The 52,965-nt window shown below is 54.9% G+C and overlaps 2 protein-coding genes across 4 annotated transcripts in view; both read left to right on the top strand.

Moving 5' to 3' along the window:
* Positions 1–9,557, top strand: part of SHKBP1 (SH3KBP1 binding protein 1) — an 11,813-nt gene extending 2,256 nt beyond the window's left edge. The window contains exons 7-18 of one of the 2 annotated variants that reach the window (XM_037047444.1): positions 812–973; positions 1,055–1,145; positions 1,235–1,425; positions 1,955–2,070; positions 2,767–2,854; positions 2,956–3,072; positions 5,371–5,541; positions 6,808–6,963; positions 7,300–7,396; positions 8,435–8,613; positions 8,902–9,013; positions 9,136–9,557. In XM_037047444.1, coding sequence (XP_036903339.1) covers positions 812–973; positions 1,055–1,145; positions 1,235–1,425; positions 1,955–2,070; positions 2,767–2,854; positions 2,956–3,072; positions 5,371–5,541; positions 6,808–6,963; positions 7,300–7,396; positions 8,435–8,613; positions 8,902–9,013; positions 9,136–9,373 — 1,718 coding nt within the window. In that variant the 3' untranslated portion in view covers positions 9,374–9,557. Of the gene's footprint in view, positions 1–811; positions 974–1,054; positions 1,146–1,234; positions 1,426–1,954; positions 2,071–2,766; positions 2,855–2,955; positions 3,073–5,370; positions 5,542–6,807; positions 6,964–7,299; positions 7,397–8,434; positions 8,614–8,898; positions 9,014–9,135 lie in introns of both variants that reach the window. The other variant, XM_037047443.1, reaches the window with a different exon arrangement.
* Positions 9,558–18,279: 8,722 nt separating this feature from the next.
* On the top strand, positions 18,280–41,278 carry LTBP4 (latent transforming growth factor beta binding protein 4). 2 transcript variants are annotated; one of them, XM_037047442.1, is made up of 31 exons: positions 18,280–18,565; positions 21,898–22,089; positions 22,261–22,508; positions 22,581–22,683; positions 23,070–23,144; positions 23,236–23,358; positions 23,854–24,018; positions 24,701–24,850; positions 24,961–25,001; positions 25,038–25,104; positions 25,694–25,825; positions 25,910–26,035; positions 26,770–26,895; positions 27,407–27,649; positions 28,099–28,224; positions 28,312–28,431; positions 29,261–29,389; positions 29,572–29,697; positions 30,050–30,172; positions 30,360–30,491; positions 32,277–32,408; positions 32,488–32,613; positions 33,704–33,850; positions 35,432–35,698; positions 35,861–35,932; positions 36,174–36,302; positions 36,484–36,630; positions 37,610–37,762; positions 38,672–39,040; positions 39,400–39,552; positions 40,843–41,278. In XM_037047442.1, the coding sequence occupies exons 1-31, from the start codon at positions 18,316–18,318 to the stop codon at positions 40,995–40,997; spliced, it is 4,647 nt and encodes a 1,548-aa protein (XP_036903337.1). In that variant the 5' UTR covers positions 18,280–18,315; the 3' UTR covers positions 40,998–41,278. The 2 variants fall into 2 exon arrangements, with proteins under 2 accessions (XP_036903337.1, XP_036903336.1); XM_037047441.1 differs by having other exon boundaries at positions 24,961–25,104.
* Positions 41,279–52,965: the final 11,687 nt, after the last annotated feature.

Here is a 52,965-nt window from a genome sequence, read left to right as displayed (position 1 = left end):
GCCGCAGACCCCCCCCCCGCACTGGGGACCTGGCCTGCAACCCAGGCATGTGCCCTGATTGGGAATCAAACCGGCGACCCTTTGGTTCACAAGCCCACACTCAATCCACTGAGCTACACCAGCCAGGGCTATGCTATTGTTTTCTTAACTTAGCTCTGCCTTGTTTTTTTAAAAATCATTTTAGATAGAAGCTTAATATCACTCCCTTTCTACCATAAATATGTAAACACAAGAATAAGACCCAAGCATAACAGTGTTATTAAACTCTGGCTAGATGCTTTTTTTCTGCCAAGGGGACAGACTTCCATTTTTTAAAAGGAAAAATTAGCAAATATTGAAAAGATAGTCAATATTATGGCTCTCTAAACTGATTCTTTCTTTGTGATAGACCAAAAGGAACTGAAAAGGGAGTAACATGCTGTGTGATTCGGTTTTACTTAGTGCAGTGTCCCCACACCACCTAAATTCTTTTCATCAAAAGACTATCTCCCTGGCTGGTGTGGCTCAGTGGATTGAGTGCCAGCCTACGGACCAGAGGGTTGCTGGTTCAATTCCAAGTCAGGGCACATGCCTGGGTTGCAGGTCAGGTCCTTAGTGGGGGGCGCATGAGAGGCAACCACACGTTGATGTTTCTCTCCCTTTCTCCCTCCCTTCCCCTGTCTAAAAGTAAATAAATAAAATCTAAAAAAAAAAAAAAAGACTGTGTTCCACACATGGGGAAATCAATATCTGGCTATTTTAAGGGCTTGCTCTGTGGCCACTATTACAATTACTGCAGTTATTGTCACTCTGCCCCTTCTCTGTGCCATAGTGTTCCCAATGAAGCGGCGGAACCGGCACAGCCTGGTGGGACCCCAGCAGACAGGGGGACGCCCAGCACCTGTTCGAAGGAGCAACACCATGCCCCCCAACCTGGGCAATGCAGGGCTTCTGGGCCGCATGCTGGATGAGAAGACCCCTCCCTCCGTGTCAGGTGTGCGTCTGTCTCCTCGGAGGCTGGGACAGCCAGTGGGATCCCTGTGCCCCTGTGCTGATCTTTGCTCTCCCCTCTAAGGGCTACCGGAGGAACCAGGGATGGTGCGCCTCGTCTGTGGACACCACAACTGGATCGCTGTGGCCTATACCCAGTTTCTTGTCTGTTACAGGTGCTTGGGAAGGGTGGTGGCAGGAGGCTTTGAGCCCTGTTGATGGGGAGGGCTTGGGGTGAGGGTTGTTATGTCCCCCAATCCTCCAGGCTGAAGGAAGCCTCTGGCTGGCAGTTGGTGTTTTCCAGTCCCCGCCTGGACTGGCCCATTGAGCGACTGGCACTCACAGCCCGGGTGCTCGGTGGGGCTTTGGGTGAACATGACAAGATGGTGGCCGCGGCCACAGGCAGCGAGATCCTGCTGTGGGCTGTGCAGGCGGAAGGCGGTGGCTCTGAGATAGGTATGGCGCCAGGCTTTCCCGGAAGCCTCTGTCCTGTACAACCCTGTTCCAGTCTGTGGTCTGTTAGAATTTTCTACCCCATTAGCACTGTGTGGCCTTTTAAAATAACCCTGCTGTATACTTCTCCAACCAGTAAGAGCTCTTTGCGTTATTAGGATGTTCCAACACTTTAGAATTCTGGACCCTGTTAGAATTCCTTGGCCTGGTAGAAAAATCCACCCACATACAATTCTGTCAGAGTTCACTGCCCTGTTAGATTTCTTTGCTTTGTTGGAATTCTTCATGCCAGTGGAATGCCAAGCCTATTAGACTCTGTGTTCTCCTTAAAAATCTCTGACTCGTTAACTAATCTGTTCCCTCGCAAATCTCGATTCTCGGGAGGACTCCTGTAATTCCTAATGGAATCCTCTGTCCTGTGAGGGTTCCATGGCCAACTGACCCCTCTGGGCCTCGGAACTCTTCCTGCCATTCTTCTTTCTCCCCCACGAAGCCCTTTTCTCTCTCTCCTGGCTGACTGCTCCCTCAACAGGAGTCTTCCACCTGGGGGTGCCCGTGGAGGCCTTATTCTTCGTCGGGAACCAGCTTATCGCTACGAGCCACACCGGGCGCATCGGCGTGTGGAATGCCGTCACCAAGCACTGGCAGGTCAGAGTCTGGCTCTCTGTTCCCCGGTGTGCAGCCTGCACACACCTCTCGAGTGGGGTTTCTTTCTGCCCCGCCCCACCCGGACAGAGCCGGCAAGCCCAGCCGTGGGCCAGAGCCTGGGCGTGTGTGTTAAAGGCCTAAGGAGCCTCAGGGAGGCCTTCCTGGAGGAAGGACTGCCAAGCTTATAAGAAAGATGGGTGGGTTTGGAAAGGAGAGAGGATTTTCTAGGCACCGGCTGGGGGAGATGGTGTAGGAGACAGAAACCCAGAGAGACACGTGCAAACATCTGTCATTCCTTCTGCATCTACCCCTAGCCGTGTCCAAAATGTAGAGAAAGCACATCTGCTAAAGGAGGGAGGAGGAGACAGAGGGGAGAGACAGAAAAGTGGAAAGAGGTGACAGAGAGGAACCAGGACTGAATGCCTGTGGGAGATGAAGGGACCCAAAGAATGGACGGCGCTGCATGGAGAGGTGTCAGAGACGCAGCATCCGGGAGAGGCCCAGAGGTAGAGGCAGCGACCAAGAGATGTTTAGAGATAGAAACAGATCAAGACAGGCCGGCGCAGGCAAGGCTGGGGAGAAGTGGACCTAGAAACTCCGGGTGGGCTCTTGCGGGGCTGGCAAGGGCCTGTGTGTGGGGAGCTGCAGAGGCAAAGGCAGGGAGGGACTCCCGACCACAGTCTGCCCTCCCCCCAGGTCCAGGAAGTGCAGCCCATCACCAGCTACGATGCAGCAGGCTCCTTCCTCCTCCTGGGCTGCAACAATGGCTCCATCTACTATGTGGGTGAGCAGCACCTGCCTGAGCACCTCCCCTGGAAAGTGCGAAAGGAGGGGAAAGGCTGGGCTCCTTGAACAAACCTGCTGTGTGCTCTGTGCCCACCACAGATGTGCAGAAGTTTCCTCTGCGCATGAAGGACAATGATCTCCTTGTCAGCGAGCTCTACCGGGACCCTGCAGAAGACGGGGTCACAGCCCTCAGCGTCTACCTCACCCCCAAGACCAGTAAGCTATGACCTGGCTCCCCACCACCATCGTGGCCAGCCCCAGCCCATAGCTGCCTTCTCACTGCCTGTGTAGTGTGACCCAGTGAGATTTAATGGAAGAGGGGACAGATTTACCTTTCACTTAGTCATTCAGCAAATACTCACCAAGCACCGCTTGTATATAAGCACTGTTCCAGACACTGGACAGCGGCCAGCCTCCCCACCAAGGGCAAAGTTGACCACTAGCCGTTCATCTGTGGATTCCTTTCCCATCTCTGCAACTGGGGTGTGATGCTTGTGAGCCCCTAAGACAAAGAGGAGGCGTATTTTACGGTGGACCAAGCTGAGTTTTATCACTTGGGACAGTTTTTTTTTTGTTTCGTTTCCTTGACCTCAAATAGAAAAAACTTGATTTTTATTTGCTTCTGTTGAGATCTCATTTACATACCGTAAAATTCACCATTTTAAAGTGTGCAATTTGTTGGTTTCATTTTTTTTTTTTTTAATTTTCTTTTACCTTTGTGGCTCACACACCCTCAGCCAGGGACCTGGCCCGCAACCCAGATGTGTGCCCCGCCGGGAGTTGAACCGGTGACCTTTTGGTTCACAGGCTGATGGTCAGTCCACTGAGTCACACCAGCCAGGGCTCTTGGTGATTGTTAGTAGATTCACAGCGTTGTGTAGCCGTCACTACTATCTAATTCCAGAATATGGTTTTTTGTCACCCTGAAAAGAACCCCTGAACTTGTTAGCAACATACCCCATTCCTGCCTCCTGACAGCCCCTGGAAAGCTAATCTACTTTTTGTCTCTATGGGGTTACCTCTTCTGAACATTTCATGCCAAGGGAATCATATAATATGTGGCTTTTGGGTCTGCCTTTTTTCACTTAGCATAATGGTTAATTTTTTAAGATTTTATTTATTTATCTTTAGAGGGGAAGGGAAGGAGAGAGGGAGAGAAATATCAAGGTATGGTTGCCTCTTGTGCATCCCCTGCCGGTTACCGGGAACTGGCCTGCAACCCAGGCATGTGCCCTGACTGGGAATCGAACCGCTATCGCGTGGTTCGCAAGCCCGCGCTCAGTCCACTGAGCTACACCAGCCAGGGCCAATTATTTTATTTTATTGTTTATGATTAGTGCTTCCTGGATCCTATGATATCTTTGCCTACCTCCAGGTTGTGAAGATCTCCCCCTGTCTTTTCTTCTAGAAGCTTTGTAGTCTTAGCATTTGCATGTAGGCCTCTGTTTCACTTCAAATTAGCTGGTATATATGGTGGGAGGCAAGGATTATGGTACATTTTTTTTCTAGCAGGAATAAATTAATATTACACCTAAGTTCACAGCATGTCGTCATGTAAGGCCCCTTTCTTTTTTTTAAATTTACATGTAGTTGGTATATAATACATTAGTTGTATTAGTTTCAGGTGTAAAATATAGTGATTCAACTCTTTTATACCCTACCATGTGATCACCCCACAATTCTGTCAACGTGCAAACTATCACGGTATTATTGACTCTATTATTCCCTTATTATTCACCCATCCCCCACCTATAAGGCCCCTTCCTTATTTCATTTATTTATCCCTGTCCTCCCCACCCTATGCTACTATTCAGTCATGACTAATGTTTATGTTTTCATGTGTGTGTCCCCTCACCTGGGCGTCACGGAGAGGCTGGAATTTGTACGACAGCACCACGTGTCTGCCTCAGTTGGGCCTCTTGTTTTGTCCGCCTTGCCCTGGGTCTGATGTCCGTCCATGTGGTGATGCTTAACTCAGTCTGCTGCTTTCCACTGCACAAAATATTACATGCACATTTTCCCTACCCCCAGTTAAACTTTTAGATGGTTCATGGAGCTGGTGGTACTTGCAAAGTAACCCTTCCCTTCTGGGGAGCTGGCCACAGCAGGGAGTCCCTCAGACGCACTGGGTTGCACGTCCTCGTCTTGCTGTCTGTTCATATATGTCTTTATTTTTTTTCTTTCTCTCTCATTCCCACTCTGTTGGTGTGTCTCTCTCTGTCAAGAGCCCTCCCCGTGACTTGTTTGCCCAGCTCCTCGTCTCCCCATTTCTGTGGTCCCTCTCTCTCTTCCCTCTCATGTCAGGTCTGCCGCTTCATCTTAACATCTGTCTCTGGTTCCCTCTCTCTGACCTGTCACTCTGTGTCCCTGTTCCTCCATCTCCACACCTCCTCACCCGCCCGTTTTCATCCTTCCCTCTCTCCTTGCTTCCCGACTCTCTGTTCTTTATCTGTCTGTCTTGTCTCTGCCTTGGTTTTTGTCTCACTGCGGCCCTGTCCCTCTCTTTGTCACCAGGCGACAGTGGGAACTGGATTGAGATTGCCTACGGCACCAGCTCAGGGGGGGTGCGGGTCATTGTGCAGCACCCCGAGACGGTGGGCTCGGGGCCGCAGCTCTTCCAGACCTTCACTGTGCACCGCAGCCCTGTCACCAAGATCATGTTGTCGGAGAAGCATCTCATCTCAGGTGGGCCTGCCGGGCTGCCCTGTGCCCTCTCCCTGCGGGCGGGGTGGCTGATGGGAGCATGAAGCCAGGCAGACATGAGTTTCCACTGGGGAGGAACGTTGTGCAGGGAGAGACCTACAGGGGAGAGAAGTTAGACCTGCGACGGTGATCGCAGAAGTAAGAGGACACTATAAAGGGGACAAGTTTGAGGGAGTAAATAATTGATCAACAAATGTCTTTTGAACACCTACTGTGTGCCAGGCACACACAGTGATGAATGAGACAGGCCGAGTGTCTACCCTGGTGGAGCAGATGTTCCTGTGGGGACGACAGACAAATTAATAAAAAGTATAAATTAAGCCCTGGCTGGTGTAGCTCAGTGGATTGAGCACGGGCTGTGAACCAAAGGGTCATCAGTTCAATTCCCAGTCAGGGCACATGCCTGGGTTGTGGACCAGGTTCCCAGTGGGGACCACAGGAGAGGCAACCACACATTGATGTTTCTCTCTCTCTTTTTCCCTCCCTTCCTCTCTCTCTAAAATGAATATATAAAGCCTTAAAAAGGATTTTAAAAAAGTATAAATTGATATCAGGCAGTAATGAGGGCCATGGAGAAAAGCAGAGCTGTGTGAGGAGCTAGAGATTGCCAAGGTCACGGGATAGTGTGTGGTCCTGGGAAGGCCATTCTGAGGAAGGACCTTTAAGCAGAAATGAGGAAATGAGCAGCGCAGATCAGTGGAGACAAGCATTACAGGCAGAGGGAACAGGCATGGCAGAGGATACGCGGTGGGAGGATGTTTGATGTGTCTGAGGAAAAGCAGGGACCCTCTGTGCGCAGAGTGGAGTGGGCAAGGGAGAGGGTGGATCGATGGGGGCGGGTCTTCTCTGTGAGCCACAGAGAAGACTGTGTCCTTGGCCCGACCGACATGGTGCCGCAGGAGGGGTCTGGGGCAGGAGGGCTGTGACCTGATGCAGGTGTGCATAGTCTCCCTCTGGCTGCATGTGGGACGGGCGATGGGGACGGGCAGGAGCAGGGAGCAGAGGGAGGAGGCGGCTGCCATGGTCCAGGCGGGAGACGAGGTGAACAGGAGCAGCGGGAGGCAGCCGACAGGGTGAGGTGAGATCTGAGTGGTTTTGGAGGCAGAGCCAATAGGAATTTTGACCATTTGGACTTCGGGGAAAGAACTCAGAGGGATCTGAGTCCTCACACCTCTGAAGGTTGGTCCTCCTGGGCTGGGGAAGGTGGGCAGCAGCAGCCCTCCTGACCTGTTGCCCTCTGCCCCTCAGTCTGTGCTGACAACAACCATGTGCGGACGTGGTCTGTGACTCGCTTCCGTGGCATGATTTCCACGCAGCCGGGTTCCACCCCACTCGCTTCCTTCAAGATCCTGGCTCTGGAGTCGGCCGACGGGCATGGCGGCTGCAGTGCTGGCAATGATATTGGTGCTTCCTAGCCCCTGGCTGCCTACCCCACAGACCGACCCCCTTTGGCCTCCATTGACCCCCTGTCTGATCCCCTTTGACCTTTCTTTACTCCCATCTCCTCCTGTTTAGTTCTGTTGCCCCCACTGATTCCTGCTAACTGCCCCCTGACCTGGGACCACCCCCATCCCTGATGGACCTGAACCCTGTTGACCGTTGCTAACCCTCAGCCCTCTCTGACCCCACCCAACTTCAGCAATTTAGGGCTGGGGTCCTAGTCCTGGGATGGGGCGGAGCCTCAGGGTCTGGAGGTCCCAGGCACTCAGCAGGCCTGACCCTTGTGCCTCCCCGGCCCAGGTCCCTATGGCGAGCGGGATGACCAGCAAGTGTTCATTCAGAAGGTGGTGCCAAGTGCCAGCCAGCTCTTTGTGCGTCTTTCATCCACTGGCCAGCGGTGAGGACCATTCATCAGACGGGGAGGGTGGTCAGAGGAGAAGGCAAGAGGCCGGCTGGGTGATGGAGGCCAGAAGGAGGCCTCAGCCAAGTGGCATGAAAGAAGCGGGGGCTGGTGGGGAGCAGAGGCCTGGTCCGGGTTGGGGGGCTGGAGGCAGCAGAGGTGTGACACACTGGTGGGAGAGACGTTGGGGAAGGTGGCACCTGTGGCGGAGCTTAGAGACTGCCCCGTGTAGTCAGGCAAGGAGCCCCGGTTGGTTTGGGGCAGGTGGCCAGGAAGCTTTAGAAGGGCATTGGCTCTAGACTGGGGAGGAGGCCAGAGATGGTTTTCTTAAAGAGGCGATGGAGCTGAGGCCTTGAGGATAAATAGAAGTAAGTGTGCCAGGCTGAAGGAACAGCGTATGCAGAGGCTAGGAATGGCTAAGTAGGGTAGCCAGTGAGGTGCCCATGGCCTCTGGGGCCAGAGCACAGAACTGGAGGTGAGCAGTGGGACTGCCAAGGGGCAGGGCCTTGGTGATCGCATGGAGGGGCTGAGACTGTCCTGCAATCCTGGCTCCATGGCTGCTATGACGGACAGACTGGCATTTGGACAGGAGGCCAGGGAGGGGGCTGGGCAGGTGCTTGGCGGAGAGGGCAGGCTTGACCAGGGCAACGTGTTGGGCTGGGCGGAGGGGCCGTTGAAGACATGCAGGAGCCTGATACATGAGGGACGGATACGATGAGTTGAGGGATGCACCTAGGGTGACGCTCAGGCCTTCCCTGGGGTGGGAATGGGGGAAGCAGCAGATTTGGGGGAGAGTCCTGAGGCCCACATGGGACACATGGCAAGTGTGAAGGCAAGGGACATCCAAGGAGCTGCTGGCCCCCCAGGGCCAGAACCCAAGAAAGTAGATTGGAGAAGGATGGAGAAGCCTGAGGGTGGAGAAGCAGGAATGGAAGCCACATTGGTGGGGCCTGTGGCCTAGGACGGGTGTAAGGATGAGAAGAGGGAGCAGGCCAGGCCCTGGGGTGGCCAGGGTGACCCCTCCCTCCCTCGCAGGGTATGTTCCGTGCGCTCCGTGGACGGCTCGCCCACCACCGCCTTCACGGTGCTCGAGTGCGAGGGATCCCGGCGGCTTGGCTCGCGGCCCCGGTGCTACCTGCTCACTGGCCAGGCCAACGGCAGCCTGGCCATGTGGGACCTGACCACCGCCATGGATGGCCTTGGGCAGGCCCCTGGTACTCCCCACCCCACCTCAGTCCCACCCCAAGCCTCACAGACTCACCCTGAACCCCTCTCCACATCCTCCTTCATCATGAGCTCCTTCCTCAAGCCCTTGCCCTCTGACCCCTTCCTCTGCCCTCCAACCCCTCCTTGCCCTTACTTTTTAACTCCTCTCCGTTTCTGACCCCTGTCCCTTGACCTCTGCATCTTTCCTCCTGACCTCAACCCTTGCACTTCACCTTTTCCCTTGCCCTGCAAGCCTTGTCCCGTTCCCTGACCCCTGATTCCTTGCCCCCTAGCAGGCGGCCTGACAGAGGAAGAGCTGATGGAACAGCTGGAGCAGTGTGACCTGGCCCCACTGGCGACCTCGAGGGGCTCTCTCCCTAGCCCCTCCCCCCGCACTTCTCTCACCAGGTAGGCATGGCTCCACTCCCCCTTCTGTGCCATGGGGGGAAGGACAGAACACGGTGCCCTTGGTAGGGGTGAGTGGCCTAGTTGCCTCATAATGGCCTGCACTGCTCTCATCACCCCCGCAGTCTCCACTCAGCCTCCAGCAACACCTCCCTGTCTGGCCGCCGCGGGAGCCCCAGCCCCAGCCCCACCCAGGCTGAGGCCCGGCGTCGTGGGGCAGGCAGCTTCGTGGAGCGCTGCCAGGAACTGGTGCGCAGTGGGCCAGAGCTTCGACGGCCACCAACACCAGCGCCCCGGCCCTCCACGGGTCTTGGGGCTCCCCTTGCACCCCCCAAGATGAAGCTCAATGAAACTTCCTTCTGAATGCAGCTGCCATGGTGCCTTTGGATACCCAGGTCCTGGGGACTCTGGTTCCTCCTTGCTTCCTGTCAGAGCCCTGGGTTCAGGGCCAGGGCCTCCTAGGAGTGGTCACTGTTACTAGATCCCCCTACCCCTTTTCTGGAGCCAAAGTCACCCCTCGCCTAATAAAGTTCTCACTGCCAACATCTTCCTTACATTCTTAGAGGATTTGGGGACCCCCCCCCCCGCAGGGAAAGGCTGAGAGCAAGAGAAATGTGGGGCCCGTCTCTGGCTGTAGACTCAGAGACATCTCTCTCTCCTGGTTTAAGCAAAAAAAGGAAATGTATAGGCTTACATTCAGGTTCAGGCATGGCTGGATCCAGGGATTCTCAGTTAGGTTTTCCCTCTCTGTGCCAAAATAACTCTGGGTAGCTCCTTAGCAACTGTATTCTCTCTAGCAGCCACAGAAATCATGAGACTGAACTGGCTTGAATTGAGTCAGATGACCATCCCCGAACCAATCCTTAGGGCCAGGTGAGCTCACCTCCACGTTGACGGTGGAGGGGGATTTCTTGAAAAGTGAATCAGGGCTTTGTTACCCCAGGTGGGGATGCATGGCTGTAAGTCAGCATAAACACAGACGTTGTCTGTTGCCACATCCTTAACATCTGTGCTCCAAACCTCAGCATTCCCAACACCTTGCCCACGTCCCTGGCTGCCCAGTCCTTCACCTCTGCTGCCCACACCGGAGAGGGTATGTGAGGCACATAAGTTCAGTTCACCGCAGCCTGACATCCTTGAGATCTTCCCTCAAATCATATCCGTTCCTATGGAAACTCCTCAGGGAAATTTTCAGCATCTTTTCCTTGGACCAATGAAAGGGAGGGAAAGTGGGCCAATAAAGGATTTTAGGACATGCTAATTGTGGACTTCCCAGAGTTTCTGGAATGCAAGAACTTCTGTAAGTAACACGTTGGAGATGGGTCTAGAATGTCAGAGAATCTAGAACACAAAGATATTCTAGAGTTCTAGTGTATGGACAATGTTAGGGTTCTCCTCTACATTGTCTCCCCTACATTTCAGAGCATCCAGGCTGTGGAAGTGTCTTGACAAAAAGGACCTGGAAAGTCAATAATTCTAGAATGGGAATGTTCTAGAAGGCCTATGAATCTACACCAGTAGGAGTATTTTTCATGCCAGGGATTATGGAATGCCTGAGAGTTAGAAAAGAATATGGATTACTAGAAAATCTAGGGCGATTCTGGAATGTCAACTTTAGATCCCTGGAGGGTTTGTTTGCATTCCAAGAGATCCACAATGGCAGGGGGCTCTAGATTGTCAGAGAATCCAGAACGTGAATGGGAGGCCTAAAAGGTAAGTGATTCCAAAATATGAGTGTTCTGGAGTGTGCTGCTCAGACTCTAGAAATGTTTTTTTAAATCCTTGCCCAAAGATGTTTATTGACTTGAGAGGAAAAAAAAAATGTCACTCTGAGAAACATTGATCGCTTGCCTCCTGCGTGTGCCTGATGGTGGAGGGCGGGGACGATGGAGCCCCCTGCCCTTTGGTGCGTGGGATGGTACTCCAACCAACCAAGCCACCTGGCCAGGGTTAGAAATGCTTTTATCTGCCAGAGCACTCAGAACACGGGGATGTTTGAATGTTAGGAAGTCTAGGACATAGGAGGCTGTTGGGATGTCAGGGACTCTAGGAAATGAGGATGTTTGATAATACTTGCAGGCCTGGAATACTGAGAGGTTTTTTCCATGCCAGGGAGTACAGAACATATGTGTTTGTGATTCTAGAGCCAGGGAGGAAATGTCAGTAAATCTAGAACACTAAAGAGATTTTTGTTAGTTGCTTTGTCCATTAATACAAGGGATAAAATGGTGTTTGTGAGTGCATACTGGGAGGAAGCTTCCAGAATCCCAGGACTCCAGAACTCTGGGGTTTCTGAAGGGTTGAGAGCAGATTGGGATCCAAGGGGTGACATAGAAATGACTCTGGAGGAGCATTTGAGGTCTTGCTTCGCTGCATATGTCATCAGTTTGGCTCAAATAAACTATAAATACATAAATAAGTAAGAAAGACAGTGTGAATGGAACTGGAGAGCATTATGCTAAGTGAAATAAGCCAGGTGGTTCAAATACCATATGAACTCACCTATAAGCGGAACCTAACCAGCAAAACAAGCAAGCAAGCAAAATATAACCAGAGACATGAAAAAAGCAATCTGACAGTAACCAAAGGGGAGGTGGGAGAGGATAATGGGGGGAAGGGTTTTCAGGAACAATGATAAAGGACCCATGAACAAAACCAAGGCGGGTGGAAGCAGGGGAGGGAGGTGGGGATGGTGGGGGGACAACTGTAATTGAACAACAATAAAATAATTAAAAATAAGTAAGTAAGTAAATAAATAATAAAATTTAAAAGCGACCCTGGGAGCCCTAGGAGATAGCAGCACTGATTGGGATTGAGAACTGGGGAGTCTAAATGCTGTAGGGGGTGGAGGGGGGATGGGAATCTGACGCCATCCCCGGAAGCTGCAGTGGTGAGCCAGTGACTGTTGCCTAGCAACGAGCATTGACGATGCCCTGGATCCTAGACAGAAGGGAGAAATTTCGGCAGCGCCCCAGCAAATGCTCCAGCCACAGGGTAGGATGCGGGGGCGGGGGGGGGGGCGCAACAGGGGGCATGGATATGCTGTTCTGCAGGGCTAGTAGCGGGGATCGTGGGGGGCTTCACAAAGACAGGGACACAGAGCACATTCAGTGGACAGAACCAGGCACTCCATCGTCACGCTGGGACAGCCCACGAATGCCCCTGAATGGGGCCTGAGTGCTGTTGTTACTGCTTCAAAGGGCTATGTCCCTGAATGGTGCCAGAGTTCTAAGCGTCAGTGTCGGATGGAGGTGTGGATTGCTTGTAGGTAGCAGTGATGGTGTGAGTGTGGCTATGTGAGTTAGCCCGGGGGCCTCGCTGTACCAGGGAGGGTGAGGGGTCCCTCATGCTTCCAGTATACCTTTCATTGGAAGAAGTAGGGGGTAAAAACAAAGCTGGATCTGTTGCTGTGTTAGTGTGGGGTCAACCCTCTGGTCCAGGTGGGTGGCTAAGTACTCTATGTGGGTGGACCCTCGGGGAGAGACTTACACTACAAAACTGAAAACCTTAAGAATTAAACTGCAGTGAGATGGGGCCTGGAAGCCCTGGAGGCGGGGCAAATGTAAAAGGGGTGGGACTCGGGATGATACGTGTGGTAACACTTCCCAATTATCTGTGGGAAGGAGTGTGGCCTGAAACTCGGGTCAACTAAGGGGCAGGCCTAAAGCCTTGAGGTCATGCCTTGGGGAGAAGAGAGAAGAGGGGTGAGGGGTTGTAATTCTGAGGAAAGAAGGTGGGGCTTAAGCCTTGAATCTGGAATGAAGGGAGGGGACTGGTTTTGATACCCTCTGAAGCCCTGAGCAGGGCTTGGAGCCTGGAACCCCTTAAAGTGGCTACAAGGGGGGCCTAAGGTCCTCTGTGGCTTGAGGCTCCTAAAGGTAAAGGGAGGGGACTGGAATTCCCTCGGGAGAATCTGCAATTCTGGGAATTGGTTGCGGGGGGGGTGCTCTTGGGAGTCTTTGAAATTCTGGCAGGGAAAGGGGTTTGGGACCCTCTAGGAGTGGCCGGTGGAGAAGGGTTCCAGGAGGAGAGCAGAGTCAGGAGCTCCGGGGGTTGAATCTCTGGGTCCGAGACCGCAGCCTTCCGAAGAACCACGCTACTGCGTGTTGAGCAGGGAACCTTGCAGCACAGGACCTGTAGAAGGGGTGAGAGTTTTGAGAAGGTCCAGAATGCGTCTGAGACCTTCAGAGGGGTGGAACTGGGGCCCAGTGCAGGATGCTCCGTTCCCAGAATCCTGAGTGTCTCGCGTGAAAAGTGGACACCCGTGGGGACTTCCAGCATCTACACAAATCATGGAGCAAATTTTGAACGAATTCTCTCACAACTGCGAGCTGAGGGATGAGGCCAGAGAATGGAAGTCTATTTTAGGGGACACTGCCTACGTATGCCTCTCAGTAGTGGGAGGGGTCACAGCACCTCCACACTTGAGCCTCTCCTTCACCAGAGGGTTCACTGAGTCAGTAAGCGACTCCCGATTCTCCCCCACCGCTGGAGAAATCCGGGCAGGCCCCAGAGACCCCCGCCCAACACCTGTCCCTCTAGCCCCGCCCCTTCCGCCTTTCGATTGGCTGCTCCGGCAGCGCCCCGGCGGTACCATGCAACGATTGGCGGGAAGTTAGCTGCCGGCGACTGGGACAGTGGAGAAAATGAGTCTGCCTCGGGCGGGGTGGTGGGGCTGGGCGGCGCCGAGCTGGACCTGCTGGACAGACGGCCTGCCTGGAGCCGGACTCCACGCGGGACACGATGCGGCAGCCTGGCCCCAGCGTCCGCCGCCCCCTCCCGCTGGTGCTGCTGCTGCCCTTCGTCGCAGCCGCCGCCTCCGCCGCCATCCCCAGTCCCAGCCCCAGCCCCAGCCTGGCCGTCGAGGCTGCGGTGATCCCGGGCAGCCCGTCCGGGTAAGCCCCGCTGCAGCCCCCTCTTCCTTGTGCCCCCTCTATCCGAAAAGAGTGGTGGTCCGGGAGGCCAAAGATTTTCCAGTCCTGGGTGAATCAAACCCACCGCTTCGGGGTTGGGATGAAAGAGCGAGAGCCCGTGGACTTATTAGGGCTCTCTATTATGGAGGGGTTAGAATCCGGGAAGAACTGAGATGTGGACTGGAGAGATTCCCTTCTGGTGTGTGTGGTAGAGATAGTTGTGGCTCCGGGAAATCCTAGGGTCGTCCCCCCCCCCGCCCCCCTTAGAAGGGTCGCAGTTTATATGGGGGCGGGGCTTTGAGTTCTCCTAGGATGACAGATGGGTGGGGCCCTCGAACTGGGATCGGGTTCCCCAAGTTTTTCGGGGTGCTTAAAGAGGAAGAGTATGGGAGGTTGTGAAGAGATTTTATGCGGGAGTTAGGATGCGCTGGTTTTCTGGGGTTTGGGTGCCACCCGGATTAATTAAAAGGACACTTGGATTTTCCTAATGAGGAAGACGTGGACTTTTGGGTTGATGGCGGGAGGGCTTTCAGGGAATTTTGCCGGCGGGGGGTGTTCCTCAGGTTTCATGAGGGTTGGAGATGCTCTAGTGTCCTAGAATTGGAAGACTTCAGGTTTGAATGAAGTAGTAGTGACTTCGCGGCAAGAGACCCAGAATTTCCTATAGATTTGGAGCTTGTAGCCACCCTGCCTGTCTACGGTGACGAGATCGAAAGAAGCAGTCTGCCCAGCACCCCCACCCCCAGCCCTGCAGCCCAAATGCTCCGTTACAAAGGCCCCGGGCTTTTGCTCCCGCCTCAGTCTCTGCGAATGCGTTTAGTAACCCGAGCCGCGTGGGGGGCGGGGCCGGGAAGGGGTTAACCCGGACAAAAGGAGGGAGGGATGAAGGCAAGAGCAAGGGTCCTGGAGGTTCCCACCTGGCAGTCTCCTTCTTCACTGGACCCCAACCATTTGGAAAGAGTCCACGCGCCCTAAGTCCCTTTCGGAGCATCCTCTCACTGCCCTTCTCTCGGAGCCTGCGAGCGCTCCCTGGTCTCTCGTCCCCCTTAGCCTGAAGATAATGGATTTGTCTAGGGGGGCCCCCCCATGGTTGCGAGGCACTCGCGACTGAGCTGAGGGCTTTGCTACCCAGAGTCTGAGACCCAAGAACGACAGAGGGGAAACCTGGGCCCAGAGACCAGGAGATCCTGACTCCAGGATACACGAGATTTCAAGGGCAGGAATGGGCTAAAACTCAGGCCTCGGGATTTCCAGTTGCTGGGTTGTGGCTCTTTCTGTATCCCCCTCCACCTCAGCATGCTGCAGGACCCACAGCCGAAGAAGGATCTGCCTTCCCAGCCGCAGAGGCCTGTGGAAGTGGCGCCACCTGCCGGCCACGTATGGGATGACGGCTGAGTCCATCCTGCACAGGGATGTGCCGGGAGGGCAGGGTTCTAGATTCCCAGACAGTCTGGAATGGGATACGCTCTCAGAAATCCTCTTTGAGTCTTTTTTAAAAACTAGTTTTTTAAAATTATTTTAAAATAGATTTAAGAAATAATATTTGACCTCCAAACACTTCATAAAACAAATAAAAACAAGGTTGTGACCTCCATCCCTGGAGAGTCTGTGCCAATTTGCCTCTCATTGTACAGAGAAACCGAGCATGGAGCACAGTGTCTCAATTGGCCACACACCTATTGCCAGCACCCTCTAGCCTTAGCTTGGCTTTCCGCCCCTACCCCACTGCTCTCCTTTGGGGAGTTCTAGAACCCTAGGGACCTGAGTGGCTTCACCTTTCTGTTGATAGTGTTGCTGCTTGCCGCTGCTGCCCAGCCCGACCCCCCAGGAGGAGTCGCTGCTTCAAAGGTGGGTTATCCTAGGTTGGGAATAGGTAGGGGTGAAACAGTAGAAGCAGAGGGGCTGGGCTCCCTTCCCCATCCCTCACCCCAGCTGGAGATCTGGATAGACTTGATAGAAAGAGGGACTCAGTCACCTCCTTCTCCACTTAGTCCCTGGCTGTCTCTGAAGCCTCCTGCAGGGTTCAGAGCTGCCTACCTGAAAAGTGCGCAGTCTCTCAGCGGTGCCTGACACCAGTGCCCCCTGCGCCTCGGAGCCCCAGCCCCAGCCCCAGCCCCAGCGTGAGGAAGAGACAGGTGTCCCTTAACTGGCAGCCACTAACGTGAGTGTGCGGTCCTTCCCCTACCAAATGTTCTGGAGCTCCCAGCTCCTCCACCATTTCTGGCACAGCTCCCACTTTGCTCTCTGGGTCTCCTCCTCTCACTTGTTCCATCTCTCTCTCTCTCTCTCTCTCTCTCTCTCTGACTCTCTGACTCTGACTGTCAACTTCTATCTTCTGTTTCTCCTTTTCCTACCTATCACAGTCTCTAAGCCTTTCAGTCTCTATCTCTCTGTCTCCATGTCCCTCTCTCCGTATTTGTCCTGTCTGTCTCTGTCGTTCTCTGTTTCTCTTATTGTTACCTGCCTCTTTTCTTCCGTATTTCTCCTCTTTCTCCCTTCCACATCTGTGTTTCCCACCGTCTTTGTCTCTGTTTCTCGCAGTCTCTGGAGAACGCTCAAGGCCTGGTTCCTGCAGTCGGGTGGGAGGGGCAGGGGGGTGGGCAGAACCACTACTGGAAGATCTCCTGGCTGGGAGGCCCCTTCCAGCTGGGGGGTGGGCGTCAGCCTCACCGCGGTCACAGCTCCTTCTCTGCCCCCTCCCAACCAGGCTGCAGGAGGCCAGAGCTCTGCTGAGGCGACTGCGGCCCCGTGGGCCGGGGGGCCGGGCCCTGCTGGGAAGGAGGCCCCCGCAGCGCGCCCCTGCCGGCCAGACCCAGGGTAAGAACATCCGCCTTTCCCCTGCTGCCGGGGGCGGGGGGTTCCGGGCTAGATAAAGCCGTCTGGTTCCCACGGTCCAGCCGCTGCCTAGCCGCCCCCCATTGTAGCTCAGCACCCTACCCCAGGACTACAGCCCCCTCTAGGGACCCCGTCGTCCGGTCTCGAGAGGTGAGCCCGGGACAGAACCAGACACTGGCCAGAGGGGCTGACCGGTGGGGGTGGGGCCGGGAAGCCAGGCGTCCGGGCTGCCCTTGGCCAAAGAGCGGGGCACTGTCCCGGCAGAGAGTGCAGCCCAACCAGCCCAGACAACAAAAGCGATTGTGCGGATTGGCGCCTGCAGGGTCACTGAACGCCCAAAATTGCCGGGCGGCCAGAGGCCAAAGCCCCCCCCCCTCGCCTCGCCCCGTTTCCCTCGCCCTCCTCTTGCTCCAGCGCTCACCCCTGGGCTAGCACATCCCCTAGTTTTAACCACCCTCAGAAATCCCCCTCCTGCTGTGGCCTTCAGCCCAGATGTGTCCCCTCCTCCCTAAAGTCTTCCAGATGTGGGCCTCTGGCCATGTGTAAGGACCCCCACCCACAGCCTCAGTCCACCCTTTCCCCACATCCATTCTGACTTCTTCTACCAGGTGCGGGGTGGGGCGGGGGGGGGTCTGACCAGATGTGAGTGTATCCTCAAATGACCCCCCACAAGCGCTCTGCCCACCATCCAGACCCCCAGTTCCTCTTTGTGTCCAGGTGCACTGACCCTTCTCTCCCCGAGATGTGCCACCTGGCTGCCCAGATGTGCCATGACAGCACCTTCTCCGTATAAAGTCCCTCTCTCTGTGCCTAGGGCAGAGAATCAGCCCTTAGCCGCCACCCCAAATGCGGCCCCCACTTCGCCTTCCTCTTTATGGATTCAGCCCTGACTGGGGAGAAATGGGCCCGCCCCCACCTGTTCCCTTCNCCATTCTGACTTCTTCTACCAGGTGCGGGGTGGGGCGGGNGTGCGGGGTGGCGGGGGGGGGGGTCTGACCAGATGTGAGTGTATCCTCAAATGACCCCCCACCAGCGCTCTGCCCACCATCCAGACCCCCAGTTCCTCTTTGTGTCCAGGTGCACTGACCCTTCTCTCCCCGAGATGTGCCACCTGGCTGCCCAGATGTGCCATGACAGCACCTTCTCCGTATAAAGTCCCTCTCTCTGTGCCTAGGGCAGAGAATCAGCCCTTAGCCGCCACCCCAAATGCGGCCCCCACTTCGCCTTCCTCTTTATGGATTCAGCCCTGACTGGGGAGAAATGGGCCCGCCCCCACCTGTTCCCTTCCTCGCCGCTCCCCTGCGGGCCCCATTCACTTGTTGGTGCGAGGGGGAGACAGAGGGGGCGCCCCCCTCCCCCTGCGAGTCTAGCGCCCAGCCTGCGCGCCTCTGGCTGTGCGCCCAGCCCCACGCGCCCCCGCGCGGCCGCCGGGGAGGGAGTGGTGGGGAGGGGGGGCCTGAGCGGGGGCGCGGCCGTCCTCCCCCGCGGGCGGGCGGGCGCGGCCGGGCCCCTCGGGCGGGCCCGGGCGGCGGCGCGGCGGAGCGCGGCGCTGCAGCCATGGCGGGCGGCGCGCGGCTGCTCTGGGTGTCGCTATTGGTGCTGCTAGAGCTGCTCCGGCCGCAGCCCGGACACAGCCAGCTGCGAGAGCGCCTCCGCGTGCGCTTTACCCCAGCGGTGTGCAGCCTGCGCTGCGTCCATGGGCCCACCGGCCCTCGCTGTACCCCGATCTGCGCGCCCCGCAACACCACCAGCGTGGACAGCGGCGCGCCCGGCGGGGCGGCCCCGGGGGGACCCGGCTTCCGCGCCTGTGAGTGCGGGGTGGTGGTCCCGAGGGAGGAAGGAGAAACCCGCGGGGATGGGGGAGACAGTCCCCCTGGGAGAGGGAGCCCAGATTCCCTGTGCAGGGGGATCCCTGATTACTTAAGGAAGGGAGCTTCAAATTCCTGATTTGGGGTTGGGTCCGTAGGGTCCTGATTTTTCAAGCAATGGGGCTTCTCGGGGACCTGTGGGGTCCCACGTGAGGGGCCTGAGGCCGACTTCCCAGCCTTTGAGTCAGAGTTAGGGATGCCAGAATTGAGGGCCCTGAGAGCTGTGGTAAAGGGGGCCTGAGTTCTGAGACCGTAATGGGTCCCTGAAGACCTAGGGAGAGTTTCGGGGCCCTGGGTGGGGGGCGCCGTTTCTGCATCTGTGGGTCAGAGGGATTAGGAAAGTCCAGGGAGGGGGCGCCTGCGTGGAGGGAGATTGGGATGAAGAAAGTGACCAGAGAGCTGAGAGAGGGTCCATAGAAGGAGAGTGTCTGCAGAACCCTGAGTTGCAAGGGTCACACGTGGGAGAGAAAGCCAGATAGGAGGCCTAGGGGATGGGGTGATCCTCTGGGGGCAGAGCAGACAGGAGGAGCGTCCGCACCGGGCACCCCTAGAGATAGGTAGCCCCTGGGGACTTCAGGTGAGGTGGAGAAAATGGGCCACCTGTTTGCCCCAGAATGTGGGGGTGGGGGGGCTCTCAGGGTCTGAGCCTATCTGCCCCCAACCCAAGAGGCCCTCTGGAGTGGGGAGTGGGGGCCCCTGGCGCCGAGAACTCGCCCAGCCTGGCCCCGAGCCAACCCAGCCCTAGAGGCGTGAGCTCATCTCCCGCCTGAGCCCCCGCCTGCTGCCACCCCTTCTCTCCTCCCCTTCCTCCCTCCTTCCTTCACTCCCGCCCAGCCCTGCCCCAAGGAGCCCGTGCCAGGCGCCGTGCCCAGGCGGGTGCCAAGCCCCTGGAGGCACAAGGAGGGGGGGGCATGTGAAGGGAACCTGACCTCGGCAGGACCCCAATGTCCTCAGCTCCTCACTTCTCCAGGGGCAAGGGGAGTGGAGTTGGCCATGCATGTCTAGCGGCTTGCCCAGGCCTGAGAGCCCTCAGGGAGCTGGGCGGGGGCCTGTGTTCAGGCTAACAGAAGGTGGAGAAATGCTCTTTCAGGCTGGGAAATGCCCCCAGACTTAGCCTGATTACCACAACCCCCAGCAGAGACCTTTTCTATTTTTGAATCTTGATTCCCAGTTAAGCCTCTCCTAGGCCTGTCACTCGCTCAAGGGCCCCTATTAAAGCCTCTTGGGGAGCCCAGAGTTCCTGCCCTCAATCCCCCCAGCAATAGACTCCAGCGAATTTCCCTCCCTCCCATTCTTCTGATGTAACCCCCCAAACTCTGTCCCTCACCAGAGAACTGTGTAGTATTTTCTCTGGGCTCCTGCTCCCCCACTATTCTGGAGAAGCCTAAGATTGCAAACTCTGTACACTGATAACTCCATTTCCTAGCCCAATTCTCTTCCCACAAAGACTACCATTTTTCTTATATTTGCAACTGAGTCCCGTTAGAAATTCGCAATCCCAGTCTTTCCAAGTCCTGCTCTTTCAGCGGACCCCCTGCCCAGGAACTTCTCATTCATCTATCTTTAGAGAACTCCAGAGTTGGTCTTGATTAACTGATTCTCCCAAGAGGACTTCAGACACCGGTCAGCCGCTAAACAGAAGACTCAGGCACCTAATACTTTAGCTGGGAGAGGAGGGGAAATTCTACAGCATCGTAGAGTTTTCCCAGACTACTGAAGCTCTCCTGTGCTGGGGACTCGCAGAAGTTCTTCTTCTCACCTTGTTCTCACTACCCTCAAACAGGCCATCCCCTAGAAGGCAGGAGAGTCCTCTCTTCTAGGTGGTTCTCCCCGAAAGGACTTAAGGGACTCCTGTTGAATGGGTTCCTTAGTTCCTCTAAGCTAGGTTCTTTCTCTTAATATTCCAGAAAACTTAAGCTGCCTTTGAACCCCAGAGTACTGCCCTCTGGCTGATTTCCTCCCTGGAGTCCAGTCTCTTTACCCTTCTACATTGAGGGGCTCTGTCTATGCATTTCTCTCTCCAGTGTGTGGTTCAGAATACCACACACGCCTTCCCGGATGGCCTCGGCGCCTGCCCCCTTCCTTCTCTCCGCACAGCTGTCTCCAGCTGTTTTCGGTCACCCCTGGGGAGAAAGGGAGGGGGTGCCCTCGAAGCGTATGTCCGGCCTTCTTTGGCTCAGCGGGCCAGGGCTCCCCAAAGATCCGGAATGTGGAGCCACCGCCCTACCCCGGCCGCGCCCCTCTCTTTGTTTACCCCGCCGCACAGCTGGCAGTGCCCCTCCCAGAGGTGGCCCGGGGCCCAGCGAGGGCGCGCAGAGAGAGGAAGCGCGTTCCCGCTGGGGGCCCCGCCCCGGGGATCCTGGAAGCGGGAAGAGAGAGCTAGAGCTCAGGAGCCTGAGCCAACGGCGAGGTGGGCGGAGACACAGTGCGGTGGGCGGAGCTAAAACGCCCTGATAGCCTGCTGATGGAGTGGGAGGGGCGTGAACGAATAAGCCGGAGCAAATCAGCATGTGGAAAGAAGGTGGGCGGAGATAAAGGCAGCTAGTTGGACCGCTCGATAGGCGGGGTTTAGAATTCCGCGGGTAGAAGGTGATGTGGGCGGGGTTGCAAGGGGGCGTGGTGCCAGGGAGGGACTAAAATGTGGTTTTTGTCAATGCAAGGGACCGGCTGGGATTTCGAGGCTGGAACAGCAAAACTCGAAGACCGACGAGAGATGGGCGGGGCTAAATACTCGTGGAAGGGACCAAATATGTGGTGACAGAAGATTTGACTTTGGGTGGTGGCTACACAAGGCAATATATAGATACACATCATAGAAATGCACGCGTGAAATATATGATCTTATTAACCAATGTCACCCCAACAAACTTATTAACAATAAATAAGCACGTGCTTATGGAAAACTGGAGGGGGCAGGGCTAAGCCAGATGGGTGGGGATAGAGTTGCGTGGGCGGGGCCGGTACTCTGGGAAGTCAGTCAGAAAGTGGGACTCCAGAGGGACAGTGGAGTAACAGGAAAATGAATGAAGAACGGGAGGGCGTGGCGAACCGACCCAGTGGGCGAAGCTGTACCACAGAGGTCTGGAAAATGCAGGTAGCTAAGCATTGGTGGAGGTGGCACAGAACAGCTCACGGTATAGCGACTAAGCACTGGGTGATACCTTTGAGGGTTTAGTTGTAATGTCAGGGATCGAGCTAGTTTGGGCGCACTGGCCCCAGGGATGCCCGCCAGAAGGGTTGTTGACTCTGAGTGTCCTCGCTCTACCCCTAGTCCTGTGTCCCTTGATCTGTCACAACGGCGGTGTGTGCGTGAAGCCTGACCGCTGCCTCTGTCCCCCGGACTTTGCTGGGAAGTTCTGCCAGTTGCATTCCTCGGGCGCCCGGCCGCCGGCCCCAGCCATGCCAGGCCTCACCCGCTCGGTGTACACCATGCCAGTGGCCAACCACCGGGACGACGAGCACGGTGAGGAGAGTGCGGCCCGGGTCCTCTCCTAACCTTGTGTCTACCACCTCGCCGTTTCTCTGGCCCCCATCTTTTCTGCCTTCCCCCAGTACCCTTCTCCAGTGCACTCTTTCCCTCTTTCCTAGCCCAGTTCTGTAAGACATCCCTTTGCTCCGCGGTGCCTCCCTCCAGGCGTGGCGTCTATGGTGAGCGTCCACGTGGAGCACCCGCAGGAGGCGTCCGTGGTGGTGCACCAGGTGGAGCGTGTGTCCGGCCCTTGGAATGTGGCAGACGCGGAGGCAGTGGCTCGGGCGGAGGCGGCAGCTCGGGCGGAGGCCGCGGCACCCTACACGGTGCTGGCACAGAACGCTCCGCGTGAGGACAGCTACTCAGACGCCTCAGGCTTTGGCTACTGCTTTCGGGAGCTGCGTGGAGGCGAAGTGAGTGGAGGCTGGTGGGGAGGGGTCCCCCATGTGTGCGCAGGGACTTGCTTACCCAACACTTCCCCACAGTGCACTTCCCCGCTGCCCGGGCTCAGGACCCAGGAAGTCTGCTGCGGAGGGGCCGGTGTGGCCTGGGGCGTTCATGACTGTCGGTCGTGTTCCGAGCACCTGGGTAAGTCTCAGGACCTTTTGGAGGTGCCTGGAGCTGGGGAGGGGTGAGAGCCCCATCCCGCCCCCTTTGCACTCTGCCCAGAGATAAACCCAGTTCACACATTAGCCATGTTTACCCGGTTGTGGTGGTCACTTCCAGTCTGGACCCGTCCATATGGTTCTGAATTTGACTGCTCTGTTCTCACCCTGCTTTTGTGCCATGGCCCCAGTCATACATTTCTGAAACCTCCCACGTGACCTTCAGTCAGACTGCCAGCTTTAATTAAGGCTGACCTTGCACTCAAACAACACCCAACATCTTTTAATCCGTCCCTCCCCCACTTTTGTCCCTGCCCATTCCATTCTCGCTCCCCTTGCCCCTGGCACACCCCTCACCTCTCTCTACAGGGAACTCCAACCGGGTGGGAGCCCCAGACGGCCCGTGTCCAGCTGGCTTTGAAAGGGTTAATGGGTCTTGCCAAGGTGAGTGGGGCAGAGGTTGGAGGGACCTAGCTCTGGGGGCAGGGGCGGCAGGTAGTCGGGCGCCACTAGGACCACCCATTCCTCCCTGCAGATGTGGATGAGTGCGCAACCGGGGGGCGCTGCCAACACGGGGAGTGTGCCAACACGCACGGTGGGTACACGTGCGTGTGCCCTGATGGCTTCCTGCTGGACTCATCCCGCAGCAGCTGCATCTGTGAGCCACCCAGGGAAGGGGCGAGGCCGGGTCCCCTGTCCCCGCTCCCCTGCTCTGCCCTCAGACCTCATCCCAGAACGTCCCTGGACCTTTAATTCCCTTAGGCACCTCCAGGTCCCCCAAGACTCCCAGGCCTCTTACTAGAGCCCTCGGAGACTTCCCGGGGCTCTCGTTTCTAAGAAGCCGTTTCTAAGAAGGCCTCAGAACTTTTGGATCCAATCCCTTCAGATCCCCAGGCTTCCTTCAGCTCTCTCAGCCCCTCAAATCCCTTCACCTCCCCCCCCACCAGACCTTCAGACCCTGAGATCCTTCTCAGATTGTCTCATCCAGCCCTTCAGACTCTCCTCAGGCCCCAATCTCTTTCTGGCCTCCAGACCCCTCTTGGGCCTCTCCTAAACGCCCCATCGAACCCACCAATCCCGCCCTAGGTGCCCTACTTCTCAGCTCCCGTCCCCTCCTAACTCCTCACTGAAAAATTTTCTTCCCCTCCCCCAGCCCAACACGTGATCTCTGAGGCCAAGGGGCCCTGCTTCCGCGTGCTCCGCGATGGCGGCTGCTCACTGCCCATTCTGCGCAACATCACCAAACAGATTTGTTGCTGTAGCCGCGTGGGCAAAGCCTGGGGTCGGGGGTGCCAGCTCTGCCCACCCTTCGGCTCAGGTGAGGGCCTCCTACTGGGCCAACCGCTAGACTCTAGGCCCCGCCCCCGGCCCCGCCCCCCAGCGCTGTGGCTCGCAGCCCTCAAACTTGGTTGGGCGAGTCTTGGCCACCGTCCCAGCCTCTAAGACCCGCTGCCCTCGGACCGAACTCCATCCAGGCCACATCTGCCCCTGAGACACACTACCTTAAGTTAGACTGGGTTCTCTGAGCGTCACCTCCAGCTTTGGCCACTCCTGGCTCTTCAGATTTGCTGCTTGCCCTGCGGTGTCTACTTGCTTTAGCCAAGTCCCCGGCTCCTGAGACACTGTCTTCCGCACGGGCTCCAGCTGGGGTCCTGCCCCAGGCACACCCTCCCTGAGGCATTTCCCCGGGAATCTAGCTTCTGCCCAAACCAAACCCCGACTGTTTCCTGGCCTTCAGCCTAGTCTCTGTAGGCCTGGAAACCAGACCCTACCATGATCCCAAATACGAAAACCATCCTTGGTCCCATATTTGGCCTCTGAGACACCCCATTCTTTGATAAAGGTACCACCCCATTCCATCAACTAATCTGAACTCCTGATACACTCCCAGGCCAACCCCCACCCCTAGCCAAGGCAAGACCCTAGTCTCTCTCTCTCTCTCTCTCTCTGTCATTCCCTCCTGCTTTCATGTCCCCTCTCCCTTCCTTTCCTTTTCCCAGAGGGTTTTCGGGAGATCTGCCCTGCCGGCCCTGGCTACCACTACTCGGCCTCCGACCTCCGCTACAACACCAGACCCCTGAGCCAGGAGCCACCTCGAGTTTCCCTCAGCCAACCCCGTGCCCCACCCTCCACCCCTCGGTCACCCACAGGTGAGCTGGCTTCTGGAGGAGGGGATGTTGTCTCTCATGAGGACAGGAAGAGAGAGGAGAGGGGACACCCAAATCCAGGTCTCCACTCAATGATAGCCTTTCTTTACCAGGATTTCTGCCCACCCATCGCCCAGAACCTCGGCCTGAGCCCCGGCCTGAGCCCCGGCCTGAGCCCCAGCCTGAGCCTCGGCCTGGCCCTGAGCTTCCCCCACCCAGCATCCCATCCTGGATTGGTCCTGAGGTCCCTGAATCAGGTTTGATAGAGGGAATCCAGGGAATTGGTGGGGTGTGACAGGCGGAAGTCTTAGGGGGAGGTTTCCAGGCTAGAACGAGCAGGGATGAGACAGCCAGAGGAGTTGAGGAGGGTGGGAAGAGATAAAAGGGTGGAGAGCTGTGTGGTGGTTGCCTCAAGAGCTGGAGTCAGACAGGCCTGGGTTCGAGTTCTCTGTTACCTGGGGAAACCATTGAACTTCAACCTCCTCATCTGTAAAATAGGAATCATTGTGAGGATTCAATGAGCTGTCTATAACGTGTCTGGCACATAGTAAATGCTCAGTTAATGGCACAAATATTTTCATGAGAGCACAAAGAACGTATCTGAGGCAGAGAACTAGAGAGCAAAATATATTAAAATGGAGAGTTTAGGGTTGTATTATGGGGAAACTTAGGGAGAGGATCTGATGAGCACATCCCACGATCAAAGAGGATGGTCATGGGTGGAAGAGGGCTTTGGGAGGGATGTGCATGAAGGTGTTTTAGGCAGAGGATCTGAGGGGATTGTACTGGGATGAATGGGACAGAGGATTCAGAGATGGGAGAACCCTGGCTGACTGGACCCCCCAGGTCCCTCCGCGGGCATGTGTCAGCGCAATCCCCAGGTCTGTGGCCCCGGACGCTGCATCCCACGGCCCAGTGGCTACACCTGCGTGTGTGATTCCGGCTTCTGGCTCAACCCTCAGGGCACACGCTGCACTGGTGAGCTAGACCGAGTGGGTTGTCGGAGGTGGGGCGGAGGACTGTGCCGGGTCACCCACTGACAAGTCCCCTCCGTACCCTTAGACCTGGACGAATGTCGCCGCACGCCCCCGCCCTGTTCTCCTGGGCGTTGCGAAAACACGCCAGGCAGCTATCGTTGTGTGTGCGGCCCGGGCTTTCGAGCAGGCCCGCGCGCTACGGAGTGCCTGGGTGAGAAGCCTGCCTCCCTGGCTCCAGAGTTCACCTCCGCACGGATCTCGGGCCGCCGCTCCCTCCAGAGCAGTCCCCGCCCTCTCACGCTCCCCCGAACCGCGTTAGTCCGACTACTGCAGCCCTGGCCTCTGGCCCTCCCTTGGGCCTCTCCACTGCCTTGTCCCGCCCAGCTGGTCCCTCCGGTCCCGGGCGGACCCCTACCCTCCTATTGCTCGCTCAACCCTTTTCTCGGACCAGGTCCGAGCTCCTCCCCTCTGGGCTCCGCCCCTCCAAGTGCCAGACTGGCCCCCGCCGGCCCCCTGGACCTCGCCCCTGTCCCACTGCCGAAACCCATCTACTGAGTGCGACCCCCGATCCCCACCCTGCCACACCAGTGCCCCTCCCAAGATCGCTCCTGCCGCCCCTTTGCTCGGTCCCCCCAAAATTTTCCTTCTCTTCTTGCCCTGCCCAGGCTCTGTTCTTCCCACATTGCCCCCTTCACCGTTCACCTCTCGGCCTCCGGCCTGGTGGGGGCCCCAGATCCTGTCCTGCCTTCCCCACTCAAGCCCCGCCTTCGTCTTAAATCTGTCTACTTCGATTCCCTCCTCACCGCCCTGGTCTCCCGCCCATCCTGGCTGCGGCCCTAGTCTGGCTCCGCCCCTGCCCGGCTAGCCTCCCTGAGACCGCGGGGCGTGGGGGAGTGGAGGGAGGAGTGTCGGCCCCGGTTCCAGCCGCCCGGTTTGTGCCCGCAGACGTGGACGAGTGCCACCGCGTGCCGCCACCCTGTGACCGCGGGCGCTGTGAGAACACGCCAGGCAGCTTCCTGTGCGTGTGCCCCGCTGGGTACCAGGCTGCGCCCCACGGAGCAGGCTGCCAGGGTGAGGGGCTGGAAGGGGCGGAGGGGAAGGGGTTGTGGGGGGAAGGGCAGAGCGGTAGTGGTGAGGGCTGGAGAGACTGAGCGATGAGGCTGACTGATGGGGACAGAGGCCAGGTTCTGAGAACCAGACGTGAGGCCTGATGACTGTGGCAACAGTGACATGAGGATGCAGAGGCCAAGTGACAGGAAACAGAAGGACTGAGTCATGGAGGGGGGATCGGTCACTTATAGGGCACAGCGTAGAAGGAGGCCCACACTGGTGGGTTCTAGGCAGAGTTCTAAGGAAGGCAGGGAGCTTATAACAGAGACTGAAAAGGTGGGGGGCGGGGGTGGAGTTTGGACAGTTAGAATGATGAGAGATAGGGTGGCAGAATCAAGAGAAGGTGGGAGAGTGATGGAGGATGGAGTGTGGAGTGCCGGGGACCATATGATAGAGAGTGGAAAGGCGAAGTGACAGAGCTCGGGGGGCAGACTGTAAATGGGGTGCATAAAGGGGTTCCTTGCCCTTGCAGATGTGGACGAATGCATCCAGAGCCCGGGCCTCTGTGGCCGAGGGGTCTGTAAGAACCTGCCCGGCTCTTTCCGCTGTGTTTGCCCGGCTGGCTTCCGGGGCTCGGCATGTGAAGAGGATGTGGACGAGTGTGCCCAGGAGCCACCACCCTGTGGGCCAGGCCGCTGTGACAACACAGCAGGCTCCTATCACTGTGCCTGCCCTGCCGGCTTCCGATCCCGAGGGCCAGGGGCCCCCTGCCAAGGTGAGGATTCTGGGTCCGAGCACACTCCACCCCCACCTACCTTGGGGACTGGAGAGAGACAGCACTGGGGAACAGAGAGGCAGGGTGATGGAGCTCAGTGGTGGAGGATGAGTCAGAGGGTAGAGGGGACTGAGAGGGAGGGGGAGTCTCACTCCAGAGTCTTCTCCCCTTTCTCCAAATATGAAGGTATTCTCCATATCACCCCTTTTTGGATGCTACTCTCGTGCTTGTGGGACCACTGAGGAGGGGACAGCTCTGAGGCAGGAAGGCAACATGCAGGAGGTGGTGTCCAGGCCTTACCCTGACCATTAGTGGGAAACGGGGAAGGAGGGAGCAGCCTAGACAAAGTCCAGGAGGCTGTCTCCAGACTGGAATGCCGAGGAGGGTAGTGATGGCGATGGAAATGGGTCCCAGCCGCTCCCTCAGCCCACTGGTTCCCTCTGCCCCAGATGTGGATGAATGTGCCCGCAGCCCCCCGCCCTGTGCGTATGGCCGGTGTGAGAACACAGAAGGCAGCTTCCAGTGCACCTGCCCGACAGGCTTCCAACCCAACTCTGCTGGCTCTGAGTGCGAGGGTGAGGCCAGGGAGGGAGGGAGGACTGTGGATGGGCGAGGGGGCTATTGGGCTGCTCCTTCAAAGACATGCTCTCCCCTGCCCCCAGATGTGGATGAGTGTGAGAACCACCTGGCATGTCCTGGGCAGGAGTGTGTGAACTCACCCGGCTCCTTCCAGTGCAGGGCTTGTCCTGCCGGCTACCACCTGCACCGTGGGCGATGTACTGGTGAGAACAGGCTCCTTCTACCTGGGACCTGCATCATGACTTCTGACTGAGATGGTGACCCTTGTCCTGGACTACCACCCAGACCTGATCTATAACCTCCCAACCTTGACCTCAATTCCCTTACCTGAACTACAACCCATGACCCTGAATGTGACTTCTTACTCTGTGACCCATGAACCCTCAACTTGATATTTGACCCTAACCATGATCCTTGCTAATAACCCAACCACAGAACTATAGCAATCATGACCCTCTTGACCCTGCCTGTTTCTGGCCCTGTATGTGACTGACCTGTGACCCCTGAACTTGACCGTGACATTTGACCTAACCATAACTCCTGACTATAACTCTGACCACAATCCCTGACTGTGTGACCCTTGATCCTGTTGCTTTCACTGCCCCTGTCTCTTCTCAGAGCCCCTTCCTTGGGGCCTGATTGGGTTCATGATCCCTGGCCCCAACCCCTGACCCTAGCTGAGCTCCGTTCCCGGTCACTGACTCTGACCCCTGACCCATCAGAATGCCATCCAATGATCCTGGTGTGTAATACCCAATCTCTAACTCTAATTAATTTCTGACCCCTGTACCAGTCCAGAGTCCCTTCCCCTGACCCCAGGATACTGGCACAGGGGGTTCCTAGAAACCCAGGCCCACAAGACCCCCAACTGTGGTCCCCAGAATCAGAGAAATCGTGTCTCCTCAGCCCACTCCTGCCATGGATCCTTCACCTCATATTGAACCCAAGACACTTCTCACCACATCCTTACCCCAAGGGAATGGTCCTGGGTGTCTCTAGACTGGACCCCTGCTGAAACCCCCCTTCCCACAGATGTGAACGAGTGCAGTTCAGGCGCTTCCTGCGGCCCCCACGGCCACTGCACAAACACCGAAGGCTCCTTCCACTGCAGCTGCGCGCCTGGCTACCGGGCGCCGCCTGGCCGGCCCGGGCCCTGTGCAGGTGGGCAGGATGCGACAAGGGCGGGAGAGCCTGCGAGAGGGAGGTGGGAATGGGACTGAGGGGCTGTGGGTGGAGCTTAGATGCCCACCTCTAGGAATGCAGCTTGGGGGCAAAGTTGCCTCTTTGTGGGCGGGGTTCGGGGCGGTCCGGTGACCCTCAGGTCTGTCTCCTGGGTGTTCTAGACGTGAACGAGTGCCTTGAGGGTGACTTTTGCTTCCCCCACGGCGAGTGCCTCAACACCGACGGCTCCTTTGCCTGTACTTGTGCCCCCGGCTACCGGCCCGGACCTCGTGAAGCCTCCTGTCTCGGTCTGTACCCAGGCTAAGCCTGGACCCGGAAAGGGTGATCTTACATCAAGACAGTAGAAGAAGGTGGAATGGGGAATCTTCATTTTGGACTGCGTTTTGGGGGCGGGGCTTGTGGGCCCAGTGGTGGAGCAGGGAGGGGCGGGGCTTGAATAGCTGGGCCGCGATTTGAAAGGATGAAGCCTAAACCCATTGGAGGGGTTGGGCTTGCAGAGAGGGAAGGAACCTAAGACAAGTTGGGGAAGGCGTTAAAGGCCTTGGAGCCGGAGTGGTGAGGAGGGGGGTGGCGAAGGGGCGTGGCCTGACAGGTCGAGCAGAGGAAGAGGTGGTCCCAGTTTTGGACACTGTCCTGCAGACATTGATGAGTGCAGCGAGGAAGACCTCTGCCAGGGCGGCGTCTGTACCAACACCGACGGCTCCTTCGAGTGCGTCTGTCCTCCGGGACACCGCGCCGGCCCGGACCTCGCCTCCTGCCTCGGTGAGAGGCCCCGCCCGGCCTGACCCCTCCTTTCTTTCCTCTGCTTCTGTCTCCTATCCTCTGCCCTCTTCTTTGCGTCTCTGCCTCCTCCTCCTGTCTTTTCCCCTTCTCGATACCCGCATCTTTTCTCCTTTGCTTCTCTACCGCCCCTGCTTCCCGCATCTGACCGCCCTGCCTCACCCCTCAGACGTGGACGAATGTCGTGAGAGGGGCCCAGCCCTCTGCGGCTCCCAGCGTTGTGAGAATTCCCCCGGTTCCTACCGCTGTGTCCGAAACTGCGACCCTGGTTACAACGCGGGCCCTGAAGGCACCTGTGACGGTGAGACAGCCCCTCCCGCCCCTAAGTTCCTGGAGTTGGTTTCCTCTGGGCCCGCCTGTCTCACGGACTTGTGGGAGGGAAGGGGCCCCAACCAACGCACTAACTCTATCTCCATCTCTATGATGGGAATGAGGCACCAGTGGGTTTTTTCTTTAATTTTTTATTTGTCAATTACAGTTGACATGCAATATTATTTTAATTTAAAAACCTGTTTTAGTGCGTCTTGTACTTTCTTGTGAAGGCGTGGTGGGAGGATGGGGAAAGTCACCACTACCAGGAACAGGCCAAGCCTCACTTCCAGAAGCAGCCCATGCCCCCTCTTCCTGTTGAGTTATCTCAGTAAAACATCTCTAACCTCAGAACAGTCGGCTGCCGCGCCCCCACCCCGTCTCCCTCCCACCTGATTTCCAATGAAAACTCCTTGTTTGTCCCTCTTCAGGTCTCCTGTCTTTGGACCCGTCCTCCTCACACCTTCTACCACTCACCCTCCTCCCAACTGTCCCCCAAAAGAGGCGCAACCTTGGCTCTCCCAGGACCCACCCTTTCCCAGTGAGGAACTCCCCGGGGTTTCTCTAAGCACTGGCCCCTGACCACTTAACCTCCGCCCTTCAAAGGGCTATTTGTCTCTCCAGATGCGGCCCTTGGCCTGTCCTTCTGCAGGTCTTGGGAAGTACAGGGCGACACCTTCCGGCTTCTGCTCCACCTTCAGACCACCCTTTGCCTACTGTTCTCATTTTCAATGCCTTCCCACCCCTCCATCCGCCCCCCACCACACCCTTCGCCTCCCAGCCCCTCTGCCCCATTCCCCTAGCAGGTTCTGGCGAGGTACTGGCGGAGACAGCAGGCCAGGACTAATCTAAGACATTGTTTTGGGTGGAGTGTGGGTCAGCATTTTGTGGAACAGATGAAATGACTGTGGGCTGCCCGTGGCTCTCTGGTTGCCAGACCTCTGACTCATGGAAACCTGGGTCCAGGGGTTCTCGTTCACTAATTCCACAAGTGTGCACAGGGCACCCGCTGTGTGCCAGACACCAGGAGTGCAGCCGGCAGGAAGTTGAACAAAATTTCGGCCTTTGTGGAGCTGATGTGGGGAGGGGGGATGGACAGACGATGCATAGGTCATTTTTTGGTCTTTCCATTGATTTATTTCTATTTCTTTTTAAAATTATATTTTGTTGGTTATGCTATTACAGTGGTCCCAATTTTTTCCTCCTTTGCCCCCCTCCACCCAACACCCCTCCACTCCCTTACATAGGTAAGTTAATTCAAAACTCACTCAGCAGACAATTTGGGGCACCTACTGCATGTCAGGTGCTGTCCTGTGCCCTGGGAGTGCCGTGGAGAACACGGCCGACACAGTCCCTGCTGGCGTGGAGTTTGCGTTCTAGGGAGGTGGCGATGAAATACGGTCAAGTTTAAAAAGAAGCATAGAACGGGATAAAGGGACAGAGACGACAGGGCAGTGGGGGAGGGGTACTAGGAGGGCTTGACCTGGACACTCGAGTGAAGTGAGGGAGGAAGCCATGCAGATAGCTGAGGGAAAAATGTTCCCGACAGAGGGGACAGCAAGTGCAGAAGCCTGAGGTGGGACCACGTCTGGGCTTGGTGAGCAGCGGCAATGAGGCCTTGGGAATTGCCGTCACTGTCAGTCTTTAGAAGCTCAGACTCCTAGAATATGCGATTCACAGACTCCTCAGTCATGAGAGCTGAACGTGGCGTCAGGAACCTGTGAATCCAGGCCTGTGACCCCCTCCTTCTTCCCTCACACTGTGCTGGCTCTTGCAGACGTGGACGAGTGCCGAGAACACGGCCCGGCGATCTGCGGGGCCCAGCGCTGTGAAAACACTCCTGGCTCCTACCGCTGCGTGCCAGCCTGCGATCCCGGCTACCAGCCCACGCCTGGGGGCGGATGCCAGGGTGGGTGTCCGTCAGGCACTGGGTGAGCTGCGGGGGAGATAGGAGGTCCAGCCATGGCCTGATTGTCTACTGGTTGCAGATGTGGACGAATGCCGGAACCTGTCCTTTTGCGGGGCCCATGCTATGTGTCAGAACCTGCCTGGCTCCTTCCAGTGCCTCTGTGACCAGGGCTACGAGGGGGCGCGGGACGGGCGTCACTGCGTGGGTACGGGGGCCCCAGGGGTGGGTGGGGCCAAAGGGTCTCGAAGAGATTGGTCAGGCCCCGCCCCTCTTCGTAAATCTGAACCATGTGGACTTTGGGGGTGTGGAATCCAGACCTTGGGATGTAAGGTCATCTTCATGTCAGGAAAACCTCTTCATTCACATTATATCTGGGGGATGTTTTTTAAAAATTGTAGCGTATGTAAAATGCAGTCAATTAAAATGTACATAAACGTTCTTTATTTTTCCTCAACATTTTATGAGGAAAAACATATAGTGTGACCTATATCCTATTATTATCATTTTATTATACTTGCTTCCTCATATATCTACCCATTAATCCACCTAATTTTTAAGGTAGATTTAAAATGAAATTACAGTCATCAGTACTACTTCTTTCTAAATTCTTCAGTATGCATATCATTTACCAGAGTTTGATGTGTGTTTATAGATATTTTCACTTGCAGTTTAATCTACACACAGTGAAATGCATGAATCTTAATTATACATCCTCAAGTTTTGACAGATGCCAACACAACAGGCTATATTTCTTTAAAAGGAATTAAAACCATGAGGTCATAGGATAGAATTGAACTCCAGGCCCAAGTGGATCCAGGAACTGTAGCGAGGCTACCTGTCTGCCTCCCTCAGCTCTGCTTTCCTCTGTCGCATTTTCAGACAGACCCTCTCTTCACAACGACAGAGGTGGCCCCAGCACCTCTGGCTTAACATCCTCAGCTTGGCGGCCCTAGCAACAGAGGGAGGCTCTTTCTCAGTGTTTTCAGCCCGAATCCCAGGACTGGCTTTGATTGGCCCAGCTGAGTCACTGCTTATCTCTGTCGTTATCTCAGAGAAATGCAGCAATCTGGTTGGCTGTGCCTGGGACTCGTTCCCACCCCCAGGAGAAGATACAGTTCTCCTCAAAGCACCTGGGCTGAAAACAGAGGCGCAGAAGGCTCCCAAGGGAAAGTCAGGGCTTGTCACCAGAAGAGAAATCACTGACGGGGCCGGGGCCATCGCAAATACCCACTGCATTGGAAAGCTCGGAGTTTACCACCGTTGACTTCCTCTCCCCTGTTGTCTCCCGCTCACAGATGTGAATGAATGTGAAACCCTACAGGGGGTGTGTGGAGCCGCCCTGTGTGAGAACGTAGAAGGCTCCTTCCTCTGTGTCTGCCCCACCAGTCCTGAGGAGTTTGACCCCATGACTGGACGCTGTGTTCCCCCGCGGGCTTCTGCCGGTAAGACTGATGTGTCTATGGAACTGATGGCCGCTTGCCCCACAGAAAATTCACGTGGTTGAACCACTGCTGATGTGGACAGCTGCCATCGGTCAAATGCCATTGTTTCAAACAGCAAAAACCTTCAGAATTCATGAGTTAACCTGGGCAGTGTGACCCAGCAACTGGAGAACTAGATCCTGGCCCTGCCTGACTTTACCAGATTTCTTCATTCAACAAATGTCCACAAGGGCATCCACTGTGTTTAGTCCCTGTTCTGGGCACTGGTGAGACAGGAGGGACCAGGGAAGATCACTCTGTCTTGAAGAGGCTCCCAATGCAGTGGGGACCGACAGAGATGTCACTAGACGGTGACAACCCGAAGACGTCAGGGCTGGGGTGAGGAAGCAGAGTCCAGAGGGAACAAGCCTGACTTGAGGAAAGGTTACTGGGCTGTGGGACTCCACAGGAAGTGCCTGCCCCAGCCTGAGAGAAGAGTTAGGGAGGGCTTCCTGTAGGAGGGGGTGTCTGAACTGAGAGAAGTAGAATGAGTAGAAATGAGCCAGGTGAAGTGGGTGAGGGTAACGTGGGGGACAGAGAGAGTAAGGGCAAGGTTGACCGAGGCCATAGAGGGCCTGGCATGTGGGAGGACCTGCAATAAGTTCAGGGAGGCAAGGGAAGAAGTGGGGAGAGAGAGTCCTCGGGAGAAGGCTGGTGCCAGGTCACACTGACTCACCGTGGTCAGGAGGTTAGACTTGTCCCGAGGTTACCCTGGCGCCACAGAAGGGTTTTGAGCAGGAAGGGAGCCGTAGTCACATTCTGAACCCTCCTCTGGCTGCCATGTGGAGGTGGGTTGGAGGAGGTGACCCTGGGCGCTGAGAGACTGGGGAGCAGGCTGGGGCAGGGCCCAGGCGGAGATGGGGGGACTGGGTCGAGGCAGCAGCCATGGAGGGAAAGAGGGGGCAGGTGAGTGGAACCACTCAGGAGGCCAGTGGACACGCCGTGGGGCTGCCTGGGCGAGGGACAGGTGGCCTGACCCAGGCCTACGTTTGGGGGTGAAAACTCCAAGGCCATTTTGGGACATGCTGGATGTGAGAACCCAGGGAGACATCTGGGAGGTAAGGGAAACCCCCTTCTCCTCCTAGTCAAACTGCAGCTTTGATGACGAGTCCAAGGTCTGGGAGAGTGAGGTAGGGAGGCAAGAAGTACAGAAATTACAGGAGGTAAAAATAGGAGAAAAGGGCTACGACGGAGTGGAGTCTGGTTCTGCCACTTCTGGCTGGGAGCCCTTGGTGCCTCAGTTTCCCAATTTATTTTTTTTAAGATTTTATTTATTTATTTATCTTTAGAGGGGAAGGAGAGAGGGAGAGAAACATCAATGTATGGCTGCCTTTTTTGTGTGTGTCCCCTGCTGGTAGTTAGCCTGCAAGGAACCGGCCTGCAACCCAGGCATATGCCCTGACTGGGAATTGAACCGCGATCGTCTGGTTCGCAGGCACGCGCTCAATCCACTGAGCTATGCCAGCCAGGGCTAGTTTCCCCATTTATTACATGGGGGCTGGAGGTTCAGCCCACACTCACTAAAGCCTCTTACCTCCCCAGGCTCGTTTCCAGGCTCACAGCCCCAGGCACCCGCCAGCCCTGGTCTGCCCGCCAGGCCACCCCCACCACCCCCACCCCGCCGGCCAAGCCCACCTAGGCAGGGACCAGTGGGCAGTGGGCGCCGGGAGTGCTACTTTGACACAGCGGCTCCAGATGCATGTGACAACATCCTGGCGCGGAACGTGACGTGGCAGGAGTGCTGCTGCACTGTGGGGGAGGGCTGGGGCAGCGGCTGCCGCATCCAGCAGTGCCCGAGCACGGAGACAGGTGGGCACGAGCCTGAGGGTCTGGGTGGTGGGCGCGAGGCTGAGAGGTGGGCGGTGAAGGGTGGGTGGGGGCCAGAGTGAACACAGAGACAGGCAGGCATGGGTGAACCCGGTGGGGGGCTGGGATGCTGGAGTCTGGGCCTAGCCTTGTCTCTGTGTGCAGCGGAGTACCAGTCGCTGTGCCCCCACGGCCGGGGCTACCTGGCACCTAGCGGAGACCCAAGCCTCCGGAGAGGTGAGACGGGACTTTAAGCCCCACCCACCTTCAGCCCCCCAGGCCCAGCTCCCGCGCACCCATCACTCTGCCTCCATCTTTCCCCATCTCTATCTCTGGGTCTCTATCGCCATCTCTCAGTCTCTCTCTTTCCTGCTCAAGCCACACAGCCACGCGCCCCCGCACCATCCGGCCCACCCCACACTCTGGCCCTCATCCGTCTCTCTTGGTGGCGGTGCGCCTCTCACCATCCTTCCCGCAGATGTGGACGAGTGCCAGCTGTTCCGAGACCAGGTGTGCAAAAGTGGTGTGTGCGTGAACACGGCCCCAGGCTACTCGTGTTACTGTAGCAACGGCTACTACTACCATTCCCAGCGACTGGAGTGCGTCGGTATGAGCCCCACGTCCACCATTCCCCCAAATACCCTCCACCACGCCAGTCCCCCTCTGGAATGTGGCCACGACTAGTAGGCCGTCCCTCCTGGAGTCCAGACTTTATCCCTGTCAATGCACCTGGGAACGGGGAAAGTGGAGCGGGCTGCTTCTAAACCACTGCCCCCGTGCCGCCCTAGATAACGACGAGTGCGCGGACGAGGAGCCGGCTTGTGAGGGCGGCCGCTGCGTCAACACCGTGGGTTCCTATCACTGCACGTGCGAGCCCCCGCTGGTGCTGGACGGCTCGCAGCGCCGCTGCGTCTCCAACGAGAGCCAGAGCCTCGGTAACCCGGCCTCACGCCCGCCTCGCTCCGCCCAGCCAATTACACCCCGCCCCGTCACGCCCGCGCTGCACAGCCAGGCCCTTGGATCCCACCTCCTTGGCGCATGTTACGTGAATTGGCAGTAGCCCTACCTTATAAGATAAGATGGTTGTGCAAATTTTTAAGGACAGAATAGGGCTCCATCTAAGTGCTAAAGGCGTACTCCCTGTTACTTCCCAATAGTATCTGTGACTCTTTCCGCCTTCTTCTGGGTTTCTGTCTGTAGGCTTTGTAGGCTTTTCTCTGACTGGGACACTTTCTGGGTCTATCATTTCCTCCTACAGGAAGCCCTTTCCGTCCTTCTCCGCGTCTTTGCTTACCCGTTTTGTTTTTTAATTTATTTATCGATTTTGAGAGAGAGAGAAGCATTGATTTGTTATTCCACTTATTTATGCATTCATTGGTTGATTCTTGTATATGTCCTGCCTGGGGATCGAACCCACAACCTTGGCATATTGAAATGATGCTCTAACTAACTGAGCTACCCAGCTAGGGCACCTGTTGGTCCTTGAATCTCTGACTGTTTGGGTGTGTTTGTGTCTATTTCTTTGGGCTTTTTCTCTTTTTTTTTTTGCCCATGGACCCAAACTCTGTTCCTACAGCGTGCCCAAACACTTCATTCAAACAGTTCTCAGAGAGGAAAAGCAACTGTCCCAAGGCCACACAGCCATCCAGGCTTTGTTGGACCGGGCTCTCAGACCCTACGTCCCAGCCACTGGAACCCCTCTTCTCTTCCCTTCTATATGACAGCCTTGTATCCAATCAAGCCCTGTCCTCAATTCAGAACCTTGGAACTGCCTCAGAGGGCTTCTGGGAGTCAGGTCTCAGCTGCTGAGGAGAATGTGTTGATAGAGGCTGCCAGGCCCCAGGAGAGGAGGCCGAGCGTTGGGGAGGCGCTAAGTGTCAGTCCCGCCCTGATGCATGTTGTCTCTGCCCTCAGAGGACAGCCTGGGAGTGTGCTGGCAGGAAGTGGGGGCTGACCTCGTGTGCAGCCGCCCCCGTCTGGACCGCCAGGCCACCTACACAGAGTGCTGCTGCCTCTACGGGGAGGCCTGGGGCATGGACTGCGCCCTCTGCCCTGCCCAGGATTCAGGTACTGCCACCTGCCTGGGTCACGCTCAGAGGCCCTGCCCCTCTGGCTCCCAATCCGGACCCTCAGACCTCCTAGTCTCAGACCCAATGTTGGACCCCCAGACATCCCAGCCCATCCCTAAATCTTGGTCCTTTAGTCCCCAAGTCATATCCCAAAGACCTCTCTGTCTTATCAGCAGGTCCCATAGTTCCATTCCCATAGGGCCCTGAGATCTGGTCTCCCAGACCCTCAACTCCTGGTCTCAGAATCCAGAAACAGCCGTGAGGCCCCCTCCACCAAATTCTGGACTCTTAGACCAGTTGCTCCAGCCCCACCAGCGTGGCCTCTCTGGTCATAACCCACAGGCCTCCAAGTTCCAAATCCTTGGACCCCCCGAATCCAGGTGCCTTAGACCCTAACACAAGGGGCTCTTCAAACCCTCAATCCCCCCAGTCATCAGCCCTGGGGAACCCAGCCCCATCCCCGGCCCAAAGACCCTGCACTCAGTCCTCAGACCTCCAGGTCCTGTGACTCAGACCCCCTACCATGCATCCTGGCCCTTCAGACCCCAGTAGCAATTCCTGGGAATTCCCAGTCCTGGTCCCTAAAACACCAGCACCCCACTTCTGTGGGCTTCTGGTCTGAGTTCCCATGGGTCCCCCAAATTCCAGCACCAAAATTTCTAGCTGCAGTCCTTGGACTTCTGACCCCACTGCCTTCAGATCCTAGTCTCAGCCCTTGGACCCTCAGTCCTGGCTCCAGACCCCCTGATCCTCACCCTGCAAGCCCAGGCCCCTCCTCTGAAGCCCCATCCATGCCTCAGCCCAGGGCCTTCCCACCCTCTCCTCTGAGTTCTTCCCACAGTGGGGACATGAATGGTAGGTGCAAGGCAAGCAGGGGATGACTGTGAGGTTTGGCTCCTGTTCACAGATGACTTTGAGGCCCTGTGCAATGTGCTGCGTCCCCCTGCATATGGCCCTCCGCGGCCAGGTGGCTTTGGACTCCCCTACGAGTATGGTCCAGACCTAGGTCCACCTTACCAGGGCCTTCCGTACGGGCCTGAGTTGTACTCACCACCTGTGCTACCCTATGATCCGTACCCTCCGCCACCTGGGCCGTTTGCCCGCCGGGAGGCCCCCTACGGGGTGCCACCCTTCGACGTGCCCGACTTTGAGGATGATGGTGGCCCCTATGGCGAGTCTGAGGCTCCTGCTCCACCCGGCCCGGGCACCCGCTGGCGCTATCGGTCCCGCGACACCCGTGGCTCCTTCCCAGAGCCTGATGAGCCACGTGAAGATGGTGAGCACTGTGGGCTGATGGGGACTGGGATGAGGACAGAGCTGAGCAAATATGGAGACAGGGAGGAGGGAAGGAGAGAGATGCAGACACAAAGAATTCAGGGGTAGAGACAGGCTCAGGGGGAGATGGGAAAATACAGGTGAAGTCGCAGAGAATAGAGAGAGACATAACTATAGATCCACCAAGAATGAGATGCGTGCGGATAGAGGGAAAGCTAGGGAGAGCACCACAGCGCCCCCTGGAGAGGGATGGACCATTCGGAAGGAGACAGGGATATAGAGCCCAGGGACACTAGCCTTTGGGAAATAAGAGAGAAAAGGCACAGGCCCTGAATCAGGGAGTCCGCGCATTCTCCGCAGGCGCCCGGACTGGGCCTTACCAGGGGCTGGCGTCGGAGGAGTGCGGGATCCTGGACGGCTGTGCGCATGGCCGCTGTGTGCGCGTCCCCGAGGGCTTCACCTGCGACTGCTTCGACGGCTACCGCCTGGATATGACCCGCATGACCTGCGTTGGTGAGGGAATGGCAGGGGCCAGTGGGCGGGGAGAGGGGGGAAGCCCTGACTAAAGGTGGGTACTTCCTGGCTGGTGTAGCTCAGTGGATTGAACGGGGGCCTGTGAACCAAAGCATCGAGGTTCAATTCCCCCGTCAGGGCACATGCCTGCGTTGCAGGCCAGTTCCCAGCAGGGGACGCACGAGAGGCGATCATACATTGATACTTCTCTCCCTCTCTCCTTCCCTTCTCCCCTAAAGATAAATAAATAAAATCTTTAAAAAATGAAAAGAAAAACAAGACTAGAATTTTAAAGGTGGGTACCTAGCGGCATTCAGGGAAGGGCCAGCGGGGAAGGAGCAGCCCGACAAAGGCGAGGTCAGGCCTGAGGGTAGCAGAACTTGGCCCCGGTGCCTGCCTGCACTAGGCTTGAAGCAGGCTGAAGCAGGGCGGAATCCTGAGGGTGTGATGTGTAAGGCCTGGCAGTGCACCCTCGGGTTAATGTGCTTGGTCTCTGGGAGAGCTTAAGTCTCCACATCTGTAAAGTGGGAACATGAATCCTGTTTGCCCGGTTCAGAGAGCAGTAGTACAGGACCCTGCGGCAAAGGGAGAGGCCTCCGACTCAGTCCCGCAATTTGCCGAGTGACCTGGCCAGGTCACTGTCCCTTGCTAAGTTTTATTTTTCACCTGAAGTGACCGTAGCTGCAGAACCCATTTCAAAGAATTGCAAACATCATTAACAGTGATTTACAATGACTCTGTAAATCCAGGCTCAGAAAAGGGGAATTGACTTCCTTGAGGTCTCACAGCCGGGAAGGAGCAGGGGGCCGGCCCTCGGAGCCTTTGGGAGCTGGTCTGAGAGCCTACCGAGCAGAGTGCGGGCCGGCTGCGTGACACTGGGCAGGGGCTCCCCCACGCTGGGCCTCAGTTGGCACATATGCAAAGCTCAATCACAGAACGCACTCCATTGGGTTATTAAGAGGCTAAATTTAACGCAGGTAATATGCTTAACACATGTCTAGTTTGGAGTAAGCATTACTGTGGCTGATACCATCATCAGGATTCTTTTCCTAACAAAAACCTAGTGACTTAGCAGTTACTGTACCCATCTTGCAGAACACAAAGCTGGAGCACAGAGAGGTAAAGCCATGCTCTCAGGCTCCCACAGCCAGCAGATGATACTGGTGGGGTTCGAACCGTCCAGGAGGCTCTGCCTCCACACCCTCCTGCCCCAGGAGCCTCGGGGGACAGGGAGTCGGGCTCCCCGATTCCCAGCCCTGAGTAGCAACACTCCTCTACTCCCCTCCCCAGACATCAACGAGTGTGACGAGGCCGAGCCTGCTGTTCCGCTCTGCATCAACTCGCGCTGCGTCAACACCGATGGCTCATTCCGCTGTATCTGCCGCCCTGGATTCGCACCCTCCCACCAGCCGCACCACTGCACGCCTGCCCGGCCTCGGGCCTGAGCCTGGGTGGCCCCCAGTGCAGTGCCTCCGTGTGCCTGTGCATGAGGGCTCCCTGCGGTGCACTCGCTCCTGCCTGCCTGCTTGCTTGGGCACAGGGATGCCGGACCGGACAGAGTGGACAACTGACCCGCGGATGGAAGTGGGGACGCCCTTCACTGCTCCTGTCACCCTCAATCCCTCTTACCGACGCTGCAGGCCCGGGCCTGGCCCAGTGTCCCCTTCATATTTCTGATCCTTTTTATAAGAGTTTTCCAATTAAAAAACACCTATTTTGTACCTTCTGCCTCTGTCTGCCTACTTCTCAAAGTCTAACTCTAGAGTTTGGTTCTTTTAAAAATTTTTTCTTTTTTCTTTTTAGAGAGAGGGGAAGGGAGGGAGAAAGAGAGGGACAGAAACATGGATGTGTGTGAGAGATACATCCTTAGGTTGCCTCTCACACACCCCCAAATGGGGACCGGGCCTGCAACCCAGGCAGGCACCTTGATAGGGAATGGAACCGACAACCTTTTATTTTGCAGGCCGATGCTCAATCCACTGAGCCACACCAGGCAGGGCTGAAGTTTGTTCTTTGAGCCACTAAATTATATCCTCTTCCCATCCTGACGACTCCTGTTAATTTCCATGCCTGTGGCTTCCCTTGTCTCTTTATCGCTCTCCGCCTTTCTCCTATGTCTCTTTCTCTCACTGTTGTCTCCTTTCCGCTTCATTTTCTCTGCCTGATTCTGTGTCTTTTGGTCTCTGGTTCTACATCCTTTTTTTCCTATCTGTTCCTGTTCCATTCTCTCTCATCTTGAGGCAGAGCTTGCCTCTGGATTTTTTTTTAAGATTTTATTTATTTATTTTTAGAGAGAGGGGAAGGGAAGGAGAAAGACAGGGAGAGAAACACCAATGTGTGGTTGCCTCTCAGAGGCCCCCTACTGGGGACCAGGCCCACAACCCAGGCATGTGCCGTAGACTGGGAATCGAACCAACAACACTTTGCTTTGCAGGCCTGTGCTCAATCCACTGAGCTACACCAGCCAGGGCTACCTCTGGATTTGTAACTACAGCACTGACCTTCTCAATAAGTCCTGCTGGAGCTCCTTCTTCTTCCTCCCTGTGTGGAGCCCCAGCAAGGAATGGGATGGGGTAGCCTCTATTCGGGGTGCTCCCTCACTTCTCAGCTAGGCGGCACCCCAGATTTCCTCAGACTCTCCAAAGAAGTGAAAGCAGTTCTGGGACTAGTGGAACATGGGGGGGAAGGAGTGCCCGGAGGAGTAAACCCGGCCCTGGCTGCAGGTTTGGCTGTGATGAAGCTGGGGGCGGCAGAGCTGGTGGAGGCTGGAATGAGCTATGTGTGTAAGGGTACTGTAGCTGGCGTGGAGCCCCCAGAGCCCCTGCCTAATTCCTGGCCATGTGCAGAGTCCAAAATACCTCCTCCTCAAAGGACATAAAGCAGCTCCCTGGGCATAAACTCGGGGACAGGGGATGGTCAGCAGTGGGGATCTCATTGGCACTAAAACAAAACCAAATCCTGTACCTGTGTCATTCTCCACCCTGTTACTGTTAGGGTCTCAGACACAAATGCTTATGGGACAAGGTGAATGAGGTTGGAGGGCGGCAGGTGCGGGGCGAGAAAACCAGGGCATAAGGGTGAGGATGCGCGACCTGCTTAAAGATTGGGCTGAACCAGGGAAGTCTCTCTGTTTTATTCTTTAAAGATTTTAATTTATTCTTATTAAAAGTTTTATTTACTCATTTTTAGAGAAAGGGGAAGAGAGGGAGAAAGAGAGGGAGAGAAACATCGATATGAGAGAGAAACATTGATCAGTTGCCTCTCGTAGGTGCCCTGGCCAGGGACCAAACCCACGACCCAAGCATGTGCCCTGACTGGGAATGGAACGGCGACCTTTCACCTTGTGGGACGCCGCCCAACCAACTAAGTCACACCAGTCAAGACTAAGTCTCCCTATTTTAAATAATAATATTTAAAAAACTCAGCCTATGGGTCATGTCTGTCCATGAGCTGCCAGCTGTAATATTCCAGGCACAGCCGAAGCTATGTAAATGGGAAACTGGGGCTCCTTCTTGAGCGGAACCCCAGTAACCCACGAGCTTTGGAAGGAGTCGCATTACCACTGGTCCTGTGGAGCATTATACCAATAGTGGCCACTCTCCAGGCATGTCGGTGGCGGCTAAATGAATTGTTCCTTATGTCCAGTGCTTAGCACTGCACTTGGCACACAGCGAGGGCTCAGTGCTTGTTAACATAACCCCGGGCCTCCCTGGAAATGCTGCGCCCTGGGGTTGGGCAGATGGTGAGGGAGGCGGCTAGGTCCTGTTCTTTTCCTGACCTCCCCACCGGCCCCAGGGTGAGGGAAGAGCCAGACTCTATCCCCTTCAGTGAGACAGAGAGAAACACCTAGCACAGGGGCCTTGGTGGGGAGAGTTGTCAGGCCGCAAGGGGCTCAGAGCTACATAAAAGGGAGCAATAGGTGCACAACTGTGCACTAAAAGCCACTGGAGTGTACACTTCAAATGAGTGAGTTGTCCGGCACGTACATGACAGCGCAGTGAAGAAAAACAACAACTCTAGAAAGAGGTCGGCAGGCGACCCTCCAGCTGATACAGGGGACCCGGCCCAAATATTGACCCTCCAGTCATTCAGTCAACAAGAATTCTCTAGATCCGCTTTGTAATAAGTGAATGTTGGGAAGAGAGTCTTTGAATCTCAGCCTTGGGGATGAGAGCTAGGGAGGGCTCTTGGCAGACAAGGCGCCTGAGCTGAGGCCCAAACGCTGTGGGAAAATGAGCCGGATGAAGTCGTGGAGCAGGGTGTTCTGTGTGGGGAGAGCAGCAACTGCAAAAACCTAGAGGTCAGGCAAGCAAATATCTTNCTAGATCCGCTTTGTAATAAGTGAATGTTGGGAAGAGAGTCTTTGAATCTCAGCCTTGGGGATGAGAGCTAGGGAGGGCTCTTGGCAGACAAGGCGCCTGAGCTGAGGCCCAAACGCTGTGGGAAAATGAGCTGGATGAAGTCGTGGAGCAGGGTGTTCTGTGTGGGGAGAGCAGCAACTGCAAAAACCTAGAGGTCAGGCAAGCAAATATCTTTACTTTTTTTTTTGTATGTCAGTCCCTGCATTGGATATGCTGATGACGTTTCTGGTGCATCATAAACCCCTGGTCCCTGCCTTCGTGAAGCTTCGGCGAGCAGCCCAGACACACTGCGAGCATGATAACCTGGGCTGAGATTGGCAGGCACAGGCAGAAAGGTGAGGACAGTACAGGGAAGACCGCAGGAGGCACCGGCCCCCGTCCGAGAGAACATCAGGGAAGGTTTCCTGGAGGAAGCGATAATGCTCTGAACTGTCCCTGGGGTTCCGGATCCCTTTGAAAATGTGCTGGATGCTCCGGACATCCGCAGAAGGAAAACACTCACAAACATTGTAGGCAATTCCCTAATATTCCATTCCCTCAACCACCTCCTGGGAAGCTGGTGGGCATTCCATGGCCCCCTTGCTGAGCAAATGTCCCAGGAATGGGGACAGGGTGCCCAAAAGTACTGGGAAAGTTTGAGGTTGAATTTAAGCATCCTAGGAATACGGTGGGGAGGAATTTTGAGAACCCCAAACATCTCTCATCCACTCTCAGACCTGGAGGGCATGCCAAGGATCTAGCTTTTATCCTGCCTGCATCCCCCGCACCAACTCCCAGCCCCGGCGCAGTAGACTCCTAGGCGTGCACGGGGACCAAAGCGTTCTCCTCTGGAATGTCCAGAGGGAAACAGTCCAGGAGGGAGGTCATGGCTCTTGTAGGACAAGCGCCGCAGCGCCCCCTGATGGTCACCGCGCGCCGGTGCATCCCAAGCCATCTGCGTGCCCCTAGTGGCCGATGCTCAGTCACCAGCGAGCACTGCGGGCCACTTTCAGCCTTTCGACTGCAGACTAAGGTCGTCGTCCCAGTAGTTGCCGCCGTCGTCATCGTCATCATCATCATCGCTAACATGTAAATAGCGCTTCCTATGTGGCAGGCCAAGAATCGAGAGATGTGAAATTCTGGACAACACACGCACGCACATAAAAACATAGTGTCACCTCATTTTATCCTCGCGTCAGTCCTATGAAATGGGCATTATCATCATCATCCCCACTTTCATCCCCTCATTGGAAACACAGAACGTTAAGGAAACTTACCCAAAATCACTCAGTCACTAAATGGCAAGAGTCTGGATTGAACATAGGCATTCCTATGCTCTGGAGATCATTTTTCTGAACTATTAAAAAAAATCATGAAGGGATATAATGCAGGGTCTGGCACAAATTACGCCCCTTTGATTCCAAAATCATAAGCATGTCATTCTATAACATAACCATATCACACTCAAGCACACCACATGACATTTTAGGTGAAATGTTCAAATTAAAACTATACATTTTTACACTCATGTTATTCCCCTACCAACCACACTCAAGGCAGGCCTTACTTCTTCTTTTTTTTTTAACATTTTATTTATTTATTTCTCTTTAGAGGGGAAGGAGAGAGGGAGAGAAACATCAATGTATGGTTGCCTTTCGTGCGTCCCCTGCTAGGAGTTGGCCTGCAGGGAACTGGCCTGCAACCCAGGCATGTGCCCTGACTGGGAATTGAACTGCGATCCTCTGGTTCACAGGCCTGTGCTCAATCCACTGAGCTACACAAGCCAGGGCAAGACAGGCCTTACTTCTGCTGCACCCTAGATAATAGCCGGGGATTGCTTCAAAATCACCCCCCAGAACAGCTGAGTCACAGAGGAAAGAACGTGGGTCCCTGGACCACCAACGGCAAACCTGGATCACCTCACTTCGGGAGTACCCTGTGAGAGTCAACTTTTTTATTTAAGTCACCATATTTTGAAGGCTTTTTGTTACAGCGACTTAGCTTATATCCAGAATACAAAACAGGTTGCTGGGCCCCACTCCCAGAAAGTCTGGAGAAGGGACAGAGAATGTATATTTCAAGTAAGTTCCCAGGGGCAACCGCTACTGCTGCTGGTCTGGGAACCACATTCTGAGAAGCACTGTCCTAAATGAGGCAGGTTCTTACCATGTGTCATTTCAGATGCCCGGCACGCATTCTTTCTCTTCGGAAAAATGGCCTTCTTCACTTTGAATCTGGGGGACTGACCCCCGTGGTAGACTCCAGGTCTGGCCAATGAAGGAAGGGTCTCTTCCCTTTTACCTTTGCTATTGGTTCAGGGATGGACATTTCCTAGAAGCTGGACGCATGAGAGTCAGCCCTGGGACTGTTTCTAGACTGGACTCCTAGGCTTGCTGTACTGGAGGAAAAGTTATGCTATAAATTAGAACATTATTGGATCCATGACAAAACTGGAATAAAATGGTAGACCAGGAAAAATTTGTGTATTAATGTTAAGTTTGCTAAAATCAGTCATTGTATTGTGGTTACATAAGAGAATATCTCTATTGGTTTTCATTTTATTTTTTTAATTTATCGATTTGAGAGAGAGAGAAAGAGAACATTTCTGTATTACTGTTCCACCCATTTATGCACTTATTGGTTGATTCTTGTATGTGCCCTGAACGAGGATCGAACCGGCAACCTTGGCGTATCAGTATGATACTCTAACCAACTAAGCTACCTGGCCAGGGTGAGACTATCCTGATTCTCAAGAAGTACATGGTGAAGAATTGAGGAGTAAAAGGCCATGGTGTGTGTAACTTAGCCTCAAACAGTACAAGAGAAAACAAGGGGAGGAGGGGGAAAATGAGAAAGTAAAGGCGGTAAAAACGTTAAGAATCGAATCTGAGTAAAAAGTGTGTTATGTTCTTTGTACTATCTTAGTCCTGCAGGGGTTTTTGTAAATTTGAAATTATCTCCAAATAAAAGCACTTGATTTTTTTTAAAGAATCAAGAGTTGTAAAATTCTGGACAACAATCTCGACAAGAGTAGAACCAGGGAGATAAGGGTAAAGTGTTCTGTGATCCAGATAGCATTCCATATTCAACCGTAGATTAAACTTCACACCTGATTTTTAAAAGAGTAGGTGGTAAAATTTCAAGGAGTACTATGAAAAGAGAAGAAATGGTGCATAGATCTCAAATGAGTAGAAGAAAGAGACAGAGAAAGAAGACACAAGACACACCCTGGCTGGTGTGGCTCAGTGGACTGAGTGCTGGACTGTGAACCAAAAGGTCACTGGTTCAATTCTTGGTCAGGGAGCATGCCTGGGTTGTAGGCCAGGTCCCTGGTAGGGAGCACACAAGAGGCAACCACACATTGATGCTTCTCTCCCTCTCTCTCCCCCTTTCCCTCTCTCTAAAAATAAATAAATAAAATTTTAAAAAAAGAAAACACAGGCCCTGGCTGGTGTAGCTCAGTGGATTGAGCACAGGCCTGCAAACCAGAGGATCGCGGTTCAATTCCCAGTCAGGGCACATGCCTGGGTTGTAGTCCAGTTCCCTGCAGGCCAACTCCCAGCAGGGGACGCACAAAAGGCAACCATACATTGATGTTTCTCTCCCTCTCTCCTTCCCCTCTAAAGATAAATAAATAAAATAAAATCTTTTTTAAAAAAAAGAAAGAAAAGAAAACACAAGGCAGAACAAAAAATAGGGAGAAAAGCATAGAAAAAAAATGAGGATGATGGAATCACGAAGTAAGAAGATGAAAATAAATTCAGCCCTAGACAGTGTGGCTCAGTGGATTGAGTGCTGGCCTTCAGATAGAAAGGTCACGGGTCACCCGGTCTGGTCCCTGGTCAGGGCACATGCCCTCATGGGCCGGGGTGCTGGCCAGGTCCCAGCTGGGGGTGTGTAAGAGGCAGCCAAGTCCTGTATCTCTTGCACATTGATGCTTCTCTCCTTCTCTTTCTCCCTCCCTTCCTGTTTCTCTGAAGTAAATGAATAACATACAAACCACCTTGTCTCCCCCTGCCCACACCCCCAGGGTCTCTTCCCTCCCACAAGTAGAGGGACTGAGAATACCCAAATCGTTTCCAGGCCCTGCCCTGCTCAGAAACTTCCTGTCTTCCCCTCACCCAGAGTACGTGTCAGAGCCCCCTCTGTGGCCCATGCAACTCTGCACCATCTGCTTCTTGTCACCCCCCCTTCCCCATCTCCCCATGTGGCTTGCTCCTCTCCAGCCACATGAATGTCCTTGTACCAGACATGTTCCCACCTCAGGACCTTTGCACTTGCTGTTCTCTTTTCCCACTTGGCTGATTTCCTGACCACCAACAGAGAATGGATAAGTACACTGGGTAGAGTCATACCATGGAATCATGCGGGGCCATGGGAATAACCTATAATGACACACAATAACGGGGGTGAACTGCACTGTGTGGAGTGGAGAAGGCCAGCCAGCAAAGAGAATAAATTTTTGATTCCATTTATACAAAATTCAAGACAGGAAAAACTAGCCTGTGCAGCCAAAAGTCAGAAAGATGGGGGGCGAGGGAGGGGGTGCCAGAAAAACTGGCAGGAGCCACAAGGGGCTTTCACTGAGGGACCACACGTGTTTCTTGATCTGGGAGTTGGTGGCACAGACGTGCTCAGTTGGTGAAAATTCACCACGCTATACGCTTGCGGTTTGTACTGGTTTGCATGTGCATCTACTTCAAGTGTCAGTTTAGCAAGAAGGCAAGCCCTGACCAGCGTGGCTCAGTTGGTTGGGCGTCATTCTGCAAAACAGGAGATGGCTGGTCGGATTCCAGTCAGGGCACGTGCCTGGGCTGCAGGTTCAGTCCCCGAGGCAACCGGTCAATATTTCTCTCTCACGTGGATGTTTCTCTCCTTCTCTTTCCCTCTCTCAAAATAAATAAAATCTTGTGTTTCTAAGTTTTAAAACTCCATGTTTCCACGTACCCAGGTTAAGAAACAGGACATTTCCAGCGCTCAGGCCCCCCCCCCACAATGTGTTTTTGTAAGCACGCACACACCCCCGCCGCTGCCCCAGCGCCTTCCCTCAGCTCTCAAGCAGTTCCAGACGGACCTCACAGGTTCCAGTAGAGAACTCAGACGGCCAGTGCGGGGGCAGGGCGGGAGGGACTGCCCCATAGAGCCCCCGCCCTAAACCCTGATGGGGGCTTTGTAGGGTGCTCCCCAAGGGTTCAGGACCCAGTGTCTGCAGGCAGGACTCAGTGCCGAGCCTTCCTGTGAAGCAACCTTGGGCAATGCAACCTGCTGGCCTGCGGGCTCTCTTCCTCCGTGTCCGTCTCTCTCCCTGCCTCCCTGCCAACCTCTCTCTCCTCAAGAAGAAAAAAACTCGAAATTATTTACATAACGTTTTATTACATCAGACTGAAACCGAAGGCTCCAAGTTCAAACTTTGAATCTTTCAATAAACTTTGAATAAATAGTAGTGCATTTTTTTTCTTTTTTTGGTACTGTAATGCTTATTTTTAAATTCTTTTTTTTTTTTTTTTGGCTGGCATGATTTCACATATACGAGGTTCAAGAAAAGAAAGTGTTCACTGTTTGCATTTCTTTTCTGGCCATTAATATTGTTCATTTCATTTCCTGATGGGTACTGGAGAAAATTTCGTCAAATAGGAATGGGGGGGTGGGGCTTGGCCAGCCTCTGGGATGCCTGAGGAACTCGGGAAGGTCAGGAAGGGGTGATGAGATTTAGGAAGCTCACTGGGTGGCTGAAGGGGACTGGGTCCCAGACGAAGGCGCAGGCCAGGCAGGGGGGCGCAGGTGGGACAGACCCTGGGGACTCTGGGTTGGGGGAGAAACCACAGAACTTAGTGTGGCGTCGGCTGTGAAAGGGGGAGGGAAGGAGACATGGAGTGCTGGCTGCTCTGTGTGGGCCTGGTGCCTGGACAAGGACATGACTCAGCCTGGTGGTGGGAGCTGTAAACAAAGAAGAAAGAGCAGGTCAGACCGACCTCTGTGACAGAGAGCTTCCTGGACACCCTTCCTAACTCACTGGGTCCTCACAGCACCCACCTCACAGATGAGGAAACTGAGGCTCAGAGAGAGGAGGCCCCAGGAAGGAGAGCAGGACTGGAGCCCAGGTCTTCTACCTCACCCTGTGTTTCCTGATCTTAAAAAACTTCAGGGCCCTGGCTGGTGTAGCTCAGTGGATTGAGTGCGGGCCTGCGAACCAAAGGATCTCGGTTCGATTCCCAGTCAGGGCACATGCCTGGGTTGCTGGCCAGTTCCCAGCAGGGGACCCATGAGAAGCAACCATACATTGATATTTCTCTCCTTCTCTCTTTCCCTTCCCTTCTAAAGATAAATAAAATCTAATAAATAAAATTGTTTTAAAAAAACCCTTTAGGGCTTAAACTACCTCTGACGATTGATTTCTCTCCCATGAGAAAACAAATACAGAAACATAAAAACCAAACACACTTGACTACAAAGGCTGAGGTCGAGCGGCTACGAGTCCTGTGAGTGACTCCTACGAGTCACGGTAGCAGTGGCACAGCTGCAGGCATCTGTCAAAACCCAGACTTCTGCTTGTGAGGGAGACGATACACCCCAAGAAAGGCAATGATCCCAGTTCAAACAAAACAACTGTAAAAAGACATTTTCAAGACACTGGGAGAAATTTGAATGCGGTCTGGGTGTTAGATGATATTAAAGAATTTGTTAGTTTTGTTCAATGTGATAAGGCATCAGTGTGGTTATGTAAGGCAGGCACCCCCCTCCCCCCTTTTAGATGCTCATTTAGTATGTGAGAACGAGCACCGCGTCCATCACCTGCATTTGGTTCCAGGTTTAGGAAAACGAGGGAGGGGAAGACAATGGAACTGGCAAAATGGGGATGGGCACTGAAGGTGGGCGTTGGGTCCCTGGGGGGGTGTGGTCTCTCTGCTTTCTGTGTCTGTTTGGAAATGTTCGTGATGTAAGTGAAAAGTCCTGAAAATGAAATAAAAAAAGAAGAGTCTGTTGTTTGTTCAGCACAATTTGGAAAACCCAGAAAACTGGAAAGACAATACCTCCATCTCCCCCCACGCAGCCCCCCAAGACCCACATCACTATTGTAGTTAACATTCTGATGTATTTCCATTCAGCCTTTTCTATTTTACCCAGGCTTTTGAAAGTGTAAGTGTGTGTGTGTGTTTTATGTAATTGTGTGAGCAAATTGTTTATACAGTCCTGCTTTTTTTCTCCTTACAACGTAAGCTGTTCTGCTGTTCCCCTGCCCTCTGTGTAAACACGATCCCCAGTGTTTGCGCGATGTTTACTCAGCGGGGCAGTGTTGCCAGACGTCGAAGCTGTTTTCAATTTCCTCCCATTATAAATAATGCCTCGATGCACATCCTTGTGTGTCCCAGAGGTGGGATTCCTGGGCCAAAGGGTGTGGACCCTTTGGCAACTCATGGTCAAAATTGCCTTCGAGTTTCTGCCTGGCCCAAAGCTGAAATGACCTCATACAGTTAAAGGGAGATTTCACTGCTATTTGTTATTTCCTAAAGGTTTGATTTATGACTCACATTCATGAGAGGATGTCTTTTTTTTTCCCTCTCGAAGGAAACAGAGATCCATTCACACTCGCTCCTGTTAAACGGAGGTTGAATCAGTCACGAGTTAAGCTGACACTCGGCCTGGACAAGCTACCTAGTTTCGTTGACTATTGAAATGCTACAACTTTTCTGCGTTGGTTGGTAAATCATGCTGCCTCAAGGGCCACAACTGTCTCTCGCTGTGACAACTCCAACCGCTCTGGTCCCTCCCAGGCCTTCCCACCACGCAGCGAGGAGAATGTTGACACGGGCCACAACGGTGAACCATTCCAACTGCTCAGGCCTGAGGTACAGGCCTTACATAGTTTCCTTAGTCTTTGATGCAAATCACAGCAAAGCTGACTGAATTGGCTTAAACTCCAAAGGCAATTTGTAACTAGAAAACAACAGTTTGGTGATTGTCACCAAGGTCGCCGTTATTTTTCATCCTTCTATCAACCTTAAAAATAAAATAGCCAGTTATTAGTTATTTTACCAGCAAAAGTTACCTTATTTGGGAATAGCAGAGAAATTGTAATTCGGAACATGCAAACTATGGTGAACCACAGGCAAGTCTGGGGAACCAAAGAGAGGAGCAACTTTTTGTGCAGAACAAGGAGAAAGTTGGGAGGGGGCTTTATGAACAAAAGTCCATTGGAGGAGGCAAGGAGAGAGGGGGAGGGAGGGGGAGGGGAGGGAGGAGAGCATGTTTAGGGTGGCTTTTCTGTATGAACCTCACTTGACATTTTTTATTGCTTTTTACAGAGAGAGAGAAGGGGGGGAAGAGAGAGAGAGAAGGGGGAGAGAGAGAAAGGCAGAGAAGAAAGGAGAGAGAGAAACATCCATGTGAGAGGGAAGCATGGGTTGTCTCTGGTATCCGGCCGGACTGTATGTGCCCTGCCCGGGGATCCACCTCCCAACTAGGTAGGAAGGAAGCTGCAATCTTCAGGTTACAGATGCAGGTTCCAACCAACTGAGCTACACCTGTCAGGGCGACAGTGGCTTTTCATTGACTGAGTGAGGTGGTTTCTCATTGGCTGGGCTATTGCTAGGCATGAAGAAAATCTTCCTTCCTCCTGCTGGGGTAGTGAAGAAAGCTTCCTGCACCAGTTTGTGAATTAAGCTGACAGGAGTAGCGTGTGCGGGAGAGCTCCCCCTTCGGGGCTCCCCAACTCCACTTTGAATGAGGGTTTCTTTTCACACCTCTGTTTCTTCTTTTCCAATGGTATTTTCCAAGATGGCTGCCATCAAGCCTTGAATTTATCACAGATGAATGGAGAGAACTTCGGTCTCCTTTTCCTGCCAAAGTAATGAGGCTGACTCTGATTGCCTAGCTGAGGTCCCATGCCAGTGCCAGCCAATCACTGGCCTGGGGAAGGGGAGTCAAATGCCCTGATTGGCTGAGCCAAGTCACATGTTCCTCATTGGTCTGGTGAGTGATTATATAATCAGGGGCTGAAGCCCGAGCTCAATAGACTGAATACTGTTGAGGGCAAGGGGAACTAGCCAGAACATAGCTGTAAGGAAGCAAAAGG

Source organism: Sturnira hondurensis, unplaced genomic scaffold (genome assembly GCF_014824575.4).
Source record: "Sturnira hondurensis isolate 20B ecotype Veracruz unplaced genomic scaffold, ASM1482457v3 Scaffold0005791, whole genome shotgun sequence".
In the NCBI taxonomy this organism is placed as follows: domain Eukaryota; kingdom Metazoa; phylum Chordata; class Mammalia; order Chiroptera; family Phyllostomidae; genus Sturnira; species Sturnira hondurensis.
The sequence above is the reverse complement of the archived record's forward strand: the minus strand, read 5'-3'. Positions and strand labels throughout refer to the sequence as shown.

What these genes read in the sequence shown, in the direction of transcription:
- LTBP4 (XM_037047441.1), top strand. Translation starts at nt 18,316, where the DNA reads ATGGCGGGCGGCGCGCGGCTGCTCTGGGTGTCGCTATTGGTGCTGCTA. An exon ending in GTCGTGTTCCGAGCACCTGG is followed by an intron (nt 22,684 to 23,069) that starts GTAAGTCTCAGG and finishes CTCTCTCTACAG; the next exon opens with GGAACTCCAACCGGGTGGGA. An exon ending in CACCCCTCGGTCACCCACAG is followed by an intron (nt 24,851 to 24,960) that starts GTGAGCTGGCTT and finishes TTTCTTTACCAG; the next exon opens with GATTTCTGCCCACCCATCGC.